The sequence below is a fragment of the Arachis hypogaea genome, chromosome 17 (genome assembly GCF_003086295.3).
Source record: "Arachis hypogaea cultivar Tifrunner chromosome 17, arahy.Tifrunner.gnm2.J5K5, whole genome shotgun sequence".
In the NCBI taxonomy this organism is placed as follows: Eukaryota; Viridiplantae; Streptophyta; class Magnoliopsida; order Fabales; family Fabaceae; genus Arachis; species Arachis hypogaea.
The window spans coordinates 47,631,785-47,703,873 of record NC_092052.1 but is presented as its reverse complement, the minus strand read 5'-3'; the positions used below and the strand labels follow the sequence as shown (position 1 = coordinate 47,703,873).

At 37.7% G+C, this 72,089-nt stretch overlaps 1 protein-coding gene, 1 long non-coding RNA gene and 3 other non-coding genes across 5 annotated transcripts; all 5 read left to right on the top strand.

The window, feature by feature from the left end:
* The first annotated feature begins 5,863 nt into the window (after positions 1-5,863).
* On the top strand, positions 5,864-5,970 carry LOC112767579 (small nucleolar RNA R71). The gene has a single exon (XR_003185020.1). It is a non-coding gene; the product is annotated as a small nucleolar RNA R71 (small nucleolar RNA).
* A 10,517-nt stretch (positions 5,971-16,487) lies between these two features.
* Positions 16,488-16,595, top strand: LOC112768509 (small nucleolar RNA R71). The gene has a single exon (XR_003185927.1). It is a non-coding gene; the product is annotated as a small nucleolar RNA R71 (small nucleolar RNA).
* An 11,694-nt stretch (positions 16,596-28,289) lies between these two features.
* Positions 28,290-31,479, top strand: LOC112767121 (uncharacterized). The gene is made up of 2 exons (XR_011875235.1): positions 28,290-28,766; positions 29,935-31,479. It is a non-coding gene; the product is annotated as an uncharacterized lncRNA (long non-coding RNA).
* A 20,717-nt stretch (positions 31,480-52,196) lies between these two features.
* On the top strand, positions 52,197-52,304 carry LOC112768822 (small nucleolar RNA R71). Its single transcript, XR_003186208.1, has one exon. It is a non-coding gene; the product is annotated as a small nucleolar RNA R71 (small nucleolar RNA).
* A 4,428-nt stretch (positions 52,305-56,732) lies between these two features.
* Positions 56,733-57,098, top strand: LOC112763261 (uncharacterized). The gene has a single exon (XM_025808980.1). It carries the CDS (start codon positions 56,733-56,735, stop codon positions 57,096-57,098), a length of 366 nt encoding a protein of 121 aa, XP_025664765.1.
* The last annotated feature ends 14,991 nt before the right edge of the window (positions 57,099-72,089 follow it).

Genomic DNA, 72,089 nt, shown 5'->3' with positions numbered 1-72,089 from the left:
GTGGTTGTCAGGCACACGTTCATAGGGAATGATGATGATTGTCACGTTCATCACATTCAGGTTGAAGAGCGAATGAATATCTTAGAAGCGGAATAAGTTGAATTGAATAGAAAACAGTAGTACTTTGCATTAATCTTTGAGGAACAGCAGAGCTCTACACCTTAATCTATGGAGTGTAGAAACTCTACCGTTGAAAATACATAAGTGAAAAGTCCAGGCATGGCCGAATGGCCAGCCCCTCTAAAATGTGATCACAGGATCAGAATACAATCCAGGATCAAAAGATAATCCAAAGATGTCTAATACAATAGTAAAAGGTCCTATTTATAATAAACTAGCTACTAGGGTTTACAAAAGTAAGTAATTGATGCATAAATCCACTTCCGGGGCCCACATGGTGTGTGCTTGGGCTGAGCTTTAACTTTCCACGTGCAGAGGCCATTTGTGGAGTTGAAAGCCAGGTTTTGATCCATTTCTGGCGTTCAACTCTGGTTTTTGATCCCTTTCTGGCTCTGAACTCCAGAATTGGGCAGAGAGCTGGCATTGAACGCCAGTTTGCGTCATCTATTCTTGGCCAAAGTATGGACTATTATATATTTCTGGAAAGCCCTGGATGTCTACTTTTCAACGCAATTAAAAGCGCGCCATTTCGAGTTCTGTAGCTCCAGAAAATCCACTTTGAGTGCAGGGAGGTCAGAATCTAACAGCATTAGCAGTCCTTCTTCAACCTCTGAATCTGATTTTTGCTCAAGTCCCTCAATTTCAGCCAGAAAATACCTGAAATCACAGAAAAACACACAAACTCATAGTAAAGTCCAGAAATGTGAATTTAACATAAAAACTAATGAAAACATCCCTAAAAGTAGCTAGATTCTACTAAAAACATACTAAAAACAATGTCAAAAAGCGTATAAATTATCCGCTCATCACAACACCAAACTTAAATTGTTGCTTGTCCCCAAGCAACTGAAAATCAAATTGGATAAAAAGAAGATAATATACTATAAATTCCAAACTATGAATGAAACATAACTCCAATCAAATGAGCGGGACTTATAGCTTTTTGCCTCTTGAATAGTTTTGACATCTCACTTTATCCATTGAGGTTCAGAATGATTGGCATCTATAGGAACTTAGAGTTCAGATAGTGTTATTGATTCTCCTAGTTCACTTTGATGATTCTTGAACACAGCTATTTTATGAGTCTTGGCCGTGGCCCTAAGCACTTTGTTTTCCAGTATTACCACCTGATACATAAATGCCACAGACACATAATTGGGTGAACCTTTTCAGATTGTGACTCAGCTTTGCTAAAGTCCCCAATTAGAGGTGTCCAGGGTTCTTAAGCACACTCTTCTTTTGCTTGGGACCTTGACTTTAACTGCTCAGTCTCAAGTTTTCACTTGACACCTACACGCCACAAGCACATGGTTATGGACAGCTTGGTTTAGCCGCTTAGACCTGGATTTTATTCCTTTAGGCCCTCCTATCCACTGATGCTCAAAGCCTTGGGATCCTTTTTATTTACCCTTGCCTTTTGGTTTTAAGAGTTATTGGCTTTTTTCTCTTGCCTCTTGGTTTTAAGAGCTTTGGCTTTTTCTGCTTGCTTTTTCTTTTTCTTTCTATTTTTTTCGCCTTTTTTTTCTGCAAGCTTTGTTCTTTGCTACTTTTTCTTGCTTCAAGAATTATTTTTATGATTTTTCAGATTATCAAATAACATGTCTCCTAGTCATCATTCTTTCAAGAGCCAACATATTTAACATTCTTAAACAACAACTTTAAAAGACATATGCACTGTTCAAGCATACATTCAGAAAACAAGAAGCATTGTCACCACATCAATATAATTAAACTAAGTTCAAGGATAAATTTGAAACTCATGTACTTCTTGTTCTTTTGAATTAAAACATTTTTCATTTTAAGAGAGGTGATGGATTCATAGGACATTCGTAACTTTAAGACAAAGTTACTAACTACTAATGATCATGTAATGAAGACACAAACATAGATAAGCACACAACATAGAAACGAAAAATAGAAGAAATAAGAACAAGGAATGAATCCACCTTAGTGATGGTGGCATTTCCTTCTTGAGGAACCAATGATGTCCTTGAGCTCTTCTATGTCTCTTCCTTGCCTTTGTTGCTCCTCCCTCATTGCTTTTTGATCTTCTCTTATTTCATGGAGCATGATGGAGTGCTCTTGATGTTCCACCCTTAATTGTCCCATGTTGGCACTTAATTCTCCTAGGGAGGTGTTGATTTGCTCCCAATAGTTTTGTGGAGGAAATTGCATTTGAGGCATCTCCGGGATCTCATGGTGATGAGCTTCTTGCGCCTCTTGAGCTCCATGAATGGGCTCTCTTGCTTGCTCCATCTTTTTCTTAGTGATGGGCTTCTCTTCCTTAATAGGAGTGTCTCCTTCTATGAAAGCTCCAGCTGAGTAACATAGATGGCAGATAAGATGAGGAAAAGCTAGCCTTGCCATGGGGGATGACTTTTCGGCTATTTTGTAGAGTTCATTAGAGATGACTTCATGAACTTCTATTTCCTCTCCAATCATGATGCTATGAATCATGATGGCCCGATCCACAGTAACTTCAGACCGGTTGCTAGTGGGAATGATTGAGCATTGAATGAACTCCAACCATCCTCTAGCCACAGGCTTGAAGTCCAATCTTCTTAGTTGAACCGGCTTGCCTTTGGAGTCAATCTTCCATTGAGCTCCTTCCACACATATGTCCATAAGGACTTGGTCCAACCTTTGATTAAAGTTGACCCTTCTAGTGTAGGGGCGTTCATCTCCTTGCATCATAGGCAAGTTAAACGCCAACCTCACATTTTCCGGACTAAAGTCTAAGTATTTCCCCCGAACCATTGTAACATAGTTCTTTGGATCCGGGTTCTTACTTTGATCATGGTTCTTGGTGATCCATGCATTGGCATAGAACTCTTGAACCATTAGGATGCCGACTTGTTGGATGGGGTTTGTTAGAACTTCCCAACCTCTTCTTTGAATTTCATGTCGGATCTCCGGAAACTCATTTCTTTTGAGTTTGAAAGGGACCTCGGGGATCACCTTCTTCTTGGCCACAACATCATAGAAGTGGTCTTGATGGGCTTTGGAGATGAACATTTCCATCTCCCATGACTCGGAGGTGGAAGCTTTTGTCTTCCCTTTCCCCTTTCTAGAGGATTCTCCGGTCTTAGGTGCCATCAATGGTAATGGAAAAACAAAAAGCTTATGCTTTTACCACACCAAACTTAGAATTTTGCTCGCCCTCGAGCAAGAGAAGAAAGAATAGATGAAGAAGAAGAAGAAATGGAGGAGAGGGAGAGGGGGTTGTGTTTCGGCCAAGAAGAGAAGAGAGGGTTGTGTTGTGTGAAAATGAGGAAGAATGGAGGGTTATATATAGGGATGGGAGGGGGGTAAAGGTTCGGCCATTTAGGGTGGGTTTGGGTGGGAAATTGATTTTGAATTTTGAAGGTAGGTGGAGTTTATGAGGTAGGTTTATGGGGAAGAGTGGATGGATGTGAGTGGTGAAGAGGTGATGAGGAAGAGAGATTGAGGTGATTGGTGAAGGGTTTTGGAGAAGAGTGTTTATGGGGTTTTGTGAATGAGGGGTGAGAAGAAGTGAGTGGAGGTAGGTGGGGATCCTGTGGGGTCCACAGATCCTGAAATAATCCTGTGGGGTCCACAGATCCTGAGTTGATCCTGTGGGGTCCACAGATCCTGAGGTGTTCAAGGATTTACATCCCTGCACCTATTAGGCATGTAAAAATGCCCTTGCACACAACTTTGGGCGTTCAGCGCCAGGTTGGTGCTCATTTGGGCGTTCAATGCCCATTTGTTGGCCATTTCTGGCGTTGAACACCAGAACCATGCTTGTTCTGGGCGTTCAGCGCCCAGACACTGCCCATTTTGGGCGTTCAGCGCCAGAACCATGCTCTGTTCTGGCGTTGAACGCCCGGCAGATGCTTCCTCCAGGGTGTGATTTTTCTTCTGCTGTTTTTGATTCCGTTTTCAATTTTTATATTTATTTTGTGACTCCACATGATCATGAACCTATAAAGACATATAACTAAGAAAAATATAGTTAGATAAATAAAAATTGGGTTGCCTTCCAACAAGCGCTTCTTTAATGTCAGTAGCTTGACAGTGGGCTCTCATGGAGCCTCACAGATGTTCAGAGCATTGTTGAGACTCTCCAACACCAAACTTAGAGTTTGGAAATAGGGGTTTGACACCAAACTTAGAGTTTGGCTGTAGCCTCCCAACACCAAACTTAGAGTTTGACTGTGGGGGCTTTGGTTGACTCTGCTTTGAGAGAAGCTTTTTATGCTTCCTCTCCATGGATACAGAAAGAGATCCTTGAGTTGTACACACAAGGTTGTCCTCATTTATTTGAAGGATCAATTCTCCTCTGTCCACATCAATCACAGCTCTTGCTGTGGCTAGGAAAGGCCTTCCTAGGTTGATGGATTCATCCTCTTCCTTTCCAGTGTCTAGGACTATGAAATCAGCAGGGATGTAAAGGCCTTCAACCTTTACTAACACGTCCTCTACTTGTCCATAAGCCTGTTTTCTTGAATTGTCTGCCATCTCTAATGAGATTTTAGCAGCTTGCACCCCATAGATTCCCAGTTTCTCTATTACAGAGAGGGGCATGAGGTTTATCCCTGAACCAAGGTCACACAAAGCCTTAAAGATCATGGTGCCTATGGTACAAGGTATTATGAACTTTCCAGGATCCTATTTCTTCTGAGGCAATGTCAGTTGATCCAGATCACTTAGTTCATTGGTGAACAAGGGAGGTTCACCTTCCCAAGTCTCAATACCAAATAATTTGGCATTTAGCTTCATGATTGCACCAAGGAACTTGGCAGCTTGCTCTTTAGTAACATCCTCATTCTCTTCAGAAGAGGCATACTCATCAGAGCTCATGAATGGCATAAGGAGGTTCAATGGAATTTCTATGGTCTCTAGATGAGCCTCAGAGTCCTTTGGTTCCTCAGAGGGAAGCTCCTTATTGATCACTAGACGTCCCAGGAGGTCTTCCTCCTTGGGATTCACGTCCTCTCCTTCCCTTACAGGTTCGGCCATGGTGCTTATGTCAATGGCCTTGCACTCTCCTTTTGGATTCTCTTCTGTATTGCTTGGGAGAGTACTTGGAGGGATTTCAGTGATCCTTTTACTCAGCTGGCCCACTTGTGCTTCCAAATTTCTAATGGAAGACCTTGTTTCATTCATGAAACTTGCAGTGGCCTTGGATAGATCAGAGACTAAGTTTGCTAAATTAAAAGTATTTTGTTCAGAGTTCTCTGTCTGCTGCTGAGTGGATGATGGAAAAGGCTTGCTATTGCTAAACCTATTTCTTCCACCATTATTAAAGCCTTGTTGAGGCTTTTGATCCTTCCATGAGAAATTTGGATTATTTCTCCATGATGAGTTATAGGTGTTTCCATAAGGTTCACCTAAGTAATTCACCTCTGCTATTGCAGGGTTCTCAGGATCATAAGCTTCTTCTTCAGAAGAAGCCTCTTGAGTACTGTTGGATGCAGCTTGCATTCCATTCAGACTCTGAGAAATCATATTGACTTGCTGAGTCAATATTTTGTTCTGAGCCAATATGGCATTCAGAGTATCAATCTCAAGAACTCCCTTCTTCATAGGCGTCCCATTATTCACAAGATTCCTCTCAGAAGTTTACATAAACTGGTTATTAGCAACCATGTCAATGAGTTCTTGAGCTTCTGCAGGCGTTTTCTTCAGGTGAATGGATCCACCTGCAGAGGTATCCAATGACATCTTAGATAACTCAGACAGACCATCATAGAATATATCTAGGATGGTCCATTCTGAAAGAATATCAGAAGGACACTTTTTGGTCAGTCCTTTGTATCTCTCCCAAGCTTCATAGAGGGATTCACCTTCTTTCTGTCTGAAGGTTTAAACATCCACTCTAAGCTTGCTCAGCTTTTGAGGAGGAAAGAACGTGGCTAGGAAAGCCTTGACCAGCTTATCCCAAGAGTTCAGGCTATCCTTAGGTTGAGAGTCCAACCATACTCTAGCTCTGTCTCTTACAGCAAAAGGGAAAAGCATGAGCCTGTAGACTTCAGGATCTACTCCATTAGTCTTAACAATATCACATATCTGCAAGAATTCAGTTAAGAACTGAAAAGGATCTTCAGATGGAAGTCCATGAAACTTGCAGTTCTGCTGCATCAGAGAAACTAATTGAGGTTTCAGCTCAAAGTTGTTTGCTCCAATGGCAGGAATGGAGATGCTTCTTCCATGTAAATTGGAATTTGGTGCAGTAAAGTCACCAAGCATTCTCCTTGCATTGTTGTTGGGTTCGGCTGCCATCTCCTTTACTTGTTCGAAATTTTCAATCAAGTTGTCTCTGGATTGTTGTAATTTAGCTTCTCTTAATTTCCTCTTCAGAGTCCTTTCAGGTTCTGGATCAGCTTCAACAAGAATGCCTTTTTCTCTATCCCTGCTCATAAGAAAGAGGAGAGAAAAAGAAAAGAAGAGGAATCCTCTATGTCACAGTAAAGAGGTTCCTTATTGTTAGTAGAAGAAAAGAAGAAGAGAAAAATCTAAACTCAGAAAGAGAGAGAGAGGGTTCGGATTTTTGGTGGGTGAGGGAGAGATGTTAGTAGATGAATAAATAAATAGAATAAGATGAGAGAGGGGAAATTTCGAAAATAATTTTTGAAAAAGAGTTGGTGATTTTTGAAAATAGTTTTTGAAAAAGGTTAGTAGTTTTTTTTTTTTCGAAAATTCAAAATAAAAATAAAATAATTAGTTAATTAAAAAGAAATTTTTGAAAAAAAGGGGGAAGATATTTTCGAAAATAGAGAGAGTTAGTTAGGTGGTTTTGAAAAAGGTTAAACAAACAAAAAGTTAGTTAGTTAGTTGAAACAAAAATCAAGTTTGAAAAGATAAGGAGTTGGGAAGTTAGAGAAGATATTTTGAAATCAAATTTTTGAAAAAAGACAAGATAAGAAGATATTTTTGAAAAGATATGATAGAAATTAGTTTTTGAAAAAGATTTGAATTTTTAAAATCACAATTAATGACTTGATTCACAAGAAATCACCAGATATGATTCTAGAACTTAAAGTTTGAATCTTTCTTAACAAGTAAGTAACAAACTTAAAATTTTTGAATCAAAACATTAATTGTTATTGTTATTTTCGAAAATTTGGTATAAAAATAAGAAAAAGATTTTTGAAAAATATTTTTAGAATTTTCGAAAATAACTAAGAAAAATAAAAAAAGATTTGATTTTTGAAAAAGATTTTGAAAAAGATAAGATTTTTAAATTGAAAATTTGATTTGACTCATAAAAACAACTAGATTTTTAAAAATTTTTGAAAAAGTCAAATCTAATTTTCGAAATCATGAGAGAAAAGAGGGAAAGATATTTTTTTGATTTTTGAATTTTTTATGATGAGAGAGAAAAACAAGAAAAATGATGCAATGCATGAAAGTTATGGATCAAAACAATGAATGCATGCAAGAATGCTATGAATTCAAGATGAACACTAAGAACACTATGAAGATCATGATGAACATCAAGAACACATTTTTGAAAAATTTTTAATGCAAGGAAAACATGCAAGACACCAAACTTAGAATTCTTTAATGCTTAGACACTAAGAATTCAAGAATGCATATGAAAAATAAGAAAAGACACAAAACATGCAAATGCAAAGATCAAACAAGAAGACTTACCAAGAACAACTTGAAGATCATGAAGAACACTATGAATGCATGAATTTTTGAAAAATGCAAGATGCACATGTAATTGACACCAAACTTATAACATGACTCAAGACTCAAACAAGAAACAGAAAAATATTTTTGATTTTTATGATTTTCTAATTTTTTTTGGATTTTTCGAAAATTAATTGAAAAGGAAAATAAGGATTCCAAAATTTTTAATATGAATTCCAGGAATCTTGCATTCTTAGTCTAAAGCTTCAGTCCAGGAATTAGACATGGCTCACTAGCCAGCCAAGCTTTCAAAGAAAGCTCCGGTCCAAAACACTAGACATGGCCAATGGCCAGCCAAGCTTCAGCATGTAAATTAGGAACAGCAGCAGGTGGATTAACAGCAACTAGCTTGCTCTTGATAACAAATTGCAAGCCTCAGTCCAAATGAATTTAGACATGGCTTTACAGCCAACCAGGCTTAGCATGCTTCGTGAAACACTAGATTTCATTCTTAAAAATTCTGAAGAAAATACATTTTTGAAAACATTTTTATTTTTTTTTTCGAAAACAGATGAGAAAATTTTGAAAGATTTTTGAAAAATTTTTGAAGAGAAAACAAAAAGAAAATTACCTGATCTGAGCAACAGGATGAACCGTCAGTTGTCCAAACTCGAACAATCCCCGGCAACGGCGCCAAAAACATGGTGCGCAGAAATTGTGATTACACTTTTGATTATGTAAAATTCATCGCTCTTTCTTTCCCTAGTAATGGCACCAAAAATATGATGCCAATACCATGGTTCACAACTTCGCACAACTAACCAGCAAGTGCACTGGGTCGTCCAAGTAATACCTTACGTGAGTAAGGGTCGAATCCCACGGAGATTTTTGGTATAGAGCAAGCTATGGTCACCTTGCAAATCTCAGTCAGGTAGGGTCAAATGTGATTGGATTAGATAATTAAAAGATAAATAATAAAGGATAGAAATACTTATGTAAATCATTGGTGAGAATTTTAGATAAGCGAATAGAGATGCTTTCGTTCCTCTGAACCTCTGCTTTCCTGCTGTCTTCATCCAATCAGTCTTACTCCTTTCCATGGCTGGCTCTATGTAATGCATCACCATTGTCAATGGCTACTTTCGGTCTTCTCTCGGGAAAATGATCCAAATGCCCTGTCATGGCACGGCTAATCGTCTGGAGGCATCACCCTTGTCAATGGTTACATCCTATCCTTTCAGTGAAAATGGTCAACGCACCCTGTCATGGCACGGCTATTCATCTGTCGGTTCTCGATCATGCTGGAATAAGATTTACTATCCTTTTGCGTTCTGTCACTACGCCCAGCAATCGCGAGTTTGAAGTTCGTCACAGTCATTCAATCATTGAATCCTACTCGGAATACCATAGACAAGGTTTAGACTTTCCGGATTCTCTTGAATGCCGCCATCATTCTAGCTTACACCACGAAGATTCCGATTAAGAGATCTAAGAGATACTCATTCAGTCGAAGGTAGAACGGAAGTGGTTGTCAGGCACGCGTTCATAGGGAATGATGATGATTGTCACGTTCATCACATTCAGGTTGAAGAGCGAATGAATATCTTAGAAGCGGAATAAGTTGAATTGAATAGAAAACAGTAGTACTTTGCATTAATCTTTGAGGAACAGCAGAGCTCTACACCTTAATCTATGGAGTGTAGAAATTCTACCGTTGAAAATACATAAGTGAAAAGTCCAGGCATGGCCGAATGGCCAGCCCCTCTAAAACGTGATCACAGGATCAGAATACAATCCAGGATCAAAAGATAATCCAAAGATGTCTAATACAATAGTAAAATGTCCTATTTATAATAAACTAGCTACTAGGGTTTACAGAAGTAAGTAATTGATGCATAAATCCACTTCTGGGGCCCACTTGGTGTGTGCTTGGGCTGAGATTTAACTTTCCACGTGCAGAGGCCATTTGTGGAGTTGAACGCCAGGTTTTGATCCATTTCTGGCGTTCAACTCTGGTTTTTGATCCCTTTCTGGCGCTGAACTCCAGAATTGGGCAGAGAGCTGGCGTTGAACGCCGGTTTGCGTCATCTATTCTTGGCCAAAGTATGGACTATTATATATTTCTGGAAAGCCCTGGATGTCTACTTTCCAACGCAATTGGAAGCGCGCCATTACAAGTTTTGTAGCTCCAGAAAATCCACTTTGAGTGCAGGGAGGTCAGAATCCAACAGCATCAGCAGTCCTTCTTCAACCTCTGAATCTGATTTTTGCTCAAGTCCCTCAATTTCAGCCAGAGAATACCTGAAATCACAGAAAAACACATAAACTCATAGTAAAGTCCAGAAATGTGAATTTAACATAAAAACTAATGAAAACATCCCTAAAAGTAACTAGATTCTACTAAAAACATACTAAAAACAATGTCAAAAAGCGTATAAATTATCCGCTCATCAGTGACGATACTCTTCAATCCATTGCACATGGGCAACGGAACATGGAGAGTTCACTTAATGGCCTGGCATCCACTATACAATCTCTCATCTCTCAGCTGGCACCACCCAATACTTCAAACACTCAACAGGCAAGCTCCAGTGGAATCCCCTCTCAAGCATTACCCAATCCAAAGGGTGGCATTAATGCCATCACCCTAAGGTCTGGAACCACATTGCAAGAGAGGAACCAGGAGGAGCCAAGCCCACCAGAACATGCCTCAGCTGAAAAGGTAGTGGAAATAGAAGATGTTGAGGAGGAAGAGGACATACAGGACATGGTTGAAGAAGAAGAAGCTCAATCACAGGAAGAAGCACCAAGGGGTGCAGACATTGCAAAAAACGCCATTCCTATTCCATTTCCACAACTTGCAAGGAAGCCCAGGAAGCAGCTGGAACATGATCCCAAAATGGTAGAAATATTCAAAAAGGTTGAGGTAACTGTTCCCCTTTTTGATGTTATTCAACAGGTACCTAAATACGCAAAGTTTCTAAAAGATTTATGTATACATAAAGACAAAATTAATGAATTAGAAACTATTCCTTTAGGTAGTTCTATATCCGCTTTAATGGGAGGTATACCTGAAAAGTGTAGTGATCCAGGTCCATGTATGGTTAATTGTACTATTGGTGGTGTAGTATTTTCTAACTGCATGTGTGATTTAGGAGCATGTGTGAGTATAATGCCTTTGTCTATATATGATATTTTGAGGCTCCCTCCCTTAAAAAGGTCGGCAGCTCATTTTGTGTTAGCAGATAAAAGCATTATTACAGTGGCTGGAGTTGCTGAAGATGTATTAGTGGGCATTAAGGGGCTCACCTTTCCCATTGATTTTTATATCCTGGAGATGCCCCAAAATGACTCAGAGAAGCCATCATCAATTCTACTCAGAAGACCATTCCTGAAGACCTCGAAGTTCAAATTGGATGCTTTTTCAGGAACATACTTCTTTGAAATAGACGGCCGAGTAGTAAGCTTCAATCTGAATGGAATTATGAAACACCCTCCAGAAGATCATTCTATCCTCCAGTGTGACATCATAGATGAAACCGTAGCTGAAATTCACCAGGAGGAGTTAGAAGAGAAGTACATAGGACAAGGTCCAAGTGTGGGGACACTTTTTGAGGACAATGAAAATACTTTACCATTGTCACTAGCTCCAGATAATCCAGAGCCTAGCCATGAGCCGAAGTTAGAATTAAAACCTCTCCCTCCACACCTCAAATATGCTTACCTTGAGGACAAGCAGAAGTTTCCAGTTATCATTGCACGGGAACTCACTTCTCAACAAGAAGAGCAGGTACTTAGTGTGCTGAGGAGGCATAAGAAGGCAATTGGGTGGAGTTTGGCAAACATAATGGGCATCAACCCTCAAGTTTGTGAGCACAGAATATTTTTAGAAGAGGGAGCTAGGTCTGTTCATCAACCCCAGAGAAGACTGAATCCCACTATCTTGGAGGTTGTCAAAAAGGAAGTGACCAGACTACTAGAGGCAGATATCATCTATCCCATCTCAGACAGTAAATGGGTAAGTCCAGTACAAGTGGTGCCCAAGAAGTCTGGAGTCACTACAGTCCGGGCCCACTTACTGTGTGCTTGGGCTGAGCATTGAAGCTTTCATGTGTAGAGGTCTTCCTTGGAGTTAAACGCCAGTTTGTAACCTGTTTCTGGCATTTAACTTCAGAATAGGGCAGAGAGCTGGCGTTGAACGCCAGTTTGCATCGTCTTAACTCGGGCAAAGTATGAACTATTATATATTGCTGGAAAGCCCTGGATGTCTACTTTCCAACGCAATTGAGAGCGCGCTATTGGAACTTCTGTAGCTCCAGAAAATCTACTTTGAGTGCAAGGAGGTCAGAATCCAACAGCATCTGCAGTCCTTCTTCAACCTCTGAATCTGATTTTTGCTCAAGTCCCTCAATTTCAGCCAGAAAATACCTGAAATCACAGAAAAATACACAAACTCATAGTAAAGTCTAGAAATGTGAATTTTATTTAAAAACTAATAAAAATATACTAAAAACTAATAAAATTATACTAAAAACTATGTAAAAACAATGCCAAAAAGCGTATAAATTATCCGCTCATCACAACACCAAACTTTAATTGTTGCTTGTCCCCAAGCAACTAAAAATCAAATAGGATAAAAAGAAGAGAATATACTATAAACTCCAGAATATCAATGAAACTTAGCTCCAATCAGATGAACGGGACTAGTAGCTTTTTGCCTCTTGAATATTTTTGGCATCTCACTTTATCCATTGAAGTTCAGAATGATTGGCATCTATAGGAACTTAGATTTTAGATAGTGTTATTGATTCTCCTAGTTCAGTATGTTGATTCTTGAACACAGCTACTTTATGAGTCTTGGCCGTGGCCCTAAGCACTTTGTTTTCCAGTATTACCACCGGATACATAAATACCACAGACACATAACTGGGTGAACCTTTTCAGGTTGTGACTCAGCTTTGCTAGAATCCCCAATTAGAGGTGTCCAGGGTTCTTAAGCACACTCTTTTTTTTGCTTTGGACCTTGACTTTAACTGCTCAGTCTCAAGTTTTCACTTGACACCTTCACGCCACAAGCACATGGTTAGGGACAGCTTGGTTTAGCCGCTTAGGCCAGGATTTTATTCCATTAGGCCCTCCTATCCACTGATGCTCAAAGCCTTGGATCCTTTTTATTACCCTTGCCTTTTGGTTTTAAGGGCTATTGGCTTTTTGCTCTTGCCTTTTGGTTTAAAGAGCTTTTGGCTTTTTCTGCTTGCTTTTTCTTTTTCTTTCTTCTCTTTTTTTTTCGCCATTTTTCTTTTCTCTTTTTTTCGCAAGCTTTTGTATTCACTGCTTTTTCTTGCTTCAAGAATCAATTTTATGATTTTTCAGATTATCAATAAAATTTCTCCTTTTTCATCATTCTTTCAAGAGCCAACATATTTAACATTCATAAACCACAATATCAAAAGACATATACACTGTTCAAGCATTCATTCAGAAAACAAAAAGTATTATCACCACATCAAAATAATTAAACTAGTTTCAAGGATGAATTCAAAACCATGTACTTCTTGTTCTTTTATTTTTAGAACAGTTTTCTTTTAAGAGAGGTGATGGATTCATAGGACATTCATAGCTTTAAGACATAGACACTTAAATACTAATGATCATGTAATAAAGACATAAACATAATTAAACATGAAGCATAGTAAACGAAAAACAGGAAAATAAGAACAAGGAGATTAAGGAACGGGTCCACCTTAGTGAGGGTGGCGTCTTCCTCTTCTTGAAGAACCAATGGTGCTCTTGAGCTCCTCTATGTCTCTTCCTTGTCTTTGTTGCTCCTCCCTCATAGCTCTTTGATCTTCTCTAATCTCATGGAGGATGATGGAGTGCTCTTGGTGCTCCATCCTTAGTTGTCCCATGTTGGAGCTTAATTCTCCTAGAGATGTGTTGATTTGCTCCCAATAGTTTTGTGGAGGGAAGTGCATCCCTTGAGGCATCTCAGGGATTTCATGGTGAGGAATTTCCTCATGCTCTTGTTGAGGTCCATGATCTCCTGTTTGCTCTATCCTTTTTTTTAGTGATGAGCTTTTGAGATGAATATCTCCATCTCCCATGACTCAGAGGTGGAAGCTTTTGCCTTGCCTTTCCTCTTTCTAGAGGTTTCTCTGGCCTTAGGTGCCATTAATGGTTATGGAAAAATAAAAAGCAATTCTTTTACCACACCAAACTTAAAATGTTTTCTCGTCCCCGAGCAAAAAGAAGAAAGAAAGAAGGAGAAGAAGAAGAAGAAAAATAGAGGAGAGGGAGAGAGGTGTGTATTCGGCCAAGGGGTAGAAGAAAGGGTTGTGTTGTGTGAAAATGAAGAAGGAATGAAGGGGTTTATATAGGAGTGGGGGAAGGTTTAGGGTTCGGCCATTAGGGTTGGGTTTGGGAGGGAAAATAGTTTGAATTTTGGAGGTAGGTGGGGTTTTTGGGGAAGAGATGATGGATGTGAGTGGTGAAGAGGTGATGGGGAAGAGTGATTGAGGTGATTGGTGAAGGATATTTGGGGGAGAGAGTTATGAAAAGGTGTGAAGAGGAGAGAAGAAAAGGGTGGGGATCCTATGGGGTCCACAGATCCAGTGAGATCAAGGACTTAACATCCCTGCTCCAATTGGGCGTGTAAAACGCCTTTAGTATGCATGTCTGGCATTAAACGCCAGCTTGCTGCTTGTTTCTGGCGTTTAACGCCACTTCCATGCTCTGTTCTGGAGTTAAACACCAGTCTCGTGCTTGTTTCTGGCGTTTAACGCCAGCTTGATGCTTCTTTCTGGCATTAAACGCTAGTAAGAAGCACGCTAGTTTGATGCTTCTTACTGGCGTTTAAACGCCAGTAAGCTCTTCCTCCAGGGTGAGCTGTTTTTAAAGCTATTTTTCATTCTGTTTTTGATTTTTCAGTAGTTTTTGTGACTCCACATGATCATCAACCTAAAAAAAATAAAATAACAATAAAAAATAAATAGATATAATTAAATAACATTGGGTTGCCTCCCAATAAGCGCTTCTTTAATGTCAATAGCTTGACAGTGAGCTCTCATGGAGCCTCACAGATGTTCAGAGCATTGTTGGGACCTCCCAACACCAAACTTAGAATTTGAATATGGGGGTTCAACACCAAACTTAGAGTTTGGTTGTGGCCTCCCATCACCAAACTTAGAGTTTGACTGTGGGGGCTTTGGTTGACTCTGCAGTGAGAGAAGCTTTTCATGCTTATTATCCATGGTTACAGAAGGAGATCCTTGAGTTTTAAACACAAGGTTGTCCTCATTCAGTTGAAGGACCAATTCTCCTCTGTCCACATCAATCACAGCTCTTGCTGTGGCTAGGAAGGGTCTTCCAAGGATGATGGATTCATCCTCATCCTTCCCAGTGTCTAGGATTATGAAATCAGCAGGGATGTAAAGGCCTTCAACCTTTACTAGCACGTCCTCTACTAGTCCATAAGCCTGTTTTCTTGAGTTGTTTGCCATCTCTATTGAGATTCTGGCAGCTTGCACCTCAAAGATCCCAAGTTTCTCTATTACAGAGAGTGGCATTAAGTTTATTCCTGACCCCAGGTCACACAGAGCCTTCTCAAAGGTCATGGTGCCTATGTTATAGGGAATTAAGAATTTACCAGGATTTTGTTTCTTTTGAGGTAATTTATGCCTATCCAATGCATTCAGTTCATTGGCAACCAAGGGAGGTTCATCTTCCCAAGTCTCATTACCAAATAATTTGGCATTCAGCTTCATGATTGCACCAAGGTATTTAGCAACTTGCTCTTCAGTAATGTCTTCATCCTCTTCAGAAGATGAACACTCATCAGAGCTCATGAAGGGCAAAAAGAGGTTCAATGGAATCTCTATGGTCTCTAGATGAGCCTCAAATTCCTTTGGTTCGTCAAAGGGAAACTCCTTATTGGTCACTGAGCGTTCCAGGAGGTCTTCCTCACTAGGATTCACGTCCTCCTCCTCCATTTTGGGTTCGGCCACACCAAGTGAGGTAATGGCCTTGCACTCTCTTTTTGGATTCTCTTCTGTATTGCTTGGGAGAGTACTCGGAGGAGTTTCAGTGACTCTTTTACTCAGCTAGCCCACTTGTGCCTCCAAATTTCTAATGAAGGATCTTGTTTCATTCATGAAACTTAGAGTGGCCTTAGATAGATCAGAGACTATATTTGCTAAGCTAGATGGATTCTGCTCAGAATTCTCTCTCTGTTGCTGAGTGGATGATGGAAAAGGCTTGCTATTGTTAAACCTGTTTCTTCCACCATTATTAAAGCCTTGTTGAGGCTTTTGTTGATCCTTTCATGAGAAATTTGGATGATTTATCCATGAGGGATTATAGGTATTTCCATAGGGTTTCCCCATGTAATTCACCTCTGCTATTGCAGGGTTCTCAGGATCATAAGCTTCCTCTTCAGAAGATGACTCTTGAGTACTGTTGGATGCAGCTTGCAATCCATTCAGACTCTGAGAAATCATATTGACTTACTGAGTCAATATTTTATTCTGAGCCAATATGGCATTCAGAGTATCAATTTCAAGAACTCCCTTCCTCTGAGGCGTCCCATTACTCACAGGATTCCTTTCAGAAGTGTACATGAACTGGTTATTTGCAACCATGTCAATGAGTTCCTGAGCTTCTGCAGGCGTTTTCTTTAGGTGAATGGATCCATCTGCAGAATGGTCCAATGACATCTTTGATAATTCAGACAGACCATCATAGAATATATCCAGGATGGTCCATTCTGAAAGCATGTTAGAAGGACACTTCTTGGTCAGTTCCTTGTATCTCTCCCAAGCTTCATAGAGGGATTCAACTTCTTTCTGTTTGAAGGTTTGAACATCCACTCTAAGCTTGCTAAGCTTTTGAGGAGGAAAGAACTTGGCTAAGAAAGCCGTGACCAGCTTATCCCAAGATTTCAGGCTATCTTTAGGTTGAGAGTCCAACCATATTCTAGCTCTATCTCTCACAGCAAACGGGAAAAGCATAAGCCTGTAGACCTCGGAGTCAACCCCATTGGTCTTAACAGTATCACAGATCTACAAGAATTCAGTTAAGAACTGAAAAGGATCTTCTGATGGAAGTCCATGAAACTTGCAGTTCTGTTGCATCAGAGAAACTAATTGAGGCTTTAGCTCAAAATTGTTTGCTCCAATGGCAGGGATGAGATGCTTCTTCCATGTAAATTGGAATTTGGTGCAGTAAAATCACCAAGCATCTTCTTTGCATTGTTATTATTTTCGGCCATGTCTCCTTTTTTTTTGAAAATTTCTGTCAGATTTTCTCCAGAGAGTCGTGCTTTAGCTTCCCTTAGCTTCCTCTTCAGAGTCCTTTCAGGTTCAGGATTGGCTTCAACAAGAGTGTTCTTATCCTTGTTCCTGCTCATATGAAAAAGAAGAAAACAAAAAAGAAAATATGGAATCCTCTATGTCACAGTATAGAGATTCCTTTATGTGAGTAGAAGAAGAAAAGAATAGAAGAAGAGAAATTCGAACACCAAAAGGAAGAGAGGGTTCGAATTTTGAGATGAAGAGAAGTGTTAGTAAATAAATAAAATAATTAGAAAGAGATGAGGGGGAGAGAATTTCGAAAATTAAATAAAATAAAATATAAATATTTTTGTTTTTATTTTAAATTAAGGTTAAAATTCAAAAATTAAGAAAGAAAAATAAAATTAAATCAAATTAACATTTAAAACAAATAGTTAATTAAAAAGGAATTTTGAAAAAGAGGAAGGTGATTTTCAAAAATTAGAGAGAGAGTTAGTTAGGTAGTTTTGAAAAAAGATAAGAATCAAACAAAAAGATAGGATTAGTTTGAAAAAGATTTGAAAATCAATTTTAAAAAGATAAGAGGTTAGAAAAGATTTTGAAATTGATTTAAGTGAAAAAAATGTGATTGAAACTTATTTTGAAAAAGATTTGAAAAAGAAATTTAAAAAGATTTGATTTTGAAAATTAAAGTTGATTACTTGACTAACAAGAAACAAAAAGATATGATTTTAAAATTTAAATATTGAACCTTTCTTAATAGGCAAGTAACAAACTTAAAAATTTTTGAATCAATCACATTAATTGTTAGCATTAATTTCGAAAATATGAAATGGAAATAAGAAAAAGATTTTGAAAATCAAAATTTAAAATTTTCGAAAATATGAAAGAAAAAATGAAAAATATTTGATTTTTGAAAAAGATTTGAAAAGATAGGATTTTTAAATTGAAAATTTGACTTGACTCATAAGAAACAACTGAATTTTAAAAAGTTTTGAAAAAGTCAACTCAAGTTTTCGAAAATTTATGAGAAAAAAAGGGAAAGATATTTTTTTTATTTTTGACTTTTAATGATGAGAGAGAAAAACATCAAAAAGACTCAATGCATGAAAATTTTGGATCAAAACACATGATGCATGCAAGAACACTATGAATGTCAAGATGAACACCAGGAACACTTTGAATGTCAAGATGAACACCAAGAACTTATTTTTAAAAATTTTTAAGAAAAGAAAAACATGCAAGACACCAAACTTAAGAATTTTTATTCTATAGACACTAATAATTCTAAAATGCATATGAAAAACAAGAAAAGACACTAAACATAAAAATGCAAAGATCAAACAAAGCAAATTATCAAGAACAATTTGAATATCAATGAAGAACAATTGATGAATTTTTGAAAATTAAACGGAAATTAAAACACATGCAATTGACACCAAACTTAAAAATTGACACAAGAGTCAAACAAGAAACATCAAATTATTTTTGGTTTTATGATTTTATTAAAATTTTTTTTTGGATTTTTCGAAAATTATTTTGAAAAAGAAAATAAGGATTTCAAAATTTCTAATGAGAATTCCAGGAATCATGCAATGTTAGTCTAAAGCTCTAGTCCAAGAATTAGACATGGCTTACTAGCCAGCCAAGCTTTCAGTGAAAGCTCCGGTCCAAAACACTAGACATGGCCAATGGCCAGTAAAGCTTTAGCAGATACAAATCAGGCATACAACAGCTGAATTGATGAGAGTTCACGGACTCTTGTGATGATAAGTTAAAATCTCGGTCCAAAAGATTAGACATGGCTTCACAGCTAGCCAAACTTCAACATATCATCATGAAACGCTAGAATTCATTCTTAAAAATTCTGAAGTCATAGAATAATTTATTTTTTAAAAATTTTTTCAAAAATTTTTTCGAAAATAAAAATAATAAAAACAAAAACATAAAATTAAAATAAAATTACCTAATCTGAGCAACAAGATGAACCGTCAGTTGTCCAAAATCGAACAATCCCCGGCAACGGCGCCAAAAACTTGGTGTGGAAAATCGTGATTGTTCATTCCTTGGTAATGGCACTGAAAACTTTATACGCACGTTCATAATCTTAGTTCTTTGTCACAACTTCGCACAACTAACCAGCAAGTGCACTGGGTCGTCCAAGTAATAAACTTTACGTGAGTAAGGGTTGATCCCACGGAGATTGTCGGCTTGAAGCAAGCTATGGTTACCTTGTAAATCTCAGTCAAGCGGATTCAAATGGTTATGGTGAATTGATAATTAAAATATAATTAAAATATAAAATAGGATAGAAATACTTATGTAATTCATTGGTGAGAATTTCAGATAAGCATATGGAGATGCTTTTGTTCCTTCTAAACCTCTGCTTTCCTACTGTCTTCATCCAATCCTTCATACTCCTTTCCATGGCAAGCTTTATGTAGGGCATCACCGTTGTCAATGGCTACATCCCGTCCTCTCAGTGAAAATGGTCCAAAATGCGCTGTCACCACATGGCTAATCATCTGTCGGTTCTCGATCCTCCTGGAATAGAATTCAGTAATCCTTTTGCGTCTGTCACTACGTCCAGCACTCGCGAGTTTGAAGCTCATCACAGCCATCCCTTCCCAGATCCTACTCGGAATACCACAGACAAGGTTTAGACTTTCCGGATCTCAAGAATGGCCGCCAATAATTCTAGCCTATACCACGAAGACTCTGATCTCACGATCAGGAGGCTAAGAGATACACATTCAAGCTTGTTTGCATGTAGAACGGAAATAGTTGTCAGGCACGCGTTCATAAGTGAGAATGGTGATGAGCGTCACATAATCATCACATTCAACATGTTCTTGTGTGCGAATGAATATCTTAGAGAAGAAATAGGCTTGAATTGAATAGAAAAACAATAGTACTTTGCATTAATTCATGAGGAACAGCAGAGCTCCACACCTTAATCTATGGTGTGTAGAAACTCTACCGTTGAAAATACATAAGTGATAAGTTTCAGGCATGGCCGAATGGCCAGCCTCCATGATATAAGAACTAAACGTCCAGAGATGTAAATATACTAGTAAAAAGTCTTATTTATACTAAACTAGTTACTAGGGTTTACAGAAATGAGTAAATGATGCAGAAATCCACTTCCGGACCCACTTGGTGTGTGCTTGGGCTGAGCATTGAAGCTTTCATGTGTAGAGGTCTTACTTGGAGTTAAATGCCAATTTGTAACCTGTTTCTGGCGTTTAACTCTGCTTTGCAACCTGTTTCTGGCGTTTAACTTCAGAATAGGGCAGAGAGCTGGCGTTGAACACCAGTTTGCGTCGTCTAAACTCGGGCAAAGTATAGACTATTATATATTGCTGGAAAGCCCTGGATGTCTACTTTCCAATGCAATTGAGAGCGCGCCATTTGGACTCCTGTAGCTCTAGAAAATCCACTTTGAGTGTAGGGAGGTCAGAATCCAACAGCATCTGCAGTCCTTCTTCAACCTCTGAATCTGATTTTTGCTCAAGTCCCTCAATTTCAGCCAGAAAATACCTGAAATCACAGAAAAATACACAAACTCATAGTAAAGTCCAGAAATGTGAATTTTATTTAAAAACTAATAAAAATATACTAAAAACTAATCAAATCATACTAAAAACTATGTAAAAACAATGCCAAAAAGCGTATAAATTATCCGCTCATCACCCCGTCGCCTTCAGCTCGGAATCAGTTTTAGGATGGGGAGGAAACACTATTTCACCATTAATAATGACCTTGTCAGTGTGAAGAGGTGACAGGTCCAAGTCGGGAGCAATAACTTCGACCTATTCCTTCAGTACCCTGAATACCTCTTCAGTGCCTTCGACAATGGAATCCTCCAAATTCTAATAACCCTCCCGAAGCAGTTCCAACTATTTCTTCATGTCAATATTGTCTGAAAAGATCTTGACATAGTTTTGCTCGGCTTTCTCCCTCAAGCCCTCGGCCATTGCACAAGAGGCCATCGACTTCTTCCCCCTCTCCTGGGATTTAGAAAGTTCTTCCTTTAGCTGAGTATTCTCCTCCTGCAACCCTTTCTCATCTTCTTGATACATAGCAATTCGCCCCTGGAGATTCTCCAAAGAATGCTGAATCACACTCAAAGGGGTTTTGTCTAATACATCAAGAAGAGAGGTACAGACCCCGGCAGTCCGAATTTCTCCTCGGATTAAAACCTAAAGATGATTTCGGATAGCAGCATCATCCATAGCAATTTGGCTATATGGAAGGATGTGCTTCCTAGAAAATTTCACTCCGTCAAAACCAGTGTCCCCGACGTTAGAGGCACCAGCTTCAGAGAACCTATGTTTTTTCTTTTCAGGTTCCAAGGAAGTAAGAACTGGGGGGATAAGAGCAGGAGGAGGAAGAGGAGGAGTAGGAAGTGGATTTACCAAAATTGGCTGAGAAGAAGAAGTCCCCAAGCCCGACTTTGAAGGAGAAGAAGCGGCAGATGTTCCGACCTCCTGTGCGGCAGCTCGGGCATGAGCATTCCTCTTAGCTTCCTTCACCTTTTGGTAAGCCTTTGCCCTGCTTTTCATTTTTTCTAAAAAGAAATGTAAAGATGATTAGCATACAAGTCGGAAGCAATCAAAATTACCTATAAAGTCAAAAACAAAAGACTACCTAGCTCGGTCCTAACATAGCTCGGAGATCCAAGAAGAAATTTTTTGGTGTCTAGGTTTGGGGCCCGTCCCCAAGCCTCTCGGAAAAATTTGACCACAGCCTCCTCTACCTCTTCCAAATCTACCAGACTGTATTTTTCTACAGGGGTTGTTCCTATCATTGTTTTCATTCAGGAAAAACGGACGATGGCCTTCAACGGCTTGGACTTTGAAAAAGAAATTTTTGAAGTCATGAAAAGACTCATAAAAATGGAAAAAACTTTCCGGCCTTATATAGCTCGGAAGGAAACCCACTGTTGTTTATTTTTATTTAAAGCACTAAAAGGCTTTGTTAAGTGAAAAAGATAGAAAAAAGATCTTTAAAGAAATCGGGAGATCGAGCTATTGGCTGACAGGTTGGTAAATTTTGAGGAAACCCCAAGAATTGGGATGAAGTTGGGTAGGAGATACCCTACAATGGAACAACACCTCCATTTCAAAGTCGGAGAACGGGAAGGTAACCCCTAAATGGGTAAACAGGCAGTCATACATAAAAATAAAGTGGAGGTCAGAGTCATTAATCCTCCCACAGCAAACTCGGCCCTCAGGGTCTGGGGCCACTAGTTCATATTTGGTTTCATCTGCATCAAGACTACAGATCCTATGGTGTTTTCGGAGTTTAGTTACAAAAATATCATCCACTATAGGATGTTTAGAAAGGATAGAAGAGTCTACCCATCTCGATAGGGCCTCAGAAACTCGGGAAGACATTTTTTAGAAATGGAAAAATATATAAGAAGATATACCTACATTGCACAAAGAAAGAGGAAATCATAAAAAAACTAGTTCAAAACAAAACAGTTCTTTTCAAAAGCGAAGCAGAACATCCAACACTCACAAAAGAAATGATTTTTGTAAAAGAAAACGCAAAATCTTAAAGTCTCCTACTGAGAACAATGAAGGTACCACAGAGAACTACCCAAATCTCCCTCTCAAGCATACATTATACCTAACAAGAACAAAAAATACTGGAAAAATGAAGAATGCAAGCCAGGAAGAACTAACCTTCTCAAAGAAGTAAAAAAGGAGGGAAGCCCAGTAACAGAAAGATGAACACTACGACGCACCAACGAAACAAAAGCCAAAGGGTCTGAGTAAGAAAGGAAAGCAGTTTCAAAGAGAAGACCAAAGAAAACAAAGAGAAAGGAGGGAAAGGAATTTATAAGATGCCAGGGACATTATTATAAAACAACTCACTCATTAAAAGAATGTGCCGTTACCAATGCAACTGCTCTCCACGTGTAAATGAAAAAAGCTAAACAAATGCGACGGTTGGTAATTCGAAATCACGACGGTTTTAAAATCAAAATCACGTCGGTTTTCCAACTTGAAAGGAAAAATCGACCTGAGTATTCCCGAGCTCTATCAATACTCGAATCTAACTCATGGTAAAGAGATCGGACTCGAGTAGTGGCACTGTTCATACCCTGGCCTAAATAATAAGCTACGCCCAAACCAAGTTAAAAGGCCCAATCCAAGAGATTGGCCTTCACCGCTTATCCGACCTCTTTAAAGAGGTCGGGATCAATGCCAGTGGGCAATCGGCACTTATCCAAGTGAATAACTGCCTTCTTAAATCTCTCGCCTGCTTCTAGAAGGGAGATCTTAACAACCCTAAGATAAAGGGACGGTTATCCACCATCAAAAGTGGAATTACTTCAATGGTGGTTATTGGCTCATCTCCTATAAATACCCTGATACACTTAGGTACATCTAAGTTCCAATACTCTAAACCTGCTTAACCATTTGCTAACTTAGGTACTGGAGTGTCTTGCAGGTACCACCCCTACCCATTCAAACGCATTCACACAACTCGGACGGCGGCTCCCGGACGCGAACAGGTCAGAGACCACCATCCTTCAACGTTTGGGCCTTTCATTCGAGCCCAATCATCCGGTTTCAGATAAACTCCGGAATAGTAACCAGCACCAAACCTCTATCAAATCTTTCAATCTTCAAACATGTCTCTTTATATTAAAGGAGATTACGTGTCCATGATTTTTTTTTCTAGAATGGGTTGCTCTAGTGTATAAATAGGACTTGGTACAGATATACAGATATGCATGTTTAACCCACAGTTATCAGAATTGGACTAATAATTGAATCGATTAAGCTATTGGTTTATTAGTTCATTAGTTCAACCGATGAGTTATTAGTTGAACCGGTAGAATCGGTCCTACATAAATAAAAAATATAAAATAGTTCAAAACTTAAAATTAACATTTAAAATGTATATATATATATATATATATATATATATATATATATATATATATATATATATATATATATATATATATCTATATCTTCACTAATATTTTAAAAATAATCAAGTTTCAACAAATTATAATCAACATGTTATAATCTAGTTGTTATTAAATAAGTATATAAAATTCTAATATTTTTTATAATAAAAATTTTTTAATTTTATTTTTATATTAAAATAAATATTTTTTATTTTAATAACTAATTAATTAATTTATATTTATTATATTATTATATATTATATGTATTTATTAAAAAATAATATTAATAAATAATCATAAAAAATAATAATATTTTAATTAATAAAAATATTTGATATTTTTATTTTTATATATTTAATTATATTTATATTAATAATAATAAATAATAAAAATATAATTAATTTAAATATAAGTAAATATAAAATTAAAATAATATCTACAAAATTATTATAATTTTTACTATATAATTAATAATTAACGTTTTAAAATTAAAAAAGTTAACATAACTTAATGATACGAAGAATATGTCCTATTTTTATAACTATGGTTTAACCGACATGTGTTGTGTATGTCCAAAGTCTGGGAGCAATTTGCCTGCAATGTGACGTCTGCCAGATGATGTAAAGGCTCGGCTTGTGCGGCTTTAATTTTTCCCTGTGTCAAACGGAATTTATCATTAACGGCCTCCGTTTGTGGCACAAGTCCTTGTTGGGCTTGGATGACCCTTTTTGGACCATATATGGAAAGAGTGAACAATAGTGGATGTAAAAGAAGAACTTGTTTCAATACAAAAAAAAAAAAAAAAAAAAAAAAAAAAAAAAAGAAGAACTTGTTTCAAGCAGCAACTATGCTATATTGCGAATGTTGTTGATGATGGCCATAGAGGGAAAAAAATAAAAAAAAAAAAAAAGTCAGAAAGGAAAAAAATAAGAAAAGAAAATAGGATGGGAAAGAAAAAAGAAATCTATCTATCTATCTATGTTTATTATTACTATATAAAAGTTTATGTAAATTTCTTATAGAATGAGCTTATGTCACATTGATCTTTTGCATTGTACCACAAGCAATTTTACATGAATAATAATTTTACAATTTTGTAATATAAAAGATAATAGATTTTTACATAGGAATAATACAAAACTTTAATCTTCTTAATTAATTACTATTAATTAAAAAGTATCGGTTACATCCAATTAATATCTATACTCAAATTATAATAATAATTTTCAATTACAAATATTTTAAATATATATTATTTAAATATTTTTTTTGTTTGAATCAGGATATCCATCAGACCGAAAGCCTAATGACTAATCTCTCAACTACTATAAAGATAAAGTGGACGACCTTTCTAAACAAGCAAGTTCCATTCCCATCCTCCAGTAAATTATATACTATTACTCTATTTCATAATCTCTCAAATGAATTATCTAAAACATCTTCAAGTACATTCAACTTTCGGTTATGATTAATAAGTTTTATTTAATATTTTATACTATATTTTTAAATTTTCATTGTCAATTATTTTTTAACTCTTTTTTTTAATTATCTCTAAATACATTAAATATTTTCAATATTTCTCTCTTGCTTTATTACTCTATTCAATTTTGACGCAACAATATCTGCTTACTACGAATATATTCTAATATACATGATTAATAAATTTTATTTATAATTTTATGTTGTATTCTTTGTATTTTTATTCTCGATTATTTTTCTTTAATTTTTTTTAACTATCTCCAAATTCATTAAAGAAAAATCTCAAAATTATGTTATAGAATTTCATCTACCGAAAAATATCAACAAATAAATATAATTCGTTATTCAAAGTCTATATATTTTAATGAAACATATTCACACTAATATAAAGAGGAATCTATCCTATAAGAATGGATTATATTATATAAAAAGGTATATAAATAAATTTTCTATTATATAAAAATATTAAAAAATACTTAAGTATTAATATTTAAGAAAGAGACCAACTTCACAAAATTTTGTTATTATATATATATAAATAATTATATTAAGTTATATATAAATTAAAAATAATTTTTACAAATGCAATGCTCTATGTTTGTCATTAATTTATATAATATTTAATTATTATTAAATAATATAACACTTTAAATTTATACTATAGTATAATTAATTTAGTTCTCTGCGCATACATGATGAATCCATATTTGATGATGAATTGTGGTTGGAATTGAATGGATTTCATTGTATAAACTTGCACTTATTCCCTTGAATAGCATACTTTTGAACTTTCTTCCCAAATTGTGCTTAATTATGAAAATATGTTCTTTTGTGCTTAATTTAATCTATTTTATTTCATTTGCCTTCCATTCGATGCCTTGATGTTGTTCGTGAGTGATTTCAGGTATATAAGGTAGGAATGGTTTCACTACTAGAAATAGGGCTTTTTTGGACGAAAATTTCAAACGAAATTTATTCCGTCTGAATGACTTTTTCATTTCAGACAAATTTGAGACAAATTTTGAACAACTTTTAGTGGAGGCATTGGAATAATATATTTTGTCCTAAATTTGTCTAAATTTTGTCCCAAATTTTGGCGCCAATTTTTTTTTGGATGGCGCCAAAATTTTCATACAGATTAGCAACACATTTCGGACAAAAGCTATAATTCGTCTGTATTCCATCTGAATAACTTTAGACAGATTTGGGACGAATTTTAAAAATATTAATTCTATCCCAAATTTGTCTATAATTAGTCTTAAATACTTTTACTATAGCTAACTCTTCGAAATAGCCAAAATTTTTTCCCACAAACTTGGGACGAAAATAGCATCATTTGTAAATTCCGAATAAAAGTACATCAGTTTTCAAACGGATTTCATATGTTTATTGAAAAATTATAACATTTAGTATATATATATTAAATTTATCTATGATTTATCCCAAATATTTTTATTATTCCAAAATAAAGTTTCTTTTTCCTAAAATAACCTTAATTATATATAACTTATAAAAGAGTACACTTTTTGTTTCTAAAACTCTAAACAAAAATATCCATACTATGAACAAGAAAATAAATAGAAAATTGATAAAAAATAAAAACTTAACAAAGAATACTAATAATGATATTAAAAAATTATTTGTTTGTAAAACATAACCATGAAAAAAATTCAAGAACTTTGACGATTGTTTCTAGTATCTCTTATTACAAATGAGATTAAATGACAAAACTGACAAAAAAAAATAAAATTTTTAATTAATTTTTCAATTTAACAATTGAACACAAACGCTAAACGCAAAAAACTATAATTTATTGCTTCTGATGAACGGGAGTTAAAATCCAGAATCATGTTTGTGTTTAGAGAAAAAAAAATTGCCAAATAAAAAATTATAGTGTTCAAAAAGATTGAACGAGCTTCTTGTGTTTCTAATGCTAAACCAAACACATCCTAAATATTTTAGAAACTGAACTAAACTGCTTTTTCATATAACAATTGAAAAAAATGCTTAGTTTTAATATTATTACAGTAAAATTAAATACCAGTTTTATTTGATTTAACAAACTAATTTTTATAAAAGAAAAAAATGAGCATTAATACACACAAAGATAGTTACTAAAAAAAGAACCTTCTTATATAGAATTTCTTTCAAAAGACTTCTTTAACAGATTTATCCAAATACCGTAGCTCAAAAAAGAATTTACCGTAATCCCTACAACAAAATTATATATATATATATATATATATATATATATATATATATATATATATATATATATATATATATATATATATATATATATATATATAAGTGTAACTTGTATATGAATTTATCTATTGATTAATGATTGTGACACGCAGGTAGAAACTATATAAACACCTTCAGAAATTTGAAAAAAAAAATTACTTATAATCTTAATTGAAACCTATTGACATGCATCATCAAAAAAATATATATATATATATATATATATATATATATATATATATATATATATATATATATATTCCATATATTCATGCTTTTTTAAATAATTATAAATATATTTTTTAAATATATCATAAATATCTTTAGCTATCAGCTAGCATTAATATTAAATTTAATTTTACTAAATATTTATTTTTTAAAATTATTATATAATAAAAATTTAAAAATATAACTTAAAATTAAATTTAAATTTAATTTTATTAAATATTTATCTTTTAAATACCAATATTCCAAAACTTATCTTTTAAATACTAATGATATAATCTTATTTTTTTAAATTTATTGGTAAAGTTTAAAACTTTAGATATAATTTAATTTTAAAGTTTTAACATATGTAGTTGTTTCAAAACCACCTCTTTACTCTGAGCCAAAAAGCCAAATTTTATTCCAACGCGCCTTTTGGTTTCAATTTTTATCTCCTTTTTCAAAACTGCTCTGCCTCCTTATGGTTTACAGAGAGCCTTCACTCACCCACACTGCTCTCCTACCTGTGACCACCATCAATCTTCCGGGTCGCACTCCAGCCAACCTCCGCCCTTGCAACTCAGGCGACCTCTACCCTCTCTCGTTCTTCACGCTCACAGATTACAGAGCCCTAACTCGCTCACCTGCTCTGCCTTGTGGCCGCCGCGGCGCTTATGATCTTCCGGGTCGCACTCCAGCCAACCTCCGACCTCGCAACTCAGGCGACCACCACCCTCGTGATTCGCGTTCACAGGTAATAGCTCTCACCCGCTCACACTGCTCTGCCTCGTGCATGTGGCCGCCTCCTCCGGTCTCGGACCTCGCACCGCCACCAGCCTCTAATCCTTGCCCCTTTGCGTCTTTGTGCGATCTCTGTCAAGTCCCAATTTTTTGTGAGTAGTGATGTGATTCTTGTTTGTTTCTTTGTCAATTTGCTTGTTAATGATGGTTCTCATTATCAGACTATGGCTTGGAGTTTTATCAATGGCCCTTTGGTCTTTCTAAGGATAAAATTAGAGTCCTATTAAAAAATTTAGGGTTTGTTCTTAACTCTTTGGATATGAATGATACTCTCTTCTGTTTTGCATCTATTGGATGTCTTTTATTTCATTCTTGTTTCTCCTTTTCTATCACCATCTTAGTCATTATTTCCATTCGTATATACATTCTTTTAAATCTTTCACCATTTAAATTCTTTTTCTTGTTTATATTTACACTTTTTGCAGTAACATTTCATTGTCTTCATTTTAGTATTCATCACAATTTTAGTCATTATTTGTTCATTCTAAAATTTTTCATATGTATGAAAGTTTAGCAAGGTCAAATTGGATTAATTAAATTTAGAATTATATATATGGAGTCTGAATGCTAATGGTTGAATAATTGGGGGAAAGATGGTAACATTAGCCGCATTAAGCCATAACCCAGGGCAATAGTGAAAAAACCCATAACAATCACAATGCATATCACAAAAATGGAAATACCCACAATTAAAATGATTATAATTGTGACAATATATTTACAGTCGTAACACAGCTACAATTTGAATTAGAATTGTGAATTTTATCAATGATGTCAGAATTCTGTTTGTTTAACAGTGAACACCATGTTTGAATCATGGGTTCAATGACACGCCTCACATTAATAAGCTTACTGTAAAATAGTTGTAATTCAAATGCATGGAGTAGATGTATATTGTGGTGTGGTGTAGTGTGGATCAAGATCATAGCAACAGGAAATATTCTTTTTTTTTTAATTAACTTTAATTACCATATAATTTTAGTATATTCAATTATTCATCATTTATTGTAATTTTGTTGCCAAATTAAGCTGAAGTAATCAACAATGTTAAACCAGACATATACTTATCATTTGTTATCTTACGGATTTTTAAAGTAGATCACTATTCATATCTTCTAAAGGTATGTGCACAATAAGACTTATATATACATGAATATATGAGTGTATAAATTAATATTATCTATGGAATCCAAATTCAAGAATTACTAATTTTCATTATTAGCTAGCATTATATTCTCTGAATGCTTAATTTCCATGTAGTCAATCGGCGCTCAATCCTCACCATGAATAGTACGAGGTAACTATTTCTTCCCTCTGTTTCTCTGTTCTTATGATAAGGGCTATTATTTTGGTTCCCTGGCTGTGAATCTGTTCTTGTGTTGCAGATGTGAAAATGAAAGTTTAAATTTTGGCATATTAAATTTAGGAATATGTTAGGATCCAATATTTTTACCGAAAAAAAAAAAAAACTAGAATTGACTTGTTGTGAATCTGTTCTTGTGAATCTATTCCTGTGTTGCAGATTGTGTATCATCAAGTTTAATTGTGCTTGCTCTGAAAATAATATATATCACAACATAACTTTCTCTCCAAATTCAACTATCTTCTTTTTTCTTTTTTTATTTTTCCCCCAATAACCGTTGGTGCTTGTATTACTATGCTAAAAATAAGAATATCTTCAAGTTAAATTTAAGTGTCAGCATTATTGTTTGCCATGTATGTAAGCTTGTAACTATAGTTTCTATGTGTATATATAAATCATGTGGGATAGAGAAAATAGAAAGAAAGAAATGGTGAATAGTTTGCTCTGAAATTAAAGAATCTTGTTTAACTAGTACTCATCTAGCATTTTGTATTTTGTTGTTTTGGGTTTAGAGTCAGTTAACCTTCTCTAATTTGATTGCATTTATTTTGTTTTGTGTCATGTGACAGAGCCTTGAGCAAATTGGTAACAGAGCAGAACGCCTTAGGGTTAAATCAGATATATATTTATATTCAAGTATTGATATTGAGGTGGAAATATGGATTTCCTCTGATTAATTTGGCTGCTAGCATTCTTCTTGCTATATTATTTTCTGTTTTATACATGGATTTTTATAGAAGTTATTGTCTGGGTCCTATTAAGCAATTATTTCATGTAATAGCCTTAACTTGCGAGAACTGTATGGTGAAGTCTAGATACTTGTATGCTTTTTTATCTTAATTTAGTTTTCAATATATATTGAAGAAAGCTCAGCTTTTTTCCCCTCATGCTATGGTTGTTGATTCAATACAAACTCTTGATCCTATTAACACTGTTAATAGTTTTCCTTCAACTCTATTAACACTTTTCTTTTTCTATCATTTGCCAATGTCTTTGAATTTAATATTTTGTTTTGATTTATGTATTCTCTAGTGGTTAGAGCAAAAGGTTAAGTTGAATGATGCTGAGCACAAGTTAAAAGATCAAGGACGTCAACTAAAGGTTCAACAGAAAAGAATTGGTTATACTAAAAAGACAATTCATGCTTTGTATAAAAAGTTGAATCTCCCGCTTCCTTCAACCTTGTCTGATCCTGCAGAAGATGAGCTTGGGACAGGCTCTAATGATGATGAGGATGATAACATAAGTGATTGATGTCAGGAGTATATGTTTTTTCTGATTTAGATTAAGGAATTTTTAGGTGAATTAGTTAGTACATTTTATTATATTCATGATATTTGACCTTTTTAAAGGCTTTCTTTGTTTTAGTTTAAGTATTTTTTTTTATTTTAATTTGATTACATTTATGGACAAAAGTATTTTAATAATAAATATTTTTTTAACTCTTTTATGGTAATTAACTTTTTTATGATTTTATTATATGTTTATAATTTCGATGATGTAATATGAAAAAAATGATTATGATGCTCTTAATATAAAAATTAGATCGAATACAATTTATTTTCTAAAATATTTATATATTAAATAGCAAATTATTTTGTATGAAAATTATTTAAAATATTATATTAAATTTGTAGAAAATTTGTGCGAAAATAATTTTTTATTTTGTCTGAAATTTAATTGAAAAGAAATATTTGATTTGTCTAAAATTTGTTCGAAAAAAATTTGTTATATTTGTCGAAATTCGTTAGAAATTTGTCTGAAATAAAGTATATTTTTTGTTTGAAATTTGTCTAAAAATTAATATTTTTATGTTTGAAATTTGTTTGAAATACGTTATTTTTATGTTGGCTAATCTGTCTGAAATTCGTCTAAAATACATTATAATAGTTAGAAATCTAGCAGATAAATGCCTATTCGAAATCTGTCACAAAATCGTCTGAAAAAAATTTCGGACGAAATTTCAGACAAAATTTAAATTAGCAACAAGGCTTTTTGGGACAAAAAAATTTCGTCCCAATTTTGTTTGAAAAAAAAAATTTGTCTCTAATTTGTTCGAAATTTATTTCAATTTCGTCTCAAAATTCGTCCGAAAAAGCCCTATTTCTAGTAGTGTTTGGAGAAAATGGAAGAAGATCATGCAAAGTGGAGGAAACATGAAGAATCAAAGGAGATGAGCTCAGAGACGTGTGTGTACGCACAGACCTGTGTGCGTACGCACAGGCCCCCAATCATAGCGCGTGCATCGTTTCGAGCGCATCTCGCGTCCATTCAAGCATCGCCTAGTGTGCATGCTCACAACTACTTGTGCGTACGCACAGGAAGAGATTGTCGTAGAGTGTGCGGACGCACAAGTCTGTGCGTCCGCACAGGTGTCCGCACATGCCTTCATTAAAATGGCACGTGACTCACGATTTTGAGGCTTTGGAGGCCCATTTCTAAAGTCTTTTAGCTCATATTCGAAGGGAAATGAAGACCATAACATAGCATATCATTAGTATAGTTTAGGTGTAGTAGTAGGAAGCTTTTAGTTTAGTTTTCTCTAAATTTTTTATCATCTCTATTAGGGTTTATATTGGGATTTTACATTCAAGTGCCATTTCCATTTTTGATCTTGGATTTTGCTAGCTTCCATTGTAAGTATCTCTTTGTTATTACTCTTTATAGTTACATTGTTCTTACTCTTTCTTATAATTCAAGTTATAGTTCAATTTCACTTCTCTCTTGCAATTTCAATTTCTTGTTGATGAATTTGATGTTTGATGTTTGTTCCATGCTTTTTTGTGTTATTCTTGTTGATTGAGATCAATTGTTGCTTTTAGTTTCAAGCCTTTTCTCATTTTTCCCATGTTTAAAGTTTTTGCCTACCAAGTATTTGACAAAATATCAACCATGATTTTAGGCTAAATTTTTTACTCTTGGCTTGGAAAAAGTGAGCAATTGGGTTTCTAGAGTTGGAATGTCCAACATTTAGTGTCAATTCTTGGGTTGTTAATTGTTCTTGTTCCCACTAACGCTAATTTGTTGCTAAGGCAATTAGCAAGTAATTTAGGATTTGTGGGTTAAGAACACTTATGCTCATTTAACTTACTTTCCGATGTGAGGGTTAATCAAGTGAGACTAATCCATCATAATTGTTATAGTTGTGGTTCCAACAAGGAAAGGACCCTTATCTCACTCAAAGCCAAGACTCTTTTTATGTTTTCAATCTTGTATACACATTTATGTTAATCTCTTTTATACTTTACTTGTTCATATTGCATAGTCGGTTCTTTAATTTCTTCATTAGTTCAATCATTAAAATTTTGCATGCTCTTTTATTGCTTTATATGTTCATTTCTTCATTGAAAACTCCTTGATCACTACAACTAGAATTGTGCACTCATTGTTCTCAAGTGTTCCTTGGGAGACAACCCGGGAGTCAAATACTCTCGGTTTTGAATTGGTTTTGAATTGTGACACCTCCTTTGAATTAAACAATTTGATCGGGAGAGTTGTTGTTAGTTTGGACTATGCTACCAATGGATTGATGCTTGTTTTTTATTGACTCTAGATCAACAACAATTCCTCTCGTTATCAAATTTTGGCGCCGTTGTCGGGCAACACACTTTAAGTGCAATGACTGCTATAATTTTGGTTGTTGTAAATATGTGGATAGTGTAAATACTTGATTTTTGGTTTGCTACTTGGCACTAATTGGTAGGAGGCACCTCTATCTTAGTAGTGATAGCAACTAACATTTTTGTTTGTCTAGTCCTAGGTAAGTAGATATAATTAGAACATATATACTCATTTGTCTATTGATCTTATTGATATCATTGCGTTTTATCTTTCCCTATTCATCATGAATTGTCACCCTTTTGGCTTGGAGTCTAGTTGTTATCATGTTGTAGGGGGTGGCAATTTCAAAGTTGGTTCACCTCGAGGTATGGGAGGTCAATTCGAGGAAGGGTCACAAGCAATCAATTCTTGGCTACAAGGACCTTTGCAAGGGCCCTATGATCCTAATGTCTATCAACTTCTCACACCTAATGGAACACGTCCTCATTACAATTTTGTCTATCCATATGTTCATCCTCCATACCCTCTACATGAGACACAATCATCATACCCTCAAGCCCCTTTACCTTTTCCACCACCAATTTCCTCTCCACCAACCTACCCACCACCACATTTGGGACAACCTAGCTTTCACCACCATCCCATCCCCATCAACTCCCCTTATGGGGAGCCTAGCTTTCAAGCCCTCATCCAAGAGCAGAGGGAATTTCAAAGAAAGCAAGAGAATTGCATGGCAACTCTTGCCGAGACTTTGTCACGTCTAGCACCCTCTCACTCTACCTCTAGCAACCTTGCTCCTCCACCCTTGCCACAACCATCAATCCTGAAGTCTAGCATTGGTGCTATAACTCCAAAATAAAGCGAGCCACTTGATGAGACAAACTCTCAATCCACTCTTTCGAAGAAGGACTCTATCGATGAGGGCAAGAATTTCATCGAAGATGGGTGAGAGGAGGAACTTGAGGTAGGTAGACACCATGAGCTCCAAAAAGATCTAAGTGATGAAAAAAGTTCACAAGCAGGAGACCTTGAGGATGAAGAAGATGAAAGTGCCTCACCAAGTCCCCATAACCAAGAGGATAAGCTACCCCACCAAGAAGCAAGGAAAGATTTGAAACCACTACCTCCCCATGTCAAATATGCATTTCTTGACGAGGAACATAAATTTCCGGTGATAGTGGCAATTGATCTTTCTGATCAAGAGGAGCAACAACTCCTTGAGATTATTCGGAAATATAAGAAGGTGATTGGATGGAGCCTAAGTGACATTGTGGGAATAAGCCTTCAAGTGTGCCTTCATCGGATTTTCTTGGAAGAAGGTGCTAAGTCGATCTGACAACCGCAAAGACGGCTAAATCCCACAATCCTTGACGTAGTCAAGAAGGAAGTAACTCGCCTCTTGGAAGCGGACATCATTTACCCCATTTTAGACAGTGAATGGGTAAGTCCGGTCCAAGTAGTGCCGAAGAAGTCCGAAGTAACAATGGTGAAAATGGAGAGTGGAGAGCTTGTGGCCACCCGAGTCCAGAATACTTGGCAAGTGTGCATTGATTACCGCCGGCTGAATCAAGCAACGCGGAAGGACCATTAACCGTTGCCGTTCATTGACCAAATGTTAGATCGCTTGGTAGGTAAATCCCATTACTGTTTTTTAGATGGATACACAGGGTACTTTCAAATTCACATAGCTCCTGAGGATCAGGAGAAAACTACTTTTACTTGCCCCTTTGGAACGTTTGCGTATAAGAGAATACCGTTTGGCTTATGCAACGCACTGGTAACGTTTCAAAGGTGCATGACAAGTGTTTTCTCAGATCTCTTGGAGGATTGCATGGAAGTCTTCATGGACGATTTCATTGTGTATGGTAGCTCCTTTGATGCTTGTTTAGGGAACTTAGCTGGGGTACTAGAGCAATGTACCAATACTAACCTTGTTTTAAATTTTGAAAAGTGCCACTTCATGGTGAAGAAAGGTATAGTATTGGGCCATATTGTATCTAAAGACAGAATCTCTGTCGACCCGGTGATGGGTGGAAATTGGATTCCCACACCAAAACTCACCGGCAAGTGTACCGGGTCACATCAAGTAGTAATTACTCACAAGAGTGAGGTCGATCCCACAGGGATTGATGGATCAAGCAACTTTAGTGGGTGATTAGTCTAGTCAAGCTAACATTGATGAATTGAGTGAAAAGTGACTAACAGAAAGTAAATTGCAGGAATGGTAAAGTGCAGAAAGTAAATTGACTGAATCTTAAAGAGCAAGAAACGTAAAATGCATCAAATGTAAATGGGATTGGGTGTAGGGAATTTAAAGAAAGCAGTACGCAGAACTTAGAACAATTACAGAGGAATTAAATTTCATGAAAAGTAAAAGGAATTGGGTGTTGGGAATTAAAACAGAACTGAAAAACGTGAAGTGCAGTAAACTAGAGAGCTCTCAGATCAATTCAGTACCAAAATAGAAATGTAGAAGTGCAGAAGAATCAAAAGCAGCAAGAAGACTTAGATCAATTCTGAAATCCTTAAGAGAAATCAACAATTTTCATGGAATAGCAAAAACAGAAAGAAAGCCAAGAGCTCAATTGCTCTCTCGATCAAAACAGAAGAGAAAGTTCAGAGGAGAGAAAATGAAACAGAAAACAAAACTTAGATCTGATTTTCAATTCTTCAAATTCAACAAGAAAAATTAAAAGAGAGCTCTCTATTCTACTCTTACTCCTACTGCTCTCTATTGGAGCCAGCCTCCTTTCTAAAATGGAACAGATGCCTTTTTATAGGCTTTTACAAAATTAAAATGAAATTGAAATTAAAAATAAATTACAATTAAATGAAATTCCTATTCTAACTATCTCTTGTGCCTTTGAGTGATGATAATGGGCTTTGCTTGCTTTGGATTTGAAGAGGAGTAGATCCGGATGGCTTGGTTCAAGTGGCATGGGTCAGGGTTGCTTGGTTCAATTTTGGGTGGAGGCATGCTCCAATGGAGCGCTCAGTTAAGTAAGGAAACGTCGCCCTCCCTTGCCTTGTCCCAGGCTCGTCGAACCAAGCCTTGTTCATAGCGCTCCGTTGGTGATTTGAACGCAGCGCTCAATGGCTTTGTGTGCCTTCCAATTTTTGTCTCGTGCCAAGCCCATTTCCTTGTGCATGGTAGTGCTCAGTGAGGTAAGAAAACGGAACGCCCTTTGCTTGGATTTGAGGCTCCCACTTTTGAACCTTGGCTCCTTCATTGCTTGGTGTAGCGCGCCTTGTTTTCCTCCATGTGCTTAGTTCAAACCTTGGCTGCTTCCTTTTTGGCTAGCAATTTTTCTCATGGCGCTCAGTTGAATCTTTCAACGTAGCGTCCTTGCTTCCTTGCTTAGCCTTGCTTAAAGTCATGAAAAAGTGAATGAAATTAACGTAGCGCCCCCTTTCTTCCTTGGATGAGCGCTCCGTTACATTAATGAACGCTAGTGTTCATTGCTTTAAGCATCTTATTCCATTTATTTTCAAATAATGCCAATGATGGTATTAATTAAATGCATGCTTTACTTTTATTAATAAAGCCAATGCATTAGTGTTTTTGTAATTTACATGCATTCTTCCATTGGCTTTAATTAATAATGCATGCATTTCATTCATTCATTTATTGGCATTAGTAATTAAGTTCCATGCATGCTTTCATTGGTTCCTTTAGTAATGCCGTAGCATTCCTTTATTTGGCATAAATGATTTAATGCTTTATGCATGCATTAATTGGCTTTGTAATGCCAATTAACGTGAAGCTCATGCATTTCATCCATTAAATGCATGCTTTAGTTTTTAATTCATGCATGCATAAGGCATAAATGCATGCCATGGCTTCATGGTCATGAGCCACGTTTTTAAAAGCGTGGCCTAAGGTTTCAAAGTGTGCTCAAACTTCAAAGTGTGTCCCAAATTTTTTTTCTCTTTTTGAGTTTAATTTGTGCTTTTTTGCTTCTTTTTTCACTCATTTCCTACAAAATTTATAAAATCAAAAGATCAAAGAAATATACAATTTAAGCACAAAAAATGCAATATTTAAGCACTAATCATCAATTTCTTGTATGAAAAAGCATAGAAAAACATGACATGATGACATATCATCACCCGGCTAAGATCGATGTCATTTCGAGTTTACCTTACCCCTCCTCGGTGAGGGAGATCCATTCCTTCCTTGGTCATGCAGGCTTTTATCGTCGGTTCATCAAAGATTTTAGCAAAGTTGCCTTACCTCTCTCCCGCCTACTGCAAAAGGATGTGGAATTTCATTTTGATGAAGATTGCAAAAATACTTTTGAAAAGTTGAAGGAAGCGCTAACCACAGCCCCTATTGTGCGAGGCCCAAATTGGAATCAACATTTTGAGATCATGTGCGACGCCTCGAATCACGCCGTAGGTGCCGCGTTTGCATAGCGCGATGGTAACGCTCCTTACACTATAGCATATTGATAAACCGCTATTTTACGGTTTATCTTGTGCTTAATTCAGTAGATTTTACCCATTATTCTCACATTTATTCATAGAAACCGCATGTTTTACATTTTCCTTCCTAATTTTGTGCTACGATTGAAAACATGCTTCTTTGGCCTTATTACCATTCGATGCCGTGATATGTTTGCTGAGTGTTTTCAGGGTTTATAGGGCAAAAATGGCCTAGAGGATGGAAAAGAAGCATGCAAAAGTGGAAGGAATACAAGAAATTGAAGGAATTGCAAAGCTGTCAAGCCTGACCTCTTTGTACTAAATCAGACATAACTTGAGCTACAGAGGTCCAAATGAAACAGCTTTAGTTGCGTTGGAAAGCTAACATCCGGGGCTTCGCAATGATATACAATTTGCCAAAGTTTCCTTGCTGATTAGGCGATGCGTACGCGTGCATGATGCGTATGCGTGGATAGAGTGGCAGACAAGCGACGCGTACGCGTGGGCGACGTGTACGCGTGATGGAGCCACGTGCTGTACGTATAAGAAATTGTTGGGGGCAATTTCTGGGCTAATTTTAGCCCAGTTTCAAGCCCAAAAACATATATTAGAGGCTGGGAGTGGAGTAGAATCATTCATTCAGACTTCATTCAGATTAGTTAGGTTTAGATGTAGTTTTCTAGAGAGAGAGGATCTCTCCTCTCTCTAGGATTTAGGATTTATCTTAGTTTTAGATTTATTTCTTCTCAATTTCAGGTTCAATGTTTCTTTAATTTAGTTCTCTTATACTCTCATTTATTCTAGTACTTTGGTTTATCTATTCCTCTTGTTGATTCCTCTATTTTCCCAATTTAGTTTATGGATTTTCAATGTTAGATTCAATTTCCTTATTAATGCAATTTGAGGTATTTTATGTATATTGCTTCTTCCTTTATTTGTTTTCATTGATGTTTGCAATTGGTTGCTTAGATTTAATATTCTCTTATTAATTTTCTATGTTTTTATTTTGTGCCTTCCAAGTGTTTGATGAAATGCTTGGGAGGATTTTAATTTAGACTTTTATGTTCTTGGCTTGGGATGGTAACTTAGGAACTCTTGAGTTACTAATATCCAAGTAATTGATGATTGGAGCCATTAACTCTAGTTCTCACTAATTGAATTAGTAGAGAGCTGGGACTTATGGACTTGGATTGATATAGCTCATTTGACTTTTCTTTACTAAGTTAGAGGATGATTTAATGGGATTGATCCTTGCAATTATCATGTTGTGGTTAGTGATAAGGATAGAGATCCTTGACCCCCAAACCTTGCCAAGACCACTTTTTGTCATTTGATTTCCTTTGTAATTTACTTTTCCTGTTCTCTTATTCAAAACCCCAAAAGATACAATCTCATAACTAATAATAAATACACTTCCCTGCAATTTCTTTGAGAAATGACTCGAGGTTTGAATACTTCAGTTATTATTTTTTAGGGGTTTGTTACTTGTGACAACCAAATTTTTGTATGAAAGGATTATTGTTGGTTTAGAAACTATACTTGCGACGAGAATTTATTGTAAAATTCTAGTCCACACAAAACTCCGTTCATCAAAATGGCACCATTGCTGGGGAATCACAAACTTGTGCCTTATTATTGGTTATTGTGAATATTGTGAATAATTTTGCTTTTTCATTTCTTTGTTAGTGTTTCTATTTTTAGGAGTTTATTTTCATTAATTCTTATTAGTTTTTGTTTTCACTTGCTACTATGAATTCTCACCCTTTGGCTACGAGTTTGGTTCAAATTATGTTGTAGGGAATGGAAGCTATAATGATAACATGCATCAAGGTTGGAACAATCAAAGATGGGAGGAGCCACAAGGATTTGATCAATCCTTTTGGCAACAACCTCCTCCGGTTTCGTATAGGTATAATTCCACTCGTTATGCATATCAGTCTAATAGATGTGGTAGTCCTTATTGTACTTGTCAACAACCACCACCACATGCCTATGAACCCCCTCCTCAACATAGCTTTGAACCACCATACTCACAAGCTCCGTACTACCAAACACCCTCATATGATTCTAACCCTTATCCACCATACCAACCACCTTATGAGCCATATGAACCATATATGGAACCACCTCAATTCCAACCCAATTACTCCCAAGAACCACCATCTCCATATACACCTTCCCCGTATCCATCAATCCACGAGCCATATGTTCCTAATTATGTTATTCAAGAGGAACAAGAGTCAAGAGATCGTCTCAAGAAAACACTGGATCAATTTCATGCAACCCTTCATCAATTGGATCATGCGGTAAGTCGAGAAACACAAGAAGATCTAATGGCTAAAGACTCTCAACTTGAGAATAAGGAATTGAAACGTGTTGTGCAACAATTGAAAAGGATGGAGAGTGTTGAACCGCCACATCCTTCTTATGATGAACCACCCTCTTATCATGAACCTTTCCTCTCAATCAATGAACCTTCATATCCACCCCAATCTTCAATGTATGACACACTTGGTGTTCTTCTTCAAGGGCAAAGAGAGATGCAAAGGACGACACAAGAGTTCCAAAGGAATGTGCTGAATTTCACGGCCGCCTTGGGCGAGGTAATAAATCGATTAGCCTTCCAACATTTGGACACTCGAAGAACTCCCATAGCTACATGTGGAGAATCTAATGAAGAACGTAGCATGAAGGAGAAGCTAGAAAATCCGGTGGAAAGTGAGGAATGCAACTTTGTGTTAGAACAATTGGAAGAAGCTATGCTTGTCAAAGAAGAGGAAGAAGTGGTTAAAGACTTAGTAGATGTTAAACCTCCATGGGAATCTAGCGTTGTAGAGTATTCCTCCAATAAGTTTGAAATTGATGTCACAGAGGCTAGTGCACAACCTCCATGGCATATTCCCTATGCAGAATTGGATGGAGTAGATCGAGAAGCAAGTTCCCTTGGTAAAGATGATCATGGAGCAAGTCTTCTTGGTGATGAATCCACATCCACAAATGAACTCGTTGAATATGAAGATCCTTCTTCGATTGAATCTGAGAATGATGTGGAAGTAGAAGTCCTTCGAAAAGGATGGACGGGAGTTGAACATGCGCTGTTAAGATCGTTGGTGACTTCTCTACCTAGGTTGCCATCTACTACATCATTTGAGTGGGTAAGACTTATCTCTATTCGCTTTACAGCCCCACTTGAGTATGGTATTCTTGAAACCGATGGCCAACTTAGGAAACTTTGTGGCATTAAGCGTAAGAGAAGGATGTTTAGTGGTTGGAGATGCAAATCAAGGTTCATCGAGGTTGAGATTTCAAGAGCTAGATGCAAGGGTCGGATTGGGGATCAATTAGATAGGTCTAAGAGATGAGTTTGGTACTTCATTGAGAATTTGAACTGCTGCTACCCTGTTGGAATAATGAAGATCCACTCAAAGACGGGTGTAGGAACAAGATTTGGGATCCAGGAATACTAGAGGATCAACTTTGGGAGCTCAAAGCTTGTGAAAAACTTCATCAAGGCTTGGTGAATTCACTTAGAGAGGTTGGAGCTTATTGGAAGTCCAAGCGTTGGTGGAGATTTCAAGATGAGTTCAAGCACAAGCCGCCATGACAAGGAGTTCACCAAATATCCAACTTAAGGGCTTTAACTAAAAGTGCTAGGTGGGAGACAACCCACCATGATATGATCTTCCCTTTTTATTATTTTTTTCATTTTATTTATATTAGTGTTAATTTTCAGTTCTGTATATTTAAGTTTAACTTTCTATATTAAATAAAAAAGCACCCACGCGTGAGCGTCTATGACGCGTATGCGTTGTATGCAGGTGCGCAAAAATAAGAAAATAGGCAGAGAGTTGCGCTGGAGTTGCGCAAGAACGGTGCCTCATGCACAAGCCAACCCACGCGTACGCGTGGGGTAAAAATCGGCGTCAATGGGTGATTTGGCCGAGAGTTGTGCTGCCATGGTGCTGGTATTGTGCGTTTAGCACAACCAGTAGTCACGCGTACGCGTGACCGACGCTTGTGCGTCACCTGGACTTTGGCCCTCCCCGCATACGCGTGGGTGACGCGTGTGCGTTGTACGCGCCGTGTCACTTACTCAGCGCGCCGCCCAGGTTGCTTTCTTTCATTCTTCTTTTCTTTTTCAAATCCTTATTCTTCCTCCTTTCTTCTTCCATATTTCTTCTTCATTTTTTCTACTTCTTTCCTCCTTCTTCTTCCATTCTCTCACCACCACCGGCGGACTACCACCGGAGACCCCAACTCCAGTAGCTACAATTTTCTTTTCTTTTTCTTCTTCCATCCCTACCCCACTTCTCTCATTCTTACTTCCATTACTCCCCTATTTCTAACGTCTCAGGTTTCCCTTCTCTTCTTCCCTTCTACTTTTTCATTCTACTTTTATTTATTGCATTTGATTATTTTACTTATTTTTTTTATATTAGCTTTGTTATTTTTAATTCCTTTTCCATTCTTTTTTCTTGCATTTTTATGTTGGTGTTGGAGCTTTATTTGGGTCATTATTTTGCTATATTTTAACTTATGGATATTATGAGGAGTGATTTGACAATTTACATTTTAATTTGGATCTCGTATATGCTTGGATTAATTACTTCACTTCCTATTTTTAAATTGCATACTACGTGTTTGTGAAAAAACTTTCATGGCATTTGAATTTCTTGTCTATTTTATTCTTACTCTTTAATGCCTCTTTTTCACAACCCTTGCAATCCATGTAAGTTAAGTATATTAGTCATTAATTGTCAACATTCACGTGCTGATTATTTCGTTACATGTGATAATTATTGTTGCTATCGATGCTTGAACTATGCTTCTCATGCCTATTACTTGCATGCTTTTAACCCTCTTGCATCTAGTTGTTATGATATGCCTTAATAATTTTAATTGCTGTCCCATGTGCATGTTGTAGCTACCATGAATTCAAGACATTGTTTATTTCCTTTGGCATTTATTATCACTTGGACTTTCTTCCTTCTGGTTTTTAGCTATCTATATTTGAGACTACTTCTCTTTCTTCCTCCTCCATGGATGGCCACCAAGAAGGGGAACGGAACACTTCTAAATGGGAAGACAAACGAGTCCCGCAGCACACTCTTTGAAGAAAGTGCATCAGTTGTAGCAACCCGTCCACTTGCACGTCTTCGCATGCACCGAGGATGGTACAATCTTTAAGTGTGGGGAGGTCAATACCGACTTCCGCGGGTAACTACTTTCTGACTCAACACCAATGTTTAATTTTTTTTGTTAAATTAGTTGTTGCATTTGCATGTTCGATTGCATGTTTGTTTGATTTTGTGCATATTTTACCACTACTTGGTTGAAGTAAGATTTTCTTTCTCAAGAAACCTTTTATAGCATTTCACTAATTTAAATCAAAATTTTTGTTAAACTTGTTTGAAGATTTTTAATTTGGAACATGGTTTTAGAGCTCGAACACACAAAACCAGTGAGATTTTGAGCCTATTTGATTGGTTGCATTTTATCAACCAATGTTTTATTTTGGTGTGTGTTGTTCTCTCTAAAATTATGATCTTTGTCTTGCTTAATTCTATATTTCCATTGTTTGATGTATGCATGCACTTATATGATTGAGGCCTTGTTTCACTTTAGCTTACATACCTATATGGCCTTAACCTTTCATTATCCCTTGCAAACCAATTTTGAGCCTATTTTACCCCATTTATTCTTTACCTTATCACATCACTAACTCTAAGCGGAAAAAAATAATGTCTTTAATTTGAATCCTTGGTCAGCTTAGACTAGTGAGAGTGTTCAAAATTTAAGTGTGGGAAAATTGGGTTTAGAAATATTTGGTTTGAGAATTGGGTATAGTGTATATTTTTGGTGAAAATGTGAACAAAAAAATAGTTGAGCACATATTCTTGTATTCAATACATTAATCATATGCATTGAAAAAAATAAAAAAAGAGAAAAAAGAAGAAAAAGAAAAAGCAATAAAAAGGGGACAAAATGCCCCAAGTTAAGTAATAATATCAATGCATATGTACTGTACTACATTTGGGATGGATGAATATGTGGTAAACACAATTAATAGGTAGTTAGATTTTGCATTGTAATTACATGGATTGTCTTAGGTTAGGTGATAAGTTTAGGTTAATCAAGGATTCAAATTTTAGTCCACTTAACCAAATACATTCCTACCTTGGCCCTAACCCCATTATAACCCTTAAAAGACCTCTTGATATGTGTATCTGTGCATTAATTCTTTGTTGATTGGTATAAGAAGAGCAAGCCTTGGAAAGTAAGATTAGTAGAGAATTGAGAGAATAGAACCTTAAACACTTGAGTGATTAGAGTGTATACACTTCTGGTGAGGGTTCGATACTCGATTCTTTGTTCCCGACTTTCAAGAGCTATTTTCTTCTGTAAGTCTATTTGTACTTCATTTTTATGATTTGAATTAGTGAAATCTAGTTCATATTTGTTTTTGAAAGGTTTATTTACTTTTCACCAAGTAGGTAAAAGCATTTTTCATTTAGCTGCATTCATATAAATAGGTTGTATTTCATACATCCTACCATTTTGCCTTCACTCTTTATAGCTTCCATTGAGCTTAGCATGAGGACATGCTAATGTTTAAGTGTGGGGAGATTAATAAACCGCTATTTTACGGTTTATCTTGTGCTTAATTCAGTAGATTTTACCCATTATTCTCACACTTATTCATAGAAACTGCATGTTTTACATTTTCCTTCCTAATTTTGTGCTACGATTGAAAACATGCTTCTTTGGCCTTAAATTTGCTATTTTTAATCCTCTTATTACCATTCGATGCCGTGATATGTTTGCTGAATATTTTCAAGGTTTATAGGGCAAGAATGGCCTAGAGGATAGAAAGGAAGCATGCAAAAGTGGAAGGAATACAAGAAATTGAAGGAATTGCAAAGCTGTCAAGCCTGACCTCTTCGTACTAAATCAGACATAACTTGAGCTACAGAAGTCCAAATGAGGCGGTTCCAGTTACGTTGGAAAGCTAACATCCGGGGCTTCGCAATGATATACAATTTGCCATAGTTTCCTTGCTGATTAGGTGACGTGTATGCGTGCATAATGCGTATGCGTGGATAGAGAGGCAGACAAGTGACGCGTACGCGTGGGCGACGCGTACGCGTGACGGAGCCACGTGCTGTACGTATCAGAAATTGCTGGGGGCAATTTCTGGGATGTTTTTAGCCCAGTTTCAAGCCCGAAAACACATATTAGAGGCTGGGAGTGGAGCAGAATCATTCATTCAGACTTCATTCAGATTGTAGTTTTCTAGATCCTCTCTCTAGGATTTAGGGTTTATCTTAGTTTTAGATTTATTTCTTCTCAATTTCAGGTTCAATGTTCCTTTAATTTAGTTCTCTTATACTCTCATTTATTCTAGTACTTTGGTTTATCTATTCCTCTTGTTTATTTCTCTATTTTCCAATTTAGTTTATGGATTCTCCATGTTAAATTCAATTTCCTTATTAACGCAATTTGAGGTATTTTATGTTTATTACTTCTTCCTTCATTTGTTTTCATTGATGTCTACAATTGGTTGCTTAGATTTAATATTCTCTTATTAATTTTCTATGTTTTTATTTTGTGCCTTCCAAGTGTTTGATGAAATACTTGGGAGGATTTTAATTGAGACTTTTATGTTCTTGGCTTGGGATGGTAACTTAGGAACTCTTGAGTTACTAATGTCCAAGTAATTGATGATTGGAGCCATTAACTCTAGTTCTCACTAATTGAATTAGTGGAGAGCTGGGACTTATGGACTTGGATTGATATAGCTCATTTGACTTTCCTTTACTAAGTTAGAGGATGATTTAATGGGATTGATCCTTGCAATTATCATGTTGTGGTTAGTGATAAGGATAGAGATCCTTGACCTCCAAACCTTTCCAAGACCACTTTTTGTCATTTGATTTCCTTTGCAATTTACTTTTCCTGTTCTCTTATTCAAAACCCCAAAAAGATAAAATCTCATAACTAATAATAAATACACTTCCCTGCAATTCCTTTGAGAAACCCGAGGTTTGAATACTTCGGTTGTTATTTTTTAGGGGTTTGTTACTTGTGACAACCAAATTTTTGTATGAAAGGATTATTGTTGGTTTAGAAACTATACTTGCGACGAGAATTTATTGTAAAATTCTAGACCACACAAAATCCGTTCATCACATATGCCTCAAAAACATTATATTCGGCTTAGTCGAATTACACCACCACCGAGAAAGAGCTTTTAGCTATTGTTTTTGCATTGGACAAATTTCGACCTTATTTGCTAGGCTCTAAAGTGGTGGTGTATTTGGACCATGCCGCTTTGAAATATTTGCTAAAAAAGAAGGAGTCAAAGCCTAGGCTCATTAGGTGTATATTACTTTTGCAAGAATTTGACTTGGAGATCAAAGATAGAAGTGGGTCCCAAAATCTAGTGGCAGACCATTTGAGTCGGCTTGAACATTTAACTCCTATCAATGACTCATTTCCCTTAGATACCTTGCAAGCAATATCCCAAAGCACCCTTTGGTTTGCCCCGATAGCTAATTACTTGGTTGCTCACGTTTTTCCCCCACAATTTTCAAAGCATCAAAAAGATAAATTGAGAAGTGATGCTAAGTATTATATTTGGGATGATCCACATCGGTGGAGGCGTGGGGCAGATCAAGTAATTAGAAAGTGTGTGCCAGAATCTGAGTTCCAGCCTATCCTTCAATTTTACCACTCATCTGAGAGTGGGGGTCACTTCGGCCCGCAACGAACAGCGAGGAAGGTTTTAGACTGTGGATTCTGGTGGCCTACTTTATTTAAGGATGCCAACCAATTTTGCAAATCCTGTCATCAATGCCAGAAATCTGGAAATACCTCACAAAGGGATAAGATGCCCCAACAATCGATGATTTTTTGCGAGATTTTTGATGTTTGGGGTATGGATTTCATGGAGCCATTTCCAAATTCCAATGGGTTTGTGTACATATTGTTAGTAGTGGATTACGTCTCTAAATGGGTGGAAGCAATTCCTACCCGTTGCGACGACGCTAATACCGTTGCTTCATTTTTGAAAAATAACATTATTTGTAGATTTGGGTCACCACGAGCAATCGTGAGCGACCAAGAAACCCATTTTTGAGGCATCGATGAAAAAGTATGGGGTCATTCACAAAGTTTCTACAGCCTATCACTCCCAGACCAATGGGCAAGCAGAAGTATCCAACAGGGAGATTGGTGCGCAGAAATTGTGATTACACTTTAATTATGTAAAATTCATCGCTCTTTCTTTCCCTGGTAATGGCGCCAAAAACATGATGCCAATACCATGGTTCACAACTTCGCACAACTAACCAGCAAGTGCACTGGGTCGTCCAAGTAATACCTTACGTGAGTAAGGGTCGAATCCCACGGAGATTGTTGGTATGAAGCAAGCTATGGTCACCTTGCAAATCTCAGTCAGGTAGGGTTAAATGTGATTGGATTAGATAATTAAAAGGTAAATAATAAAGGATAGAAATACTTATGTAATTCATTGGTGAGAATTTCAGATAAGCGAATAGAGATGCTTTTGTTCCTCTGAACCTCCGCTTTTCTGCTATCTTCATCCAATCAGTCTTACTCCTTTCCATGGTTGGCTTTATGTGATACATCACCATTGTCAATGGCTACTTTCGGTCTTCTCTCGGAAAAATGATCCAAATGCCCTGTCACGGCACGGCTAATCGTCTGGAGGCATCACCCTTGTCAATGGTTTCATCTTATCCTCTCAGTGAAAATGATCAACGCAACCTGTCACGGCACGGCTATTCATCTGTCGGTTCTCGATCCTGCTGGAATAGGATTTACTATCCTTTTGCGTCTGTCACTACGCCCGACAATCACGAGTTTGAAGCTCGTCACAGTCATTCAATCATTGAATCCTACTCGGAATACCACAGACAAGGTTTAGACCTTCCGGATTCTCTTGAATGCCGCCATCATTCTAGCTTACACTACGAAGATTCTGATTAAGAGATCTAAGAGATACTCATTCAATCTAATGTAGAACGGAAGTGGTTGTCACGCACGCGTTCATAGGGAATGATGATGATTGTCACGTTCATGACATTCAGGTTGAGGTGCGAATGAATATCTTAGAAGCGAAATAAGATGAATTGAATAGAAAACAGTAGTACTTTGCATTAATCTTTGAGGAACAGCAGAGCTCCACACCTTAATCTATGGAGTATAGAAACTCTACCGTTAAAAATACGTAAGTGAAAGGTCCAGGCATGGCCGAATGGCCAGCCCCTCTAAAACGTGATCACAGGATCAAAATACAATCCAGGATCCAGGATGTCTAATACAATAGTAAGAGGTCCTATTTATAATAAACTAGCTACTAGGGTTTACAAAAGTAAGTAATTGATGCATAAATCCACTTCTGGGGCCCACTTGGTGTGTGCTTGGGCTGAGCTTGAGTGCTGCACGTGTAGAGGTCCTTCTTGGAGTTGAACGCCAGCTTTTGTGCCAGTTTGGGCGTTCAACTCTGGTTTTGGATCCTTTTCTGGCGCTGGACGCCAGATTTGTGCAGAGAGCTGGCGTTGAACGCCAGTTTGCGTCATCTAAACTTGGCCAAAGTATAAACTATTATATATCGCTGGAAAGCTCTGGATGTCTACTTTCCAACGCTATTGGAAGCGCGCCATTTTGAGTTCTGTAGCTCCAAAAAATCCACTTTGAGTGTAGGGAGGTCAGAATCCAATAGCATCAGCAGTCCTTCTACAACCTCTGAATCTGATTTTTGCTCAAGTCCTTCTAAAATTTTGGCTTTTTGCTCTTGCCTCTTGGTTTTAAGAGCTTTTGGCTTTTTCTGCTTGCTTTTTCTTTTTCTTTCTATTTTTTTTTTGCCTATTTTTTTTTTCTACAAGATTTGTTCTTTGCTGCTTTTTCTTGCTTCAAGAATCATTTTTATGATTTTTCAGATTATCAAATAACATGTCTCCTAGTCATCATTCTTTCAAGAGCCAACATATTTAACATTCTTAAACAACAACTTCAAAAGACATATGCACTGTTACAAGCATTCATTCAGAAAACAAGAAGCATTGTCACCACATCAATATAATTAAACTAAGTTCAAGGATAAATTCAAAACTCATGTACTGTTCTTTTGAATTAAAACATTTTTCATTTAAGAGAGGTGATGGATTCATAGGACATTTATAACTTTAAGACACAGTTACTAACTACTAATGATCATGTAATGAAGACACAAACATAGATAAGCACATAAAATAGAAAACGAAAAACAGAAGAAATAAGAACAAGGAATGAATCCACCTTAGTGATGGTGGCATTTCCTTCTTGAGGAACCAATAATGTCCTTGAGCTCTTCTATGTCTCTTCCTTGTCTTTGTTGCTCCTCCCTCATTGCTTTTTGATCTTCTCTTATTTCATGAAGGATGATGGAGTGCTCTTGATGTTCCACCCTTAGTTGTCCCATGTTGGAACTTAATTCTTCTAGGGAGGTGTTGATGTGCTCCCAATAGTTTTGTGGAGGAAAGTGCATCCCTTGAGGTATCTCAGGGATCTCTTGATGATGAGCTTCTTCATGTGCCTATTGAGATCCATGAATGTGCTATCTTGTTTGCTCCATCTTTTTTTCTTAGTGATGGGCTAGTGAGATGAATCTTTCCATCTTTCCATCTCTTTCTTGAGGTTTCTCTGGCCTTAGGTGCCATTGATGGTTATGGAAAAACAAAAAGCTATGATTTTACCACACCAAACTTAGAATGTTGCTCGCCCTCGAGCAAAAGAAGAAAGAATAGAGGAAGAAGAAGAAGATATGGAGGAGATGGGGGGATGTGTGTATTCGGCCATATGGGTGGGATTGGGTGGGAAAGAGATATTGAATTTTGTAGGTAAGTGGGATGTATGGATGTGAGTGGTGAATGGAAAACAGAAGGGATGATCATGAATGGAGAGAGAGGGTGAGGTAGGTGGGGATCCTGTGGGGTCCACAGATCCTGAGATGATCCTGTGGGGTCCACAGATCCTGAGGTGTTCAAGGATTTACAACCTTGCACCAAATTAGGCATGTAAAATGCCCTTGCACATAACTTCTGGGCGTTCAACGCCAGGTTGGTGCCCATTTTGGGCGTTCAACGCCCATTTGTTGGCCATTTCTGGCGTTGAACGCCAGAACCATGCTTGTTCTGGGCGTTCAGCGCCCAGATGCTGCCCATTTTGGGCGTTCAGCGCCAGAACCATGCTCTGTTCTGGCGTTGAACGCCAAGCAGATGCTTCCTCCAGGGTGTGATTTTTCTTCTGCTGTTTTTGATTCCGTTTTCAATTTTTATATTTATTTTGTGACTCCACATGATCATGAACCTATAAAGACATATAACTAAGAAAAATATAGTTAGATAAATAAAAATTGGGTTGCCTCCCAACAAGCGCTTCTTTAATGTCAGTAGCTTGACAGTGGGCTCTCATGGAGCCTCACAGATGTTCAGAGCATTGTTGAGACTCTCCAACACCAAACTTAGAGTTTGGATATAGGGGTTCAACACCAAACTTAGAGTTTGGTTGTGGCCTCCCAACACCAAACTTAGAGTTTGACTGTGGGGGCTTTATTTGACTCTGCTTTGAGAGAAGCTTTTTATGCTTCCTCTCCATGGATGCAGAGAGAGGTCCTTGAGTTGTAAACACAAGGTTGTCCTCATTTAATTGAAGGATCAATTCTTCTCTGTCCACATCAATCACAGCTTTTGCTGTGGCCAGGAAAGGTCTTCCTAGGATGATGGATTAATCCTCTTCCTTTCCAGTATCTAAGACTATGAAATCAGCAGGGATGTAAAGGCCTTCAACCTTTACTAACACGTCCTCTACTTGTCCATAAGCCTGTTTTCTTGAATTGTCTGCCATCTCTAATGAGATTTTAGCAGCTTGCACCCCATAGATTCCCAGTTTCTCTATTACAGAGAGGGGCATGAGGTTTATTCCTGAACCAAAGTCACACAGAGCCTTAAAGATCATGGTGCCTATAGTACAAGATATTATGAACTTTCCAGGATCCTGTCTCTTCTGAGGCAATGTCAGTTGATCCAGATCACTTAGTTCATTGATGAACAAGGGAGGTTCAACTTCCCAAGTATCAATGCCAAATAATTTGGCATTTAGCTTCATGATTGCACCAAGAAACTTGGCAATTTGCTCTTCAGTAACATCTTCATTCTCTTCAGAAGAGGAATACTCATCAGAGCTCATGAATGGCATAAGGAGGTTTAATGGGATCTCTATGGTCTCTAGATGAGCCTCAGAGTCCTTTGGTTCCTCAGAGGGAAGCTCCTTATTAATCATTGGACGTCCCAGGAGGTCTTCCTCCTTGGGATTCACGTCCTCCTCTCCTTCCCTTACAGGTTTGGCCATGGTGCTTATGTCAATGGCCTTGCACTCTCCTTTTGGATTTCTCTTCTGTATTGCTTGGGAGAGTACTAGGAGGGATTTCAGTGATCCTTTTACTCAGCTGGCCCACTTGTGCTTCCAGATTTCTAATGGAAGACCTTGTTTCATTCATGAAACTTACAGTGGCCTTAGATAGATCAGAGACTAAGTTTGCTAAATTAGAAGTATTTTGTTCAGAGTTCTCTGTCTGTTGCTGAGTGGATGATGGAAAAGGTTTATTATTGTTAAACCTATTTCTTCCACCATTATTAAAGCCTTGTTGAGGCTTTTGATCCTTCCATGAGAAATTTGGATGATTTCTCCATGATGAGTTATAGGTGTTTTCATAAGGTTCACCTAAGTAATTCACCTCTGCTATTGCAGGGTTCTCAGGATCATAAGCTTCTTCTTCAGAAGAAGCCTCTTGAGTACTGTTGGATGCAGCTTGCATTCCATTCAGACTCTGAGAAATCATATTGACTTGCTGAGTCAATATTTTGTTCTGAGCCAATATGGCATTCAGAGTATTAATCTCAAGAACTCCCTTCTTCATAGGCGTCCCATTATTCACAGGATTCCTCTCAGAAGTGTACATAAACTGGTTATTAGCAACCATGCCAATGAGTTTTTGAGCTTCTGCAGGCATTTTCTTCAGGTGAATGGATCCACCTACAGAGGTATCTAATGACATCTTAGATAACTCAGACAGACCATCATAGAATATATCCAGGATGGTCCATTCTAAAAGCATGTCAGAAGGATACTTTTTGGTCAGTCCTTTGTATCTCTCCCAAGCTTCATAGAGGGATTCACCTTCTTTCTGTCTGAAGGTTTGAACATCCACTCTAAGCTTGCTCAGCTTTTGAGGAGGAAAAAACTTGGCTAGGAAAGCCTTGACCAGCTTATCCCAAGAGTTCAGGTTATCCTTAGGTTGAGAGTCCAACCATACTCTAGCTCTGTCTCTTACAGCAAAAGGGAAAAGCATGAGCCTGTAGACTTCAGGATCTACTCCATTAGTCTTAACAGTATCACATATCTGCAAGAATTCAGTTAAGAACTGAAAAGGATCTTCAGATGGAAGTCCATGAAACTTGTAGTTCTGCTGCATCAGAGAAACTAATTGAGGTTTCAGCTCAAAGTTGTTTGCTCCAATGGCAGGAATGGAGATGCTTCTTCCATGTAAATTGGAATTTGGTGCAGTAAAGTCACCAAGCATTCTCCTTGCATTGTTGTTGGGTTCGGCTGCCATCTCCTTTACTTGTTCGAAATTTTCAATCAAGTTGTCTCTGGATTGTTGTAATTTAGCTTCTCTTAATTTCCTCTTCAGATTCCTTTCAGGTTCTGGATCAGCTTCAACAAGAATGCTTTTTTCTCTGTCCCTGCTCATAAGAAAGAGGAGAGAAAAAGAAAAGAAGAGAAATCCTCTATGTCACAGTAAAGAGGTTCCTTATTGTTAGTAGAAGAAAAGAAGAAGAGAAAAATCTGAACTCAGAAAGAGAGAGAGAGAGGGTTCGGATTTTTGGTGGGTGAGGGAGAGATGTTAGTAGATGAATAAATAAATAGAAAAAGATGAGAGAGGGGAAATTTCGAAAATAATTTTTGAAAAAGAGTTAGTGATTTTTGAAAATAGTTTTTGAAAAGGGTTAGTAGTTTTTTTTTTCGAAAATTCAAAATAAAAATAAAATAATTAGTTAATTAAAAAGAAATTTTTGAAAAAAAGGGGGAAGATATTTTCGAAAATAGAGAGAGAGAGTTAGTTAGGTGGTTTTGAAAAAGGTAAGAAACAAACAAAAAGTTAGTTAGTTAGTTGAAACAAAAATCAAGTTTGAAAAGATAAGGAGTTGGGGAGTTAGAGAAGATATTTTGAAATCAAATTTTTGAAAAAAGACAAGATAAGAAGATATTTTTGAAAAGATATGATAGAAATTAGGTTTTGAAAAAGATTTGAATTTTTAAAATCACAATTAATGACTTGATTCACAAAAAATCACCAGATATGATTCTAGAACTTAAAGTTTGAATCTTTCTTAACAAGTAAGTAACAAACTTGAAATTTTTGAATCAAAACATTAATTGTTATTGTTATTTTCGAAAATTTGGTATAAAAATAAGAAAAAGATTTTTGAAAAATATTTTTAGAATTTTCGAAAATAACTAAGAAAAATAAAAAAGATTTGATTTTTGAAAAAGATTTTGAAAAAGATAAGATTTTTAAATTGAAAATTTGATTTGACTCATAAAAACAACTAGATTTTTAAAATTTTTGAAAAAGTCAAATCTAATTTTTGAAATCATGAGAGAAAAGAGGGAAAGATATTTTTTTGATTTTTGAATTTTTTATGATGAGAGAGAAAAATTAAAACATCATTTTCATGTTTTTCTCTTTTATTTTTGAATCAAAACAAGGGATGCATGCAAGAACACTATGAATGTCAAGATGAACACCAAGAACACTATGAAGATCATGATGAACATCAAGAACGTATTTTTGAAAAATTTTTAATGCAAAGAAAACATGCAAGACACCAAACTTAGAATTCTTTAATGCTTAAGCACTAAAAATTCAAAAATGCATATGAAAAACAAGAAAAGACACAAAACATGCAATTGAAAAGATCAAACAAGAAGACTTACCAAGAACATCTTGAAGATCATGAAGAACACTATGAATGCATGATTTTCGAAAAATGCAAGATGCATATGCAATTGACACCAAACTTATAACATGACTCAAGACTCAAACAAGAAACACAAAAATATTTTTGATTTTTATGATTTTCTAATTTTTTTTTTGGATTTTTCGAAAATTATTTTGTAAAAGAAAAATAAGGATTCCAAAATTTTTAATATAAATTCCAGGAATCTTGCATTCTTAGTCTAAAGCTTCAGTCCAGGAATTAGACATGGCTCACTAGCCAGCCAAGCTTTCAAAGAAAGCTCCGGTCCAAAACACTAGACATGGCCAATGGCCAGCCAAGCTTCAGCATGTAAATCAGGAACAGCAGCAGGTGGATTAACAGCAACTAGCTTGCTCTTGATAACAAATTACAAGCCTCAGTCCAAATGAATTTAGACATGGCTTTATAGCCAGCCAGGCTTAGCATGCTTCGTGAAACACTAGATTTCATTCTTAAAAATTCTGAAGAAAATACATTTTTGAAAACATTTTTATATTTTTTTTTCGAAAACAGATGAGAAAATTTTGAAAGATTTTTGAAAAATTTTTGAAGAGAAAACAAAAAGAAAATTACCTGATCTGAGCAACAGGATGAACCGTCAGTTGTCCAAACTTGAACAATCCCCAGCAACGGCGCCAAAAACTTGGTGCGCAGAAATTGTGATTACACTTTAATTATGTAAAATTTATCGCTCTTTCTTTCCCTGGTAATGGCGCCAAAAACATGATGTCAATACCATGGTTCACAACTTCGCACAACTAACCAGCAAGTGCATTGGGTCGTCCAAGTAATACCTTACGTGAGTAAGGGTCGAATCCCACGGAGATTGTTGGTATGAAGCAAGCTATGGTCACCTTGCAACTCTCAGTCAGGTAGGGTTAAATGTGATTGGATTAGATAATTAAAAGGTAAATAATAAAGGATAGAAATACTTATGTAATTCATTGGTGAGAATTTCAGATAAGCGAATAGAGATGCTTTTGTTCCTCTGAACCTCCGCTTTCCTGCTATCTTCATCCAATCAGTCTTACTCCTTTCCATGGTTGGCTTTATGTGATACATCACCATTGTCAATGGCTACTTTCGGTCTTCTCTCAGGAAAATGATCCAAATGCCCTGTCACGGCACGGCTAATCTTCTGGAGGCATCACCCTTGTCAATGGTTTCATCTTATCCTCTTAGTGAAAATGATCAACGCACCCTGTCACGGCACGACTATTCATCTGTCGGTTCTCGATCCTGCTGGAATAGGATTTACTATCCTTTTGCGTCTGTCACTACGCCCGGCAATCATGAGTTTAAAGCTCGTCACAGTCATTCAATCATTGAATCCTACTCAGAATACCACAGACAAGGTTTAGACCTTCCAGATTCTCTTGAATGCCACCATCATTCTAGCTTACACCACGAAGATTCTGATTAAGAGATCTAAGAGATACTCATTCAATCTAATGTAGAACGGAAGTGGTTGTCAGGCACGCGTTCATAGGGAATGATGATGATTGTCACGTTCATGACATTCAGGTTGAGGTGCGAATGAATATCTTAGAAGCGAAATAAGATGAATTGAATAGAAAACAGTAGTACTTTGCATTAATCTTTGAGGAACAGCAGAGCTCCACACCTTAATCTATGGAGTGTAGAAACTCTACCGTTAAAAATACATAAGTGAAAGGTCCAGGCATGGCCGAATGGCCAGCCCCTCTAAAACGTGATCACAGGATTAGAATACAATCCAGGATCCAGGATGTCTAATACAATAGTGAGAGGTCCTATTTATAATAAACTAACTACTAGGGTTTACAAAAGTAAGTAATTGATGCATAAATCCACTTTCGGGGCCCACTTGGTGTGTGCTTGGGCTGAGCTTGAGTGCTGCACGTGTAGAGGTCCTTCTTGGAGTTGAACGCCAGCTTTTGTGCCAGTTTGGGCGTTCAACTCTGGTTTCGGATCCTTTTCTGGCGCTGGACGCCAGATTTGGGCAGAGAGCTGGCGTTGAACGCCAGTTTGCGTCGTCTAAACCTGGCCAATGTATGGACTATTATATATTGCTGGAAAGCCCTGGATGTCTACTTTCCAACGCAGTTGGAAGTGAGCCATTGCGAGTTCTGTAGCTCCAGAAAATCCACTTTGAGTGCAGGGACGTCAGAATCCAACAGCATCAGCAGTCCTTCTTCAACCTCTGAATCTGATTTTTGCTCAAGTCCCTCAATTTCAGTCAGAAAATACCTGAAATCATAGAAAAACACACAAACTCATAGTAAAGTCCAGAAATGTGAATTTAACATAAAAACTAATGAAAACATCCCTAAAAGTAACTAGATTCTACTAAAAACATACTAAAAACAATGCCAAAAAGCGTATAAATTATCCGCTCATCAGAGATCAAGAAAATCTTAGAAAATGTGGTTAACCCACAGAGGAAGGATTGGAGTTCTAGATTGGGAGATGCATTATGGGCCTATAGGACTGCTTACAAGACCCCAATCGAAATGAGCCCCTTCTGTATTGTTTTTGGGAAACCTTGCCATCTTCCAGTTGAAATCCAACATAGAGCCTATTGGGCGGTGAAGAATTGAAATCCGGACTTAAAGGGGGCGGGAATGGAACGTAAGCTCCAGTTGGAGGAATTAGAATGCCTTAGGTTGGAAGCATATGAGAATGCTCAGTTTTACAAGGAAAAAGCTAAGGCATTCCATGACCAGAATATTAGGAGGAAGAGCTTTAAGATAGGTGATGAAGTACTTGTGTACAATTCAAGGTTGCGATTGATGCCCGGGAAATTAAGACCTAGATGGGACGGGCCGTTTAAAGTGGTAGATGTCAAGCCTTATGGAGTGGTGGAAGTGATTCACCCTGTCAACGGAGTTAAGTTCAAAATCAATGGTCATCGGGTGAAACTTTATCACACTCAACCCAAGAATGCCAAGGAGTTGGAGATTTTCCTCCTTGGGGAAGTTTCTAAGTGACCAATGAAGCCATGCAAGTCCAACTTAGGACTCTAAACCAAAGTGCTTGGTGGGAGACACCCCACCATGGTAACATTGTTCCAACTTTATCTCTTGTTTATATTTTTTTTAATTATTTACTTTCTTGTGATATAATGATTAGCTTAGGTTTGGTTTGATGATTTTCAGTTGAATAAGTTAAATTGCTTGTGGATTATGAAATTGTGCTTATTTGAATGATTTGGGGTTGGTATGTTGATATGCTAAGGGTAGGAACCTTAGTTTTGAAGAGAAAAAATTATTTTCTGAAACAGGGCATCTGTGCATGCGCACCATGCTGTGCGTATGCACAAATATACATTTTTCGCCATCTGTGCGGCTGCACAAGCCTGTGCGTCTGCACATCCCTTGACATGCCCTCTGGTCGCAGTGTCAGCACGGCCTGTGTGTGCGCGCTGCCCTGTTTTCTCTGACCTGTGCGTGCGCACAGCTGCGTGCGTACGCACACGTTCCCCTTCATGCTTCATTTGTGTGGTCGCACAGACACGTGCGCCCGCACTCTAATTGAAGACCCATCTGGTGGGAGTGAGGGAACGACCTGTGCACGTGAACAACCTCCCCCATTTTTGGCTTCTATGCGTGCGCACGGATCTGTGTGCGCACACACACTTGATTCTGTCCTCAAGCATCTCTTAAAAAAAAGAGAGAGCTCTTCTGTGCACGCGCACGCTTTTGTGCGCCCGCACGTCTTAATGCAACCTCTCTTGTCAGAGCGATCGCACACTGTGTGCGTTCACACCCTTCTAAGTTTTGCTTTCTGTGCGTCCGCACAGGCTCCTGTGCGTGCGCACAAATCACGTTCTGGGCGTTAACAGAGCAACCTGCCCTGTTGAGAGGCAGCTCTTCTTTTCTTCTTTCCTTCTTTTCTTCATTGCTGCCCTTTTTCTCTTCTCTGCCCAGCTCCGCCGGTCCCTGCCGCCGGCCACTTCCGCCATTAGCCCACCGCTGGCGACCGACCACCCTCTCTCTCTCTCTCTCTTCTTCTCTCTTCTCCTCTCTTCCTTTCTTTCCCTTCTCTTTTCTCTCTTCACCACCGGTAAGTTCTCTCTTCCGGTGCTTTTTCTGGCGAACCCAACCGCCGTGATTTCACAGTGGCTATAAGAAGTGCCATTGTTTCTCCCTAGTTCTTGTTCTCTTCAACCTCTATACGTAAGGTTCTTGTTTTTCTTTTCTTTTTATGTTAATATTTTTGCAATTGTTTTCATTTCTTTTATGTTGCTTAGGTTAAATTTATTGCTTTCTTTGTTCTTTCTTTGTATTGCAAAGTGCTGTTGCTTGATTGTTGAGTCAGTTATGATCAAATTAGAGCTTAATTGCGATGAACTTGCACATTGCATGCCTGATAAATCACTATTTTATGGTCTATCTTGTGCTCAATTGAGTGATTTTTATCAAGCCTTTGCACACTTATTCATACAATTTGCATGAGTTTACAATTCCTTCCCAATTTTGTTCTATGGTTGAAAACTTGCTTCCTAAGCCTTTAAATTGTGTATTTTAATCCCCCTTTATACCATTCGATGCCGTGATCTGTGTGTTAAGTGTTTTCAGGCTTTATAGGGTAGGAATGACTTAGAGGATGGAGAGGAAGCTTGCAAAAATGGAAGGAGCACATGAAATAAAGGAGACAACCAGTGAGAAGAAACGCGCACGCATGGCTCACGCGTGCGCGTGAATCGGAGTTCACACTGCCACGTGTGCGCGTGATTGACGCGTATGCGTGACATGCGCTACCTGTAGAAATCGCAGAAAATGCTGGGGGCGATTTTGGGATGATTTTGGACCCAGTTTTCGGCCCAGAAATACAGACTAGAGCCAGGGAACAAGTAGAGATTCAACACACATTCTCATTCGCATAATTTTAGTTTTAGTTTTTAATCTTAGAGAGAATTCTACTACTTCCTCTATGTTTTATTCACATTCATAGTTTTAGAGTTTATGCTTTTGATTTGGATATTGAGAAGAGTCATTACCTCCGTCGAAGTTGCTGTTATTCTAGTTTGTTTCCTTATTCCTTTACTCTTTCATTGCCCATTAACCCTGTTCAGATACGTATGTTTATGATTTTGGGATTTATTAATTGAAAGAATTACTGTTACCTTTAATTAATTTTCAGCTCCTATTTTATTTAATTTATCATGTCTTCTTCTTATATGTCTGTGAACGTTGTATTCATGTCAATGGAGTAGAGTCCCAACTTGATTTGGGGGTTGATTAAGAGGAGACACTTGAGTTGGAATACTCAAGTGTCAATCTTAATTGGAAGTTGTTGGCTAATTCTCTATTTACTAATGCTGATCCTTCCATAGGAGAGGATTAGGACTTGCGAATAAGAGTTAGCTCAATCACTTGACTTTCCTTTATTTAGTAAGGGTTAACTAAGTAAAAACAACAACCTCTTGCTATTACACTTGGAAAAAATCCAACAAGGATAGAACTTCCAATTAATCTTCCCCCGGTCAAGGCTTTTTATTCTGATTATATAAATTCTCTTGCTAATTCATATTGCTTTAATTTACAATCATTTATTTTTCTGTTCAACTCTTAAAATTTCTCAGAAAATTCCTGACTGATAAAATAGAACTCTTTTGTCAACTCGTTGGGAGACAACCTGGGATTCCTACTCCCAGTATTTTTATTCTAAATTTGTGACAACCCTTCTAAATTGATAAGTGGATTTTCGTTGGTTGAGAACTGTATTTGCAACGCTGTTCTTATTATAAATTCTTAATCGGCAATTTTCCGCTCGTTCAATTTTTGGTGCCGTTGCCGGGGAGTTGTAAGTGTGTGCTAATTTATTGGTTGGTGTACATATTTTAAATTTTTGCATATTTTATTTTATTTTATTACCATGAGCTGTTTGTTTCTTTCATTGAATGACGCGTTCGCTGCCTGATCCGAGCTTAGCCGTATTTGATCCTGAAATTAAAAGAACTATTTCATGTATTAGGCAAGCTCGGCGTAGGTTAGCCTCTGAGGGTGGTGAAGTGGTTACTACCAATTCATCAGTCTCTTCTGAGGGCGAATCTGAAACGCCATCTGAGGAAGAAACAAGCTCCTCTTCTACTGATTCTGTTGATTTACGTGCAGGTAATATGGTGGAGCCCAGAAGGATTCCTCTCGAGGAAGCAGGAGCTCCAGACTTTACACTGCAATCGTATCAAGTGCGTCACCTAAATCTGGCTGCAGATTTTGAACTGAAGACTACGCTAATTAAATTACTGCCCAAGTTTCATGGCTTACCTGCTCAGGAGCCCATAAAGCATGTTAGGGATTTTCAAACATCCTGCTCAACTACTAGGTGTCATGGTGCAGATGAAACTACTATTTAGCTATATGCCTTTCCGTTTTCTCTTGAGGGAAAGGCAAGAGAGTGGTTCTACACTCAACCTAAAGCAGTTGTTACTAACTGGGATCTGCTCAGAAGGGAGTTCCTGAAAAAGTACCTTCCAGCTGAAGTTACAGACAGACTGAGGAAAGAAATTTCCTGCATTATTCAAGGCGAATCAGAGACTCTTTATGAGTACTGGGAGCGCTTCAAGAATCTCCTAGATTCATGCCCCCACCACAAGATTGACCAGTTGGTGTTGATCAGCTACTTCACACAAGGCATGAAGCCTCAGGATAAGACTATATTAGATGCTGCAAGTAATGGTTCTCTGAAGAAGTACAAGACGGCGATAGAAGCTTGACAGCTAATCACCGATCTAGCTGAGTCTACCTGGAATGTCAGGCACATTAACAACCATCCCAAGGCTATTGCGGAGGTTTCGTCTAGTACTAAGACTGCTGCTCTCACACAGACTTTGGAAGAGATGACCAACATACTGAAGCAGCTACAGCTGAATCAACAACAACCTCAGCCTCCCCCACAACAACAGAGTCAACAGTTGGTTCCTCAGAGAGTTTGCGGAATATGTGCCTATTATACTCATTACACTGATGAGTGCCCGTAGCTCTAACAAGAAGATAACACCTTGGCAGCTACTCACAATTTCTATGACCGCCCAAATCAAGGATACTATTAACAAGGTGGCAATTATAACCAAGGTGGAAGCTACAATCAAGGTTGGCAAGATAACTCCAACCAAGGCTGGAGAGATAATTCCAACCAGGAATGGAAGGACAACTACAATAGAGGAGGCAGAGACAACAGTGGGAATCAGAGGTAGAACAATAACAACAACAACAGACAGTAGAATCCTCCTTACCAACAGCAAAACCAAAACTAGCCTTACAGAGCACCTCACCAAAGACAGTCCCAAGCGCCTCAGAACAACCAACAGCAGGCCCCTCAAATTACTTATCCCCCTTCTTCTACCAATGATGAGATGCTTCACTCTATTTCACAAGGACAGAAAGACCTTCAGAACACACTTACCTCTAGCATCAATGGTCTTACCTCCACTTTACAAGCTCTCATCTCTCGGCTGGAACCACCTTCTACCCCCCAACAATCAACCTTCAAGCTCTAGTGCACTGCCTTCTCAACCTTTACCCAACCCCAAAGGTGGAATCAATGCCATTACTTTGAGGTCCAGAACCACACTGAAGAAGAGGAGTCACGAGGATCCAAGCTCAAAGGAAGATATCCAACCTGAAGACATTGTTGAGGTGGAGGATGTTGAAGAAGAGAAGGAAGTACAAGACATGGTTGAAGAAGAAGAGGCTCAACCAAGGAATGAAGTACCAAAAGAAGCTGAAGTTACAAGAGAAGTCATTCCCATTCCATTTCCAGACCTTGCTAGGAAGTCCAGAAAGCAGATGGAGCTAGACCCCAAGATGGTGGAGATCTTCAAAAAGGTTGAGGTAACCATTCCCCTTTTTGATGCTATTCGCTATGTACCTAAGTATGCTAAGTTTCTAAAAGATTTATGCATGAATAAAGATAAAATACAGGATTTAGAAACTATTCCTCTAGGTAGCTTTATTTCTGCTTTAATGGGTGATATACCTGAAAAATGTAGTGATCCGGCCCATGCATGGTTACTATTACTATAGAAGGTGTAAAATTTTATGACTGCATGTGTGATTTAGGCGCGTGTGTTAGTATAATGCCATTATCTGTATATGATGCTTTGAGGCTCCCTCCCGTAAAAAGGTCGACAGCACGTTTTATTTTGGCAGATAAAAGCATTATCTCCATGGTTGGAATTGCTGAGGACGTGCTGGTGAGCATTAAGGGGCTCACATTTCCTATTGACTTCTATATTTTGGAGATGCCCCCTAATGACTCAGGAAGACCATCCTCCATCCTTCTTGGAAGACTATTTCTGAAAACTTCGAAGTTCAAGTTGGATGCATTCTCAGGAACTTACTTTTTTGAGATAGATGGCAGAGCAGTAAGTTTCAACTTGGATGAAGCTATGAAGCATCCTCCAGAAGATCATTCCATCTTCCAGTGTGACATCATAGATGAAACTATAGCTGCAGTTCACCAAGAAGAAGTAGAAGAGATACACATGGAGTGAGGTGCAAGTGTGGGGAAGCCCCCTGAACAAGATGGAGACACATTGCCATTTTCACTAGCTCCAGATGATCAAGTACCTAGCCATGAGCAGAAAGTGGAATTAAAGTCCCGTCCACCCCACCTCAAGTATGATTACCTTGAGGATCATCAGAAGCTCCCAGTTATCATTGCAAAGGAACTCACTTTCCAACAGGAGGAGCAGCTGCTTAGTGTGCTGAGAAGACACAAAAAAGTAATTAGGTGGAGCTTGGCGGATATAGTAGGTATCAACCCTCAAGTTTGTGAGCACAGAATATTTTTAGAAGAGGGAGCAAGGCCTGTCCATCAACCTCAAAGGCGGCTGAATCCCACCATCTTAGAAGTTGTCAAGAAGGAAGTGACCAGACTGCTTGAAGTAGATATCATCTACCCCATCTCAGACAGTGAATGGGTCAGTCCAGTCCAAGTGGTACCCAAGAAGTCTGGAGTCACAACAGTAAAGAATGAGCATGGAGAGCTCCTGACAACTAGAGTGCAGAACTCCTGGAGGGTGTGCATTGATTACAGGCACCTCAACCAAGCTACTTGCAAGGATTATTACCCCCTGCCATTTATCGATCAGATGCTTGATCGTTTGTCAAGTAAATTACACTACTGCTTTTTAGATGGTTATACAGGCTATTTTCAAATTCATATAGCTCCTGAAGATAAGGAGAAGACTACTTTTACATGTCCCTTTGGAACGTATGCATACAAGAGGATGCCTTTTGGCTTGTGTAATACACCAGCTACTTTCCAAAGGTGCATGATGAGTGTCTTCTCAGATCTTATTGAGAACTGTATGGAAGTTTTCATAGATGACTTCAGCGTTTATGGTGATTCATTTAGCCTTTGCTTGGATAGTTTAGCTAAAGTATTAGATAGGTGTGTTAGTTCAAACCTTGTGTTAAATTTTGAAAAATATCATTTTATGGTAAAACAAGGTATTGTTCTAGGACATGTTGTTTCTAATACTGGTATTTCTGTAGTTCCAGCAAAGGTAGATGTCATTTCTAGTTTACCTTACCCCTTCTCTGTGAGGAAAGTCCGTTCGTTCCTTGGTCATGCAGGTTTCTACCGGAGATTTATCAAGGACTTCAGTAAGGTAGCATTGCCTTTATCCAGACTGCTACAGAAGGATATTGAGTTCGAGCTGAGTGAGGACTGCATGGAAGCGTTCGATAAGCTAAAGATCGCCTTGACTCAAGCCCCGATTGTGAGAGGACCAGATTGGAGCCAGCCTTTTGAGATTATGTGTGACGCCTCCAAGCATGTAGTAGGAGCGGCGCTGGCTCAGCGTGAAGGTAAGGATCCTGTCGTAATTGCTTATGCTTCTAAGACCTTAGATACTGCTCAGTCTAATTACACTACCACTGAAAAAGAGCTTTTGGCTATTGTTTTTGCTCTGGATAAATTTTGAGCCTATTTACTTGGTACTAAAGTGGTAGTATACTCAGACCATGCAGCTCTAAAATATTTATTAGATAAAAAAGAGTCCAAACCAAGGTTAATACGTTGTATATTGTTGCTATAAGAATTTGATTTAGAAATTAAGGATAGGAGTGGTTCCCAGAATTTAGTGGCGGATCACTTGAGTCGCCTAGAGCACATTAAGGATGACTCCACTCCTATCAATGATTCTTTTCCATTAGATAGCTTGCACGCAATATCCGAAGTAGTTCTTTGGTATGCACCTATAGCTAATTATCTAGTTAGTCACACTTTCCCTCCTAATTTTACTAAGCATCAAAGAGACAAGCTGAAAAGCGAGTCCAAATATTATATATGGGATGACCCATATTTATGGAGGTATGGTGCTGACCAGATAATTAGACGGGGTGTGCCTCAATCAGAATTCCAGTCCATTTTAGAGGCCTGCCACTCCTCTGAGAGTGGTGGACATTTTGGCCCTCAAAGAACAGCTAGAAAAATTTTAGATTGTGGATTCTGGTGGCCTACCCTTTTTAAAGATGCTACTGCCTTCTGTAAATCTTGTTCCCCATGCCAAAGGTTTGGTAATATATCCAAGAGGGATCAGATTCCCTAACAGCTTATGTTATTATGTGAAATTTTTTATGTTTGGTGCATTGACTTCATAGGTCCGTTTACAAACTCCAGCGGTTTCTTATATATATTGTTAGCTGTAGATTATGTTTCTAAATGGGTGGAAGCAATTCCTACCCGTACTGATGATGCTAACGTTGTTGTCTCCTATGATAGAAATCATATTATCTGTCGCTTTGGATCACCACGAGCAATCGTGAGTGATCAAGGCACTCACTTTTGTAACAGGAGATTAACAGGTCTACTGAAGAAACATGGCATTGTGCACAAGGTAGCAACAGCTTACCACCCTCAAACCAATGGGCAAGCTGAGGTGTCTAACAGGGTGATAAAGCACATATTGGAGATGATACTCAAGCCTCATAGGAAGGATTGGAGCCCCAGACTTGTAGATGCACTTTGGGCTTATTGGACTGCATACAAGACACCCATAGGCATGAGTCCCTTCTGCCTAGTCTATGGCAAAGCTTGCTACCTCCCAGTGGAGGTGGAACACAAGGCTTTCTAGGCTGTGAGGGAATGCAACATGGGCTTTGAGAAGGCTGGTGCTGAAAGGAAGCTGCAACTGGCAGAACTGGAGACCCTTCGACTCGAAGCATATGACAACTCCAGACTATATAAAGAGAAGGTGAAGGCTGTGCATGACAAGCACATCAAGAGAAGACATTTCAGACCAGGGGAGCTAGTTCTCCTCTACAACTTAAGGCTCAGGCTCATGCCAGGCTAGCTAAGATCAAGATGGAAAGGCCTTTACAGGGTAGAAAAGGCAGAGCCATACGGAGTCTTTCACCTGAGTCATCCATCAAGTTCCAAATTCATCAAGGTCAATGGACATCGCTTAAAGCTACATCATGGTGAGAAGATGAAGTAAAATAAAGAGTTAAAGGTCTTCCTCTTGGAGGATCCACCAATAGAAGCAGAACGAGCTTGTGGACCGTCCAACTTAAGGACGTAAAAGTAAAGTGCTAGGTAGGAGACAACCCAACATAGTATGATTGTTCCTTTTTCATTCCTAGTTTTATTTTCTTTTGTTTTTCATAGTGGTCATTCATAATTTTTACATATTCATCTACATTCTGCATTTTTCATTCTGCATTCTGCATAATAAAAAAAGGGGGTGTGTGACGCGCAAGCGTCGCTGACGTGTACGCGTCATGCGTGCATACGCAACACCCTGGAACTGAACAGAAAGTTGGGCAAGAGTGGTGATGGACACATGCCTTGCGCACCAGCAAGTCCACGTGTACACGTCGCTTGCGATTTCAGCACCATGCATACGTGTCCCTGACATGCACGCGTGACCATAAAAAATCGGCGTAAATGGAGTTTGGCCAGAGAGTTATGTTGGTGTGGGGTTGGAACTGTGCAGGGAGCACCAACCCTATCATGCGTACACGTCCCTGACGCGTGGGCGTCGTTTTCCCATCATGGCCATCCACGCGTGCACATCCCTGACGCGCATGCGTCGTATGCAATTTTGGCTCTCGTACGTATCAAACAGAGAGTTGTGCATGCGCGGGGCTGCTTTCGCGCCATTCGCACAACCAGTGTCATGCGTACGCGTCCCGTATACGTACGCATCACTCGAAATTAGCGCAATCCATGCATACGCGTGCCGTAAGTGTACGCGTCGCATGCAACGCACAATTAAACCACTTCAGCGCCTGATTTCAAATTATCCCTCCCCAATCCTAATTCTTTTCCAATCCTAATTATTTCTTCTTCCTTTCTTCCTTATTCTTTCTTCATATCTATTACTTTCTTCTTTCATTCTTCATCTTCTTCCTCAGGTTCTTATCTCCCTCCCATCTACTCTTTCTTATTACATTTAATTACTTTTCTTTCTTCTCAATCTTTCTTTTAGCTTAATTATCTATGATTTCTTTTTCTTTTCTTTTTCTTGCATTCTTATGTTGGTGTTGGAATTTTATTTGGGTATTACCTTACTATAATGAAGCTTGTGGATATTATGAGGAGTGATTTGACAATTGATATTTTAATTTGGCTCTCATATACATTTGGATTATATTATTTTCATTCCTACTTTACCTTGCACACCAAGTGTTTGTGAAAAAGCATTTATGTCATCTTGAACTCTATTTTGTTTTCCTTTTAAACTTGAATGCCTCCTTTTCAGCACACTTGTACTCCACTTGTATTTGGGATTATCATTCACAATTGTCATCATACAAGTACTCTCTACATTGGCACATTTATTAGTTGATGCTTGGGTTATACCTCTCATGCCTCTTTTTGCATGCTTTTACCTCTTGCATCTATTTAATTATAAATTGCCTTTTTGCTCATAATTGATGTCTTACCTACATGTTGTAGCTACCATGTATTTAAGCTATGATCTTTTCTTTGGCATTCATTATCACTTGGAATTCTCTCCCTTTCGGTTTTCGTTATCTATATTTCACATTCTTCCTCTTCTTTCTTCCTTAGGCATGGATACCATGAAAGGAAAAGAGAAGGCCACTGACAAGACACCAGCAAGGAGAGGAACCAAGAGAACACTGGCTAAAGCACCACTATCTACCAGTGTCAAGCCACCAACAAAGCGGGTAAAGAGGATCATTAAGGTTGATGAAGCAGAGAAAGCCTTTCCCGCATGAGACTCCACACGGTTTGCCAACCATTATTGCGAACAGATGTTCCCCATCCTAGCTGAGAGGAACTACAACAATGAGCATCTACTCATTGTCCCAACACACTTTGTTGATTTTGTGGAGCCCCGAATTGAGAGGAGACAGTGGAGATTTTTGAGGAGGCAGCCGCGAGAGGCCAACTTATCATGGGTAGTTGAATTCTATTCCAATTTCTACTCGCCTACTCTGTAGACTGTCTACGTCTGACAGTAGCAAGTCGTTGTCTTCGAGAATGCCATACAGAGAGTCCTGGATATTCCACCTAGCCCAGAGGGATGGGATGCTTATCAAGAAGCCTCTCATAAGTGCCAGATGTATCAGTTCAATTGGGACAACGTACTTAGAGTTATAGCCCAACTTGGCAGCACCTGGATCTATGTGCAGCATCGTTCAAAACCCAAGAGCATCTCAGCCAGTCACTCACCCTGGAGGCTCGTGTGTGGGTGGTGCACGAAATTGTGATCATCAACAATGGCGCCAAAGACTTGGAGCTCTCAAACGTGAATCATACTTTGTCACAATTCCGTACAACTAACCAGCAAGTGCACTGGGTCATCCAAGTAATAAACCTTACGTGAGTAAGGGTCGATCCCACGGAGATTGTCGGCTTGAAGCAAGCTATGGTCATTTTGTAAATCTTAGTCAGGCGGATTCAAATGGTTATGGAGTTTAAGGTGATGAAAATAAACATAAAATAAAGATAAAGATACTTATGTAATTCATTGGTAGATTTCAGATAAGCGTATGAAGATGCTTTGTTCCCCTTGAACCTCTGCTTTCCTATTGCCTTCTTCCAATCATTCATACTCCTTTCCATGGCAAGCTTTATGTTGGGCATCACCATTGTCAATGGCTACATCCCGTCCTCTCAGTGAAAATGGTCCTGATACTCTGTCACAACATCGGCTAATTAGCTGTTGGTTCTTGATCATGTCGGAATAGGATCCATTGATCCTTTTGCGTCTGTCACACGCCCCACAATCGCGAGTTTGAAGCTCGTCACAGTCATCCCTTCCCAGATCCTACTCGGAATACCACAGACAAGGTTTAGACTTTCCGGATCTCAGGAATGGCCGCCAATAATTCTAGCCTATACCACGAAGGTTCCAATCTTAGATTAGAAACCCAAGAGATATGCATTCAAGCCATTGCTAGTAGAACAGAGGTGGTTGTCAGACACATGTTCATAGGTGAGAATGATGATGAGTGTCACGGATCATCACATTCATCAAGTTGAAGAACGAATGAATATCTTGGAGAAGAAATAGACTTGAGTTGAATAGAAAAATAATAGTACTTTGTATTAATTCATGAAGAACAGCAGAGCTCCACACCTTAATCTATGGTGTGTAGAAACTCCACCGTTGAAAATACATAAGAACAAATAGTGTAAGCATGGCCGAATGGCCAGCCTCAAAGGTCTAAGGACTAAACGTCCCAAGATTGTGTCTATACAATAGTAAAAGGTCCTATTTATAGAGAACTAGTAGCCTAGGGTTACAGAAATCAGTAATTAATGCATAAATCTTCTTCCGGGCCCACTTGGTGTGTTCTTGGACTGAGCATTGAAGCATTTTCATGTAGAGACTTTTCTTGGAGTTAAACGCCAGCTTTTGTGCCAGTTTGGGCGTTTAACTCCAACTTTTGTGCCAGTTTTGGAGTTAAACGCCAGAATTCTTGAGCAGACTTGGAACGCCTGTTTGGGCCATTAAATCTAGGGCAAAGTATAGACTATTATATATTGCTGGAAAGCCCAGGATGTCTACTTTCCAACGCAATTGAGAGTGCGCCAATTGGGCTTCTGTAGCTCCAGAAATCCACTTTGGGTGCAGGGAGGTCAGAATCCAACAGCATCTGCAGTCCTTTTTCAGCCTCTGAATAAGATTTTTGCTCAGGTCCCTCAATTTCAGCCAGAAAATACTTGAAATCACAGAAAAACAAACAAACTCATAGTAAAGTCCAGAAGAGTGATTTTTATTTAAAAACTAATAAAAATATAATAAAAAATAATTAAAATATACTAAAAACATACTAAAAACAATGCCAAAAAGCGTATAAATTATCCACTCATCACAACACCAAACTTAAATTGTTGCTTGTCCCCAAGCAACTGAAAATCAAATAGGATAAAAAGAAGAGAATATACAATGAATTCCAAAAACATCTATGAAGATCAGTATTAATTTAGATGAGCGGGGCTTTTAGCTTTTTGCCTCTGAACAGTTTTGGCATCTCACTTTATCCTTTGAAATTCAGAATGATTGGCATCTATAGGAACTCAGAATCCAGATAGTGTTATTGATTCTCCTAGTTAAGTATGTTGATTCTTGAACACAGCTACTTTATGAGTCTTGGCCGTGGCCCTAAGAACTTTGTTTTCCAGTATTACCACCGGATACATAAATGCCACAGACACATAACTGGGTGAACCTTTTCAGATTGTGACTCAGCTTTACTAGAGTCCCCAATTAGAGGTGTCCAGGGTTCTTAAGCACACTCTTCTTTTTGCTTTGGACCTCGACTTTAACCGCTCAGTCTCAAGTTTTCACTTGACACCTTCACGCCACAAGCACATGGTTAGGGACAGCTTGGTTTAGCCGCTTAGGCCAGGATTTTATTCTTGTGGGCCCTCCTATCCACTGATGCTCAAAGCGTTGGATCCTTTTTATCACCCTTGCCTTTTGGTTTAAAGGGGTATTGGCTTTTTCTGCTTGCTTTTCTTTTTCTTTCTTTTTTTTGCCTCTTTATTATTTTTTTCTGCAAGCTTTTCACTGCTTTTTCTTGCTTCAAGAATCAATTTTATGATTTTTCAGATCATCAGATAACATTTCTCTTTTTCCTTTCATTCTTTCAAGAGCCAACAATTTTAACATTCATAAACAATCAAATTAAAAAATATGCACTGTTCAAGCATTCATTCAGAAAAACAATAGCATTGCCACCACATCAAAATAATTAAACTGTTTTAAAATTTGAAATTCTTGCACTTCTTTTTCTTTTTCAATTAAAAACATTTTTCATTTAAGAAAGGTGATGGATTCATTTTCATAGCTTCATGGCATAGACACTAATGATCATGTAATAATGACACAAACATAGACAAACATAAAGCACAATTTTCGAAAAACAGAAAATAAAGAACAAAGAAGTTAAAGAACGGGTCCACCTTAGTGATGGTGGCTTGTTCTTCCTCTTGAAGATCTTATGGAGTGCTTGAGCTCCTCAATGTCTCTTCCTTGCCTTTGTTGCTCCTCTCTCATGGTTCTTTGATCTTCTCTAACTTCATGGAGGAGGATGGAATGCTCTTGGTGCTCCACCCTTAGTTGTCCCATGTTGGAACTTAATTCTCCTAGGGAGGTGTTGATTTTCTCCCAATAGTTTTGTGGAGGAAAATACATCCCTTGAGGTATCTCAGGGATTTCATGATGAGGAATTTCCTCATGCTCTTGATGAGGTTCTCTTGTTTTCTCCATCCTTTTCTTAGTGATGGGCTTGTCCTCAACAATGAGAATGTCTCCCTTTATGTCAATTCCAACCGAATTGCAAAGGTGACTGATAAACCCATATTTCATGAGTTATTTTGTGCTTAGTTTGAGTGATTTATTCAATCCTTCACCCACTTATTCATATTAATTGCATGGTTTTACTTTTCCTTCCTTATTATGTGATGTATGTGAAAAACATGTTTCCTAAGCTTTAAAATTAATTATTTTTAATTACCTTTACTTCCATTCGATGCCGTGATTAGTGTGTTGAGTAGTTTCAGATTTTCTAAGGCAGAATGACTTAAAGGATGGAAAAGGAAACATACAAAAATGGAAGGAAAGTGTAAAACGGAGTTTTGAAGAAACTGGCATCCACGCGATCGTATGGACGACGCGATCGCGTGCCAGGCACGAAGAAGCAGCGACGCGGCCGCATGACTGACGCGGCCGCGCGACTTGAGCATAGCGCATTCGATGCGGACGTGTGACCGACGCGACCGCGCTACAAGGAAAACTCCAGATGACGCGACCGCGTGACCCACGTGGACGCGTGACAGAGGCCACGTATCAGAATTTACAGAATACGCCCCCAGCGATTTCTAAAGCCCTTTTGGCCCAAATCCAGGTGCAGAACACACAGACTAGAGGCTATAAAGTGGGGGAATGCATCCATTCAAAGGAGAGCTCGCATTTTTTACTACTTTCCATGATTTAGATTTAGCTTGAGAGAGGTTCTCTCCTCTCTCTCTCTCTTAGGATTTAGGACTTCTCTTAGTTTGTAAGAGTGACTCTCGATCCAGGTTTTATGTTTCTTGTTTTAAGCTTCCCTTTTCACTTTTATTTATCTATTCCAGCACTTGAGTTGATTAATTACTTTTATAATTTAATTTATGAATTATTCCATGTTACAGATTATTATTTGAATTAATGATATTTGAGGTATTCCAGTTTATGATTGCTCTCTTTAATTCATTGGCTTCCATCTAAGGACATTTTTATTCCAGCAATTTTACTTTTTCCCCTTTTGGTCTTGGTTAAGAAATCAGTAACTCAACATTATCAAACTCAACAGAACTGATAATCGCTATCTTGCTAATTGAACTGAACTTCAATAATCCCAACTTTTTCTTAGGAATTAAATAGGATTCGAAGGTCAAACTAATTAGTCCCTTGACTTTCCTTTGCTTTAGTAAAGGTTAATTAAGTGAAATTTAGATTCAACTTTCATTATTGTTGAGAGAGATAACTAAGTTGGACTTCCAAT

Coding starts and splice junctions, on each gene's coding strand:
- LOC112763261 (XM_025808980.1), top strand. CDS start 56,733: ATGGAACGTAAGCTCCAGTTGGAGGAATTAGAATGCCTTAGGTTGGAA.